The sequence below is a fragment of the Hermetia illucens genome, chromosome 1 (genome assembly GCF_905115235.1).
Source record: "Hermetia illucens chromosome 1, iHerIll2.2.curated.20191125, whole genome shotgun sequence".
NCBI lineage: Eukaryota > Metazoa > Arthropoda > Insecta > Diptera > Stratiomyidae > Hermetia > Hermetia illucens.
In genome coordinates this window covers 86,146,272-86,218,360 of record NC_051849.1, presented here as the reverse complement: position 1 = coordinate 86,218,360, position 72,089 = coordinate 86,146,272, and positions in this window count along the sequence as shown.

Here is a 72,089-nt window from a genome sequence, read left to right as displayed (position 1 = left end):
ACAATCCATAATGTAAGCGCAAAACAAAATCGGTTTACTATCTGTCCGTCATACGTATTTTTCTCGGAAACGGTTATAGGGATTGACACCAAATTTGCTGGGAGAGTGGAAACTATGAACGCTCATGCTTGCAGAGAGTTATATCATTCTATGTCTAATTTAAGGAGGGTCCCCATACATACAAATGGGGGTGTAAATTTTCTTTTCACCAAATATACTCATGTGGGTTATCAACTGAAAGGTCTCGTTTAGTACTTTCCGAAGCCAGTCTTAATTTTGACATTTGTTGGGAAGGTGGGGAGTACGGGGGGTCGAAAGTAACCATTTCTTCCGCGAACCCATTCTCGGAAACTACCCAAACCAAAAATCTGAAAAAATCAAGAGGCTGCCACTATATGATGTCTAGGCTCTAAAATACTCTCCATACCGATATCTGTTCAAATAAAATTAATAATAATCTATTACTATTATTTTTAGTAATTGACTGCAAAACCTCCCTTAAGTTCAATCCAGAATCATGCAACAACATACGTCATAATATAGAGCATGATCCTACTAAGTTTGGTGGAAATTGCACTATTACTACAAAAGTTATAATAGGTCAAAATTGTCGCATCTGTGCAAGTTCAACACTTCGAATGTCAGTATCAAGCGAAATTGGATATTCTCACAAACCATACGCATATATAACGTGCTAAGTACTAATGGGACAAATGTCCGCTCAAATGTTATTATAAAAGGAATACACAAAACCTTTCACATCTGAGGCGTCCAGCTCCGGTTCCCTAACTTGTTGGAAGTCAATTAGATTTGCGTCCATATTTTGTTCATGAAGATTCGCTTAGATGTAGCGCTTACGAAACTAGATAGGGATAAACTTTCGAGCCTTTATCTCTGACCCTTGCACTGGGAAAATTGGGAGGACATGAATGAATACAGAGACATATTGTATAAAGCCCCCAGCGATATGTTCGATATACATATATTTATTTTTATTTATTTTCTGATAAGCCAGCAAACACGCTTTGAGAATCTATTGGAACACTAAAGAGGTGTAATGCCGTGTATGGTTTTGAAGTCATCGTTTCCTCTCAAGTAAGTTGTTTTGCTATTGTACTTCTTGGGAATTTTGATCAAAATATTGAATTTAGAAAATCCGTAGAGTGACAGATAAAGAAATAAATCGAATAATTCTATTGGAACAGTAAATTTGTCTTTTCTGAAAGAAGACTAAGTACCATTTATATTTTCGGTCCAGTGTGACCAACGAAGAACTTTTGGAAGATTCCAAGAACAAAATTCTCCATAACAGTCGGTTCAAGAAAGTCGATAATTGATGACTAACTGCGCGGTTGCCGATTCACAATTAATTAAATAAAGTAATAACATCTTCTTCCTAGATAGTCTAGATATTATTATTAAACTGCCTTTCATTTTTTATGTAAAGTATATTCGAAACGGGGTATGAAGCCTATAATTCATGATAATTCGTTTATAAATTCACTTCAAGTCTGTCCCCTGTACACATTTATCACCATCAACGGCGCAACAACCGGCGTCCTTTCTAGGCCTGACTTAATAAGGAACTCCAGACATCCCGATTCTGCGCCGAGGTCCACCAATTCGTAATCCCTAAAAGCTGTCTGGCATCCTGACCTACGCCATCGCTCCCTCTTAGGCAGGGTCTGCCTCGTCTTCTTTTTCTACCATAGATATTGTCCTTATAGACTTTTTAGGCTGGATTATCCTCATCCATACAAATTAAGTGACACGCCCATCGTAACCTATTGAGCCGGATTTTATCCACAACCTCACGGTCATGGTATCGCTCATAGATTTCGTCGTTATGTAGGCTACGGAATCGTCCATCCTCATGTACGAGACCAAAAATTCTTCGGGGGATTCTTCTGTCGAACGCGGTGAAGCGTTCGCAATTTTTTTTGCTAAGCACGCAAGTCTCCGAGGAATACATGAGGACTGGCAAGATCATTGTCTTGTACAGTAAGAACTTTGACCCTATGTTGAGACGTTTCTTTGACCAGTGCGGGTGATGTTGTTGGTTGGTCGGTTTTTAGTGCTGACGTTGCCACCATATACTTTCTCTTGCTTTCATTGATGTACAGCCCAAGATCTCGCGCCAACTACCGCCTGCTCGATCTGGATGAAGGCAGTTTGTACGTCATGGGTCGTTCTACCCATGATGTCAATATCGTCAGCCTAGGTAAACTTAAAGAGGATCGTACCTCTTGCATTTACCTCAGCATCAGGGGTCACTTTCTCGAGGGCCAGGTTAAAGAGGACGCATGATAGGGCATCCCTTTGTCGTAGACCGTGTTGATGTCGAATGGTCCCGAGAGCGCTCCTGCTGCTTTTATCTGGCCTCGCACATTGGTCAAGGTCAGCCTAGTCAGTCTTATCAATTTCGTCGAGATACCGACTTTTCTCATGGCCGTGTACAGTTTTACCCTGCCTGTGATATCATGGTGCAACTGATGTCCATATTCCAACAGTTTTTCCATCAGTTGCCGCAAAGAGAAAATCTGATCTGTTGCTGATTTGTCTGAAGTGAAGCCTCTTTGGTATGGGCCAATGATGTTCTGGACCTATGAGGCTATCCGATCTAGCACGATAGCGGTGAATGTGTTATAGATGTTACTCAGCAACGTGATACCTCTATAATAGTTGCACCGCGTGATATCTCCCGTTTTATGTAGGGAGACAAATAATGCCTGGTTGCCTGTCGTCAGACATTGATTCGCTGTCCCGCACCTTCGACAACAGTCAACGGACGGGTTGGTGTAATTGGTCGCCTCCATATTTAACCAATTGGGCTGTAGTTCCATCGGCTCCTGGTGACTTATGATTTTTAAGCCGATGAACTGGAAATGGACTGTTTCTTTTATACTTGGTGGTGGCAACATTTGGCCGTCGACTTGAGTTGGCGGGACCTCCTGCTCGTCGATATTTTGATTGTTAAGCAGTTCATAAAAATATTCAACCCATTGCTCCAATTTGCTCATTCTGTCGGAAATCATATTTCCCTCTTTGTCTCGGCAGGATGAGCATCGAGGTGTATAAGCCTTCATTCTGCTAATTTGTTGGTAAAACTTGCTCACTTAGTGCGGTTGCCCCCTGTACTTTTCGAGTTCACAAGCCTGTGGGTTCACCCAGGCTTACTTTTTCCGTTTGTGAAGTCACTTCCCCGCTCGACAGAGTTCGTGATAAGTCTCTGAACGTGCCCGCGTCCTCCACCACCTCTACCGGAGGCTTTCATAGTTCACGTTAGGCAGGTTGGAATCTTCTTCGATCACTCCGTCTATAGTCAAATTAGTTCAATTTATTCGAAAGCCGTTGATTCTATTGTGATCGAATTTCGATACTCTGTTCATAAATACAAATAGGAAAGTTGCTCAGTTGTTCACCTCCTTTTCCTAACCCCAAGTCATTTAGACAAGATTCGTAACTCAGTGAGAGATAAAAACAGAGATGGTTTTAGGGAAAGTTGCGGCTATAATGTTTTTGTGATTTTTATCAGAATAACAAGTACCATAAACCAATCCGAATCAAACCTAGATAAAGGTAGAACGGAAAACACTGGACAATATAGTATGCATTCTAATCAACAAAGCAACTCAAACAGAGACCGAGGCAAACAATATTCAAGCAGACTCCAAATATTTCACCAAAGAAACTTTGATGAAGTTAGACGTGAGAGCGAGAAGTAGGGATACGGTGAAAATGATGATACAGTTAGGAGACAGAATGGGTAAATAGTTTTGATTACTTCGAGTCACTAATAATAAACAACGACCATCAAAAAAAGAAAATCCATAAGGGTGTCATACTTAGGATAAGATCTATAATCTCAGGTTGGACTGTGCAACGCACGGATAAGAATACCTCGGAAGTCCAAGGACAAAAGTCAGTATGTCGTGTTATTGGAAGAAAAAGATGATTATATATTGCAAAACTCATCATATTAGGTTCAAATCTTACAATCAAAATTCTGTCTGAATGTCACTTACCAAATAAGCATAGTATAGTGTCCCTTTCACTAGTATCTTGTTTACTTTCTAAGGATTTTCAGAGTGAAAAATGCAATGTCCTTTGTGAGGAAAAGTGGTCTCCAAAGTTAAATCGTCAATATCGAATATGTCATTGGAACCAAAATACGTTTACACACAGATTTCAAACAATTTACCACCAGATGTAACGAACAAACCTTCAAGCTTGATTGGATAGTATTAGTGAACAGCAACTGAAATCTGATTACCATTGATAAAGATATTCAAATATATGTATGTACAAATGTCTTGCATAGAAAATGACTTTTGAATTATCTACACAACCGTCTGTGATCTAGCCCGCATGTTCTCCTGAACATGTCGGTAGGGGCATTGAGGTTAACATTCTCCATGGAACCTTAAGCTCTCATAGTACATATGTATGTCCATTGTTGTAAGAATCTTTCTCACAAATAAAATCTCAATAGAAAATCAATGCTCAATCATAAATTCAATCTATATAATCACCACGAATTGAATTCAATTACAACCATTGTAATGCAACAAAAGCACTTTCAGCACATTTTTCACAGCTCGGAAAAATATGAGTTAAACAATATAATGGGGAATAATTTAAGATACATTAGTGGACTGTTAATAAGAACAATTTTTCACGCCGTAGTAATTCCAATGAAAATTTAAGTAGTTGAAGGAGGAAAAAATCTGGAAACCATTTGACGGCGAGTTCCAACATCAATCGTGTGCTTAAAAAATAACAGGAGTGGGATCGTGCATGCCTCAGTAGCTTTTCCAAGATTGAAGGCATCTCACGATGTCTTTAGAATGGACAGCTAATGATGTAACTGTTAATGACCGATTGTCAGTCTTTAAACGGTTACATGGGATTTATTAAGATTACTTCTTTGCCTTTTAAATTGCTTAGGAGTTTTCTTAATTTTCTTCTATTCAAATTTATTTAAATCCTCACATTTTAGGATTTATATTAATCTTCTCTTCTTCATCTATTATATAAAACTGAAAGTGGTTGGTTTATGTATCCGTTTGTGATCTATAGACTCTGAGACCATTCAGATGGTCGCCATAAAAATTGGTATCTATCTACATTTTTTAAGGGAGAAGGTTTATACGCACGAACTGCAGAGCGTCAACGTTTACAGCGTTCACCCGATCGCAATGAAAAGTGATGTATAGATGTATGTAATTTTCCATGCTAAATATCACCACTAAATGTTCACACGATTGCTATAGAAATCGGTATGCATACATATCTGGTTTTTAATGAAAAATATTTAGTATCCAGATTTTTGTAAATTGCCACTTGATGACGCTTTAAGGGGGTCATCCCGAGTGTGGAATCCGCGGTTTCCTTTTTGTTTTTTGTTTGACATCAATTGTATCTATATAGAGTGTAGAATATATGGATAAAATGATTTTTTGATATTCGGAGTCTTTCGGAAATTATAGTGTTAAACACGCGATAAGTCACATGCCAGATTTATGTTGATTGCCGTAATAAAGCTGGTATTTACCGGTCCGAAGGACGTCGAATAACTTCGCTACAAGAATTAAAGCCAAGGCTGTACATGTGTTTCTTCAAGAAACCTAAGGTTGATGGATTACATATAGCAGATTAACGGTCAGTTTAGGTTTTATGGCTAAAAATCCCATTCTACTTTTTAAATGCGTTTTTCTCGAAACTGCGTGTTGAAAATCGACTGTTGCCATAGCCTAAAATCTATCAAACGAAATTCTTTGAAATTTTCACGACTTATTCAGAACATATGTACGGTCCGCAAATTAGGATAATTGCAATTCATTGAGTAGTTTTTTTTTATTCATTAAAAATAAATAAAAATGAAAAAACACCAAAATTCACAAAAAAAGTTTAACATTACAAAAATTTAGCTTTTAATATTTTTTAATAATCCTAGTTTGCGGACTGTAGTTAAGTGCAGATTAAAATGCCGTTTACTTTTATTCTTTAAGATGATCACAGTGCCCTCTAGCGTGGCAGCAGAAAAACATCTTATTTTGGAGATGAGTGTATAAATTGTTCTATATTTCAATAACGAACTATGCTATCTGCCTGAAAAAATTATTACGCATGTTCAAGATACTAGTAAATTCGTGGTGAAAAATTCGTATTTGTATCTTTATTCAGTTCTTCACAAAAAATTTCTAAAAAAAACGAAAAAACGGCCTTCACACGGGATGATCCCCTTAACAACTTCCAACTAGTCGTCGTGACAAATAATGGATGTGATTGGTAAAACATTAAGTTATCAAAGTTATTGAAAATTCCACCCAAAAAGTTGAATATTGGAAGATCAAGCAGGTATGCACGGCAATTGCCAGCCAGTAGAGCTGCTGAAATATCTGAAGAACCAGGCTCAGGACCGGAAATAGAACGAATCGGTTACTCTACTTTAAGAGCTGAAACATGACCTGATCGAAGCTCCTGAAACATCGGAAAAGCGAAATGCATGATTTGACAACATGCAAGTTTGAGCTTCGACTTCGAGGGCTGCCGAAAGATTTCAATAACATGTACAAATTATCTTCGAGCAAAAATTGAGAATCGAGACCAATAAAGCAGCATTCAAGTACAATGAAGATTACCATTACAAAATGCATCGAAATGTCCTGATTGTGCTTGTATCGTCACGCTATGAAGTTTCAGTAAGAAATGCCTGACATATGCTGTTCAACTGGCCGAGTCAATTTGCCACTGCCGAATAAACTGCTGTGGTCAAAGGGTAAAACAGGTCCTGAGGCGAAATGTGGATTGGTACCCACGATGGAGCATAACGAATGCTAAACCAACATCAACAGCTCTACTACCAAGCCCTATTTTCACTTCCATGTGGTGACCGCTAGGAGCTCTTGCTTAACGAAAAGCCGCAGGCAGAAAAGGATAAAGGTGAGTCTCCCGTGTCTATAAACAGAACAAATTGCACTACCTGGTCCTTTGGTTGGGTGGTTGGTAGGGCTGACCAACCTTACACGGAAAACAACTTGTTATAAAGCCACAAAAGAAGCCTCGACTGGATGGACAACTCGACGAACCCGGCAACGAAAGCGGAATAACGATTTTCCCATTTTCTCACGGAACGTGCGCTCCCTGTACAGAGAAGTAGCTGCCAAGCAGTTAGCCGATACCTTGTCCCAATGTAAGTCTGATGTAACAATGCTGCAGGAGATGCGTAAGACAGGGACCAGTTTTCTGGAGAAGAGCTACTTCACAATATATTGTAGTGGCCATCCAGTAAACCGTGTGCTCGGAGTCGGTTTATTAGTCGGTCAAAAAATTAATCCTGATGTTTTCGGCTTTGAACGAACGGAACAGAACTATGCGCTTACGAGTCAAATTTAGAAATACAGGCCTCATTTACGTTCATGCCTCTAGAGAAAAACTGCAAAGTTGGAAAAGTATACGTTCTACCAGTCAGTATCATACTTGGCGATTTCAACAACCAAGTGGGGACGGAGTCCGTATTCATGCGATACGATGACTCCCATTGCCTACATAAAGATGCCAATAATAATGGACTCCGGAATATTCATTTAGCAGTGTCACATAAAATGGTTGTTGGAAGTAGCTGGTTTGCGCGGAAAACGGTCCACAAACAAACCTGGGCCTCTCCAGATGGGACTACTTTCAACTAAATTGGTCACATGCTGATCGAATGCCGTCACCTTTTAGCCTTGGTGAATGTGTGGCAATCCCCTTTGGCAATTAGGTGAGAGTTAACACTGAAGCAAACCACAACACAGCCCTCCGTAACACCTATAAGGAGGAAATGGTTGCCACAATAACTGCGGTCAACAGAGATCCTGGAGATGAAGCATCGACAAACGATCTTCACAATCATGTTATCATTGATACGGCCACAAACATACTTGACAACAGCCGGAAGAAAAGTCGAAACGGCTGTTTCGACGATGAATGTAAGCAAGCAACGAAACGGAAGAATGCTGCATATCCAGTAATATTACTTTCTCACAGAACGCGGGCATTCGTGATGACTTATCATGAACTCTGTCGAGCGGATTTAATCAGCTGAACGAGTTAAATATGGAGGCGACTAATTACACCATGCGGTTCGTCAACTTATGGGGCATGAGACAGCGACGACCGGCAACCGGGCATTATCTGTTGTATATATTAAATGGGAGATACCATGTAGTGCAACAATTATAGAGGTATAACATTGCTGAGTACCATCTATCTCATACGCCCAGAACAGCATTGATCCATATCAAAGAGGCTTCACTTCGGGCAACTCAAAAACAGATCGGATTTGCTCTCTGCGACAAACGATGGAAAACTGTTGGAATACGGACATCAATTAGACCATCTTCTCATCGACTTTAAAGCCGCCTATAATAGCATAGCCAATATACAACTGTCCACGACCATGAGAGAATTCAGTATCCCGACGAAAATGATAAAACTGATGATGATGAATGATAAAAGCAGCAGGATCATTCTTCAAACCATTCAACATCAACAACGGTCCGAAACAAAAGGATATCCTATCATGCGTCCTTTTTAAACTGGCCCTGGAAAAAGTGACCCGTAATGCAGAGGTAAATGCGAGAGGCACATCCTCTTTAAATCCACCCAACTACTAGACTATGCTGACGATATCGACATCATGGAAAAAACCATCCGAGACGTACAAACTGCCTTCATCCAGATCGAGCAGGCGGCAATAGGCGCGAGATCTTGGGCTGCACATCAATGAAGGCAAGACAAAATGTATGGTGACAACGGCGGCACCGAAAAACAACCAACCAACAACATCAAACCGCACTGGTCAAACGGGAAGAATAAAGATAGGAGAATACAACTTTGATACCGTTGACAATTTCTCCTATCTAGGGTCGAAAATCACAACCGATAACAGCTACGATGATGAAATGATGGCTTTCAATTTGCGAGTGCGACCTTAACACTTTCTCTCAAAAGTGACGCTCAATTGGTCTTTCCGGAGATTTCGGCTAGTATGATATTAAGCTGATTTATCTAAAATTCCTTGAGTCTTAATATCCACATTTCACTGGCTTTGGTATGAAGAGGTAGCCCAGAGTAAGACATGCTAGGAAAATATTTTCAAGAGGTCGGTCTTTTTGTTCTCTATACCCTTCTCTAGCATTTCTGGATAGATATATTTGTCAGATGCATTGAAATGCTCAAAGGATAGTATGGCAGGTGTTGCTTTTTCGTTGGCAACAACCGCTCTTGCAGTATTCCAGTATTTGACAACATTTTCGTGTTGAAAAGCTTACAGAAAACCGCTAATTGTCATCTTCCCACACTGTCACTTGTTCTTCTAGGTGATGTACCTCTAAAAGATTCTGCACTATATAGACTCTGAAGTTCATAGAAATACCGTCTTATTTTCATCGAGAATCCCGCTTAGCCAATTCATCCCTAATTTATAACAATATCATGGGAAATTTCTCTGCATTCTAAAGAACTATTGTGCCTATTAGACATAATTTATAATAACGACAGTAAAGATACCTCAAACCCAATGATATAGATGTATGTATGAGGTGGGGGAGAGACAAACCCTGTGAACACCCAGACCCCAGGGGCCCATTTGACTTGAATGATGCAGGTGTACTAGTATGTATAAAAACTTGTTCTCATTAGACGATTCAGCAGCAATAAATGTTTCATGTACTTTTCGATGTGAATGCGCTGATGTACGCTAATCACCTGTTGGTATCGGATTACATCAAATTTACACTAACACGAAAAGCTGCGATTGAATCATACAACATGTGTGATGAACAGCCCTCGGAAAATAGGTTATGGATAAGTAGACAATAGGATTTTCTGCTTGATTCAGTTATGTTCGCAACAACAAACTAATCGCTTTCCTATCCTTTGGAATCTTGTCTATTTGTCAAGTTGGTAGAAGTGAATATTATAGTGGTTCAGGGTTAAATCAAAATGAAATCCAATCAAAGATTTGGGTTAAGTGGTGATATGTAAAATTATTTGCTTGCAGTACAAATGATAAATGAAACGAAGAACAGTGGCTATACCTATGAATTGCCCCAATTCTATCTGCAACAACAGCTTTTCTAACAGCATTATTGAAAAGTGAAGTCCCCGTATAAAGTGCATAATAATAGACTCCAGAAGAGCTAGAAACCTAATTCGTCATCACGAAACACCTACAAAAGGCAACAGAAGATTGGAATATTTGGCATAAAAAAAGATGTTACTATTTACTGAAAAATTACTTGATTTGCAGAAAAATTCATGAAAATCAATGTCTTCGGGCACCTCCTCTCGCCAACCATCAGCACAATCTTCTCTTGAAGTCCATAAAACATGACAGTAATCAAGCATCCCTTTTCCCATCTTATTTATGTTTTTCCAATGCTTTTATGACTATTTCGTCGACGAACTTCCAGAGAAACTGAAGATCATCGTCCTACAAGAGCCTCTTCACAATGCTGCTGCCTTCTGAGAACCGCCAGAATGTCGAATTGAAACTTCAAGATTATCGTGATTCCCATTAATCTAACCGAGTAACTACATGCTATCCGAACATGAGACACTATCCCTTGATTGAGTGAGTACGCGGATGAATTACGCACTATCAGCGCATCTGCTACTTCTGGTTTTGCTGTTCATCTTCAAATCTCTGGATCGCTTCCCTTCTTCACGTATCCACTAGAATGCAACCAGCGCTGACCTCAATCTTCAATTAGTTTTTCTTGAAACGGAATTACTCTGAAGCTGAAGCAATATTGAATTCTCATCCGCTCGGAAAATATTTATTTCCGTGGGATCTATTTTTGGCAATTACTAGAAATGAAAGTGCACTTGAAATTCAGCGTGCCATACGCCCTAATATATGTATGTTCATATGACGAAAAAGGAAATGAGTGAGATGGTTATAAAACAGAAGGCGGCTGAATGTTCTATCAAAAAGATGGAGGTACATATCATCATACATGCGCATGTGGAAATTAATCAATGTCGAAATTATGACTCATGCAATTATGCTAGTAGGCTTATACACATGTCTTATGGAATATTTTCACATTTCATTCAGATATCTTTCTAGATTTCTTCGAATTTTCACGAATTTCTCCTATCTCCTTTAATGAAGGAAGGAAAAGGGATGATGATTGGCGTTTTAATTTAAAATGATTCAGTTTACAAAGCTATTCTAGAATTTATGAGAGACTTTTGTGTGAAACGAAACCTTATTAAAATCGAATCGGTGTCTTTTTCTTTTATGGATGGAGGTGGAAATCTTACAAAAGACACGCCAGGTTGCAGCAGCGTGTGGGATTGTCACCCACCCACTAAAACCACCTCCACTCTCTCCTTCTTCCTTCCCCGCGGAACCGACGCAAAGTATTATTTCGCGGGGTGGACTGAGCTTTAAGCGACCAAACCTTTCATTCTTCGCGTTCTCCTTGCGCGCTCCGCTCTTTCAAGTTCCTCCTGTATTCTTTTGATTGCGGAGTTCACCGCACACCAGTTTCCCTCAACATTTCCCCGACGATGTTCTGCGGACTTAGGTTGGTTTTCAAGAAGTCTTCCAGACTCCTCCTTTCTGAGAAAAATCGTGAAAAGTGGAACATAACATACTTCGGGTCCTCAGGTGTGCAACCACATTCAGGACACAAGAGAGAATCATCCAGCCTGAATTGGTGCGGGTACTTCCTGTAACCAATATGTCCTGACAGGAATTGCGTCAGATGATAGTTAATCTCGCCGTGTCGACACTGGATACGGAGAATCAAAGTGTGGGTCCAGCGACCCCTCTGCGAGTCATCCCACCGTTTCTGCCTCTTCTCCAGCGACTCTCGGCTTGCGACCTTTCGGTATTCTGTATCCTTTTCAGGAGGATTCATTTTCTTTGTCTCGTGCAGGCAGCAGGTCTCACTTGCCAGAATGTCTATCGGGATTATTCCCGCAATAACACACGCTGCCTTGCCTGATATTATTCTGAAGGCGCTGCACACCCTTAGCGCCACTAAGCGGTAAGTCATATTTACCCTCCTACGATTACTTTCACACGCTAGTGCTTCCTCCCAAACCAGTGCCGCGTATAATAGTGTGGAGCGCACCACTCCGGCCACAAGTAATTTGCGACTGTATCTTGGGCCTCTAATGTTAGGCATCATCCGCGCTAATGATACGCTGGTATTTGCCGCTTACTTACAGGCATAGTCCAGATGTCCCTTGAAATTGATTTTAGCGGCAATCGTCACCCCTAGGTATTTGATAACCAGTTTCGAAGTGATGACGTGCCCACCAACACGAATATTAACCGTATTCCTCTTCCTACGATTGGTAGACCGCCTCCGTCTTTTGTTCCGCAAGGTCAAACTGAATCATCTCCTGCTTCGTTAGCGTACATTTCAACGTCTTCAGGTTGTTTCGCGAAAACAACCACAGCTATATCATCTACGAAACCGATTATAGTGGCGTCCTTTGGCACGGCAAGGACAAGGACCCCATTGTACATGACGTTCCACAGGAAAGGACCCAACACTGACCCCTGTGGTACTCCTGCGGTGACGGTGTACTGCTTGGATCCCTCATCCGTGTCGTACCAAAGTGTCCTCTCCGAAACTTAACTGTACAGGAGCTTAGTCAAATAACTAATCGGTCAGTATGATGATGGGTGTCCTGGGTGCTTATTCGGCTTCGGGAGCAAAACTAGTTTTTACCTCTTCCACCGGTCGGGGCAAACTCCTTCTACCATGCATGTTTCAAACACGCTGATAAACCAGTTGGGTCTGGTCTTAACAGCGAGTTTAAGAGCTCTATTGGGAACAGCATCCAGACCGGGTTATCACCAATTCTCAGGCAAATTTGCGTAAGCTCCTCCTCAATTACGGCATGTATGGTGTAGACGTCCAATGCTTGCTTGTGTTGTTTGCGCTCCCCTTTATCCGGGGGGAAGAGCGCCATCACGATATCGAGCAGAAGATGCGGGCATGTCAGTTGTAGTGTTCGCCTTCTAATCTTCTTCATAACCATCATGTACGCTGTTCCCCAGGGGCATTGGCCTGCCTCTGCGCAAAGTTCCTTGAAACATTCTCGCTTGCTGGGTCCATAAAGCCTGCTTAAGCCTACCTCGAAGGTTCACATATACTAGCCGTTTCTCGTCGAACTTCGGTCTTTCTTTAGATCGTTGGCAGATCCTTCTAGCTCGAAAAAATGCATCCCACCAATAGTTTGAGCACCTTTTTGCGAGAACTCGTCTCCTCGGCATAGATCGATTCGGTGTCTATCCGTCCGTCTGTCTGTCTGTGTGTCGGTATGTCTGTCTATCTGTCTGTCACACCCGATTTATTCGGAAACAGCTTGACCGATTGTCACGAAAATTGGTAAGCGTGTGTGATCTGCTGTTCCCCTTACATGCAGCAAGCGGCGCCATTTTGTATTAATTTTAAGGGGGGCTCCTCGTACATGCGAATGGAGGGTGCAAAAGCTTTCGTAATAAAATGTGGCCATATGAGATATGAAAGGTCTCAATTAGTACTTTTCAAAACTGGTTCCATATTTGACATTGGGTGAAACACAGGGGAGTGAGGGCTCAAAATATGACCCACAAAAAGTGTAATAGGTCTCGTTCTCAGAATCCACCCAACCGAAAAATCTGAAAAAAATCACAGTAGTGCATCTCCACCAAATCTAGGCCCCAAAATACATCCGGTTCCGATATCTGCACAAATAAAGTTAATAATAGTATATTTCCACATTTTAGAAATTTACGCGGCAGCCCCCCTTATGTTCATCACAGAAGTATGTTGTAGTTGAGATAGGTATAGTGAAGAACATACTGCACAAACTGGTCAAGTTTGAAGAAAATCCAACTATTATTAACAAAGTTATAGGGGGTGAAACTCTGCCATTTTTTGTCAATTTCGTGCATTCTACAACCTGTATGACGTCATCATCACATATCAATTCATCCATACCAAAGAATTTTGTTTTATTATAGTTTTTTAGTCATTTGTATATGAATATCAATTACTCCAACCAGACATGTGTGTATATAGGTATGTAGTATATGTGTGCTAATGAAGTTTGCGGGTAGTATCTAATTCAGATAGATATTTGTACATTAAACGAGCCGTATTTATCATAATATGCGTACTATATATGTACATATGTATGATTTTGTGCACCCAGTAAATCGGAAATATGGGTACGAGTTATATACGTGCATATAAATGTACAGTATTTGGAAATGTTTATTTAGGGTGTGTATAATATCTATGGCTATAATATGTACGGATATCTTGTAGTTTGGAAAAGAAGAGGGAAGATATTGAATTTGTGGTTACATACGGATGCAAAAATGTGCGTAGAAGTTTCTCAAATAAGATGAACACAAAATTTTTATACCCGAAGCGCGAGCTTCAGGTATTCCGACTTGTTTGTTTAAGGATTAAGGAACGAAAATCCGCCCACACTTCAAACCAAAACTTGGCGGAGCCAGAAAAGCGAGGCCAGCGTCTGACGAGTTGGTACGAAACCGTAACCCATTTTCGTCCTCTTTTAATTTATGAGAGACCTTTTAAGTTAGGGAAATATGAAAGCAGAAGAAAAAAAGAAAAGATAAGTATTCCTTCTCCAACCGATTCGCCACCATTACGTCCAGAGAAAGGTGATCCCGATGTATGCTACATAGAACACAATGGTGACAAAAGTATCTAAAATGCTCTACACAGGAGGGGCATTCTGGAAAAACTAATAGCTATTATCAGAGCGATATAGGATGGCGGAAAATATCACATGCTGCACCGAGATAAAATCTCGACGGATTTTGAGGGTCAAAGCGGAGACTGCTAAGGTTGCATCTTGTCACCGATATTATATCCTCCTGTTATCGATAGCGTTCTTCATGCTGGCTTGTACGGAGAACGTGGAGGAATTCAATGGACGATGACATCTTTCTTCCAGCACCTCGACTACGCAGATGACATCTGCTTGCTCTCTCACTGGGTTACAGATCTTAACCAAATGGCTGAAGATAAATATCAACAAAACCAAGGTTCTTAGTTTGCCGGAGTCATCGCACTGTCTCTATCTGCGTTAATGGGCAGAGCATCGAAACCGTCGATCAAGTTTTACATCTGCGAAGAGTGATTTCCACGGATGTTGGATGTTGCCGGCGGCATTTACAACGCCAGATCCGCTTTCGCTGCCCTGTCTAAAATCTGGAAATGCAGTTTTTTCAACACCAAAATCAAGTTAAGACTGTTCCCTGTAAGTGTTTTTGTTGTGTTGCTATTTGGAAGTAGCACATGGAAAGTGAACTCTACCGCTACTCAAAAAGGTCCAAGTTTTCGTCAATGCCTGTCATCGGAGTACGCTGGCTTGACACTATCTCAAACGAAGAACTTGGTCGGCCCACAGGCTCGGCACTCGTATGCGATGTGGCATTGTGGACTACGCGCTATGGTGGTGCGTAGTTGTGATTCACGGAACCATATATGTATCTTCCGAGGAGGAGCATTCTAGAGAAGCTAATAGGTAATATCAAAGCAACATATATGCATATCTTCTTCTTTTTTAGCCGGGGTTGCCCCGTCTTGATCGGTTGTGCCATTTTGCTCTGTCAAGGCCTGATCTGGAAGCAATCATGAGGCTTTCAAAGCAACATATGATGGCGCAAAATGTTTCGTGCTACACCTAAATGAAATCTTGTGCAACAGATGTTTATTCTTTTTGTTGTCGGTGACGTTTTTCCTTGTCTGGAGGACGTGATGGGCTTCAATGGACCATAGCGGTTTTCCTCAAATACTTCGACTATGCTGATGGTATTTCCTTGCTCTCTAATTGGATCATAGACATTGGGAAAAGCGCTCTCGCTTTGGAGCAGAAGGCAAGTAGAGTCGAACTGAAGATAAACACCAACAAGAAACCAAGGTTCTCAGTTGACTGGGCCACCGCAATCTTCCTATTTGCATTAATAGACGGAACATTGAGGACGTAATTCAACTTGTATATTTCCACTGTTACTCAGAAGCTCGAAGCTTTTGTCAAAACTTGCTTGCGAAGTGAACTTTCTCATCTAGGCCAGCTACAGCCATGTTGATGAGAAAAAGGCCATGGGCAGGCTACACATTAAGGAGAGGCGGAAACTCCATTGCTGGTTATATCATACAGTGAAATCTACTATCCGACGAGTGGGTCACCCAAAAACGCATCGCGCAGAACAATTCAGGAGGAATGCAAGCACCCCGGAGCGTCCTGAAAGAGTGAATGGAACTTCTCAGCGTCAGTATTTATTTTGTTATGTCCAAGATTTGAATTATTTGCCCTCTGATTTGGAGTTTAATATTACACTCCAAGTACTCCTAAAAAGCCACAACGAATTATGAAACTCCATTGCTAAGAACGGCTACGATTTTTGGCTATCGAAAACCGCCTTTGATTGGTTTCTGGAATGTGAGCACGCTATTGAATAACGATATCGAGGATCCCCAGAATGGTCGCTTTCTCCAATCCAAATGAGAATTCCGATATAAACGGGTTATTCTGAACCGAAGCCAGTTGGATTTAAACTGGTCGGCACAGTACGAACAATAGGATCGACCAATTTTCGATCAGCAGTAGATTTTCTATCTGGATGTATGTAGCAAGAGGGGCGCTACATCGCCCCCGAAAAGCATCTCCATTTAATGGTCGTTTACGTTCGCTTGCCTGTTGCGCCCAGCACTTCTCGCAGAATTAGAGAGCTGCGACCCCCTGAGTTCAACATCGACCGCTTATATGATCCAGATGTCGATCAACAGTGGGAAAGCTATCTTGCTGATTGGAAGGTAGATACAATGAGTAACCCACCTGAGAAAATCGATGATCATTGGAAGAAGGGAATGATCGTTAAGAGTCCAAAGTAGGAGAAACAGTTCGCAAAAGTAGTGGCTCAAATAATCCATGATCGCGTCAATGAACACCTCGAAAGCAGGATGGACAGAGAGCAGGCTGGCTTCCGCTCCGGATCCTCCTGCATTGATCACATCAACATTCTACCGATCATTCTGGAATAGTGCGCGGACTTTAGATCTTTTCTCCACCTGCTTTTCAAATATCTGAACACCGAGATCAAGTTCTATGATGGTGCTCTTTCTCTAAGTAGTATATGGAAAGTGACTTCACTGCCAGTTAAAAACGCGCATTTCAGCGAACTGCAAGCAATGGCGTTTTCAAGTGTGCCATACATCTGATATGCACTACGGCCACACTTAACCCCAGAGGAACTCGTATCAAGAGTAGTGTCTAAAGTATACCAAAGCCACTCGGTGTTTTCGCTCTCGCGAAGAGTGCTAGCAAGCCATGAAAGCGCTGCATATAAACAATATCAAGAGCGATCTAGCAAAGTCGAACGGACAAGATCTTCAGAAGGATATACATATAAATTACGAGACCTTTAGATTGAACGATAACTTTAAGACATGTAATTCCCGTTTCAACTTAACAAAACCGATAAGAGTGGGTTTCAACCCAGCAAAAATACTTTCCAGGGTCGCAACGGGGGGAAGTCTTATTGGAGACATGAAGTGGTTTAATCTCCTCGGTTGGTTAAATATTCCAAGAAACTAACCAATGCCAAAATATAATCTCCTCACCTCGAAAATGCAAAAATTGTAAAAGAGAAATGCTTGAAATTAAGATTGATATAGATCCAGCTTTTGTTGATTTCAAACAGATATACGATAGTATTGATGCTAAATGTTGCCTGAATTTGAAGTTTCAGCGAAGCTAATTAAACTCATCTAAATGACAATCAGTAGACAATAGTATTATCGCTTCTGCTCTTTTGGCCCCGATCTGTTTTTAAGGTCTTGTGTGAAACAAAATCTTAATAAAATCGATTTAATGTTTGCTTGACTGTCTGCAATCGTCAAGAAATTTGATGAGAAGATATGGTTTATGAATCCCTCTATACATAACAAGTGGCGCCACTTTGCGAGGAGTTTTAGGGGGGCTTCTCATAGATGCGAAAGGAGTGTGTACATTTTTTTTCATCGAATATAGTCATGTGGTATCAAATGAAAGGGTTCGATTAGTACTTTTCGAAATTGATAATATTTCTGACATTGGGTGAAATATAAGGGAGTGTGTGTCCCAAATATTAAAGTAGGTCTCCTTCCCAGAACCTATCCAACCGAAAAATCTGAAAAAGTTCGCAATGGTGCATTTATATGAAATCTAGGCCTCAAAATACATCCCGTTCCGATATCTGCATAAATTAAGTTAATAATAATATATTACCATGTTTTAGAAATGCACCCGAAAACTCCGTTAAGTTTAACCCATAAATGCAAATGGAGTGGTAAGAAAGATAATATAAGGCATAATCTTGCGAAGTTTGAATAAAATTCAACTATTATTGACAAAGTTATAGAGGGTCAAAGTTTCACATTTCACATGAAATTATTGCACTCTAAGACATGTAAATTGGTCTTATATGAGTGGAGGGGCCCATGTGGATATTGTAGTTTTCCGTTTTTAGGTTTTTTTAGAAATTTATATATTAATATAAATTACTCGAGGGAGACATGTGTATGAATATGTATGTGCTAATAAAGTTTGTGGGTAACAATAGGATAAACATGTGTGCACTTGTACCAGTGGTATTTACTCTAAGTGCAATATTCTTTTGTGCACGAAGTAAAGTGGAAATGCATGAAGATGTGTTAGATCAACTTTAGAATTCGCACAATATTGAGGTCTTTGATATGTATGTACATATGTATATCTAAATTTTAGCAATTAATGAAGGAATATTTGCGTTTTTTTTTCTATGAAAAACCGTGCATAGGGAGTTCCTCACATAAGATGAACACAAAATCTTCCCCAGCTTCCGGTAGCCAGACTTGTTTCCTAGTAGTTGATTTCATGATTTTTTTCCTGCGCATGCCAGAAAAATATAAACATTCATTTGGCGTTCTATACCTTTTACATAAGTGTCATTTTCATGTTCCAGATCACAAATAGCAATAGGGAGGTCCCCCCGTAGCGTTCATTTGAAACATTATCACATCACTTGTCTTTGTTCAAATGTCCTGTTCCGATGTTATTTCCGTCCGTCTGTCTGCCTATCTGTCTGTCTGTTTGTCACACCCGATTTATTCGAAAACGGCTAGACCGATTGTCACAAACATTGGTGGGAGTATGTAAACTGGTGTTCTCTTTACATGCAGTAAGTGGCGCCATCTTGTGTTAAGTTTAAGGGGGGGCTCCCCATACATGTGAATGAAGGGTGCATATTTTTTTTTTTCACAGAATGTAGCCATGTAGGTTATCAAATAAAAGGTATCAATTAGTACTTTTCGAAACTGGTTCAATATTTGATATTGGGTGAAACATAGGGGAGTGAGGGCTCAAAATATGACCCCAAAAAGTGTAGCAGGTCTCGTTCTCAGAACTTATCCAACCGTAAAATCTGAAAAAGATCACAGTGGTGCATCTCTACGAAATCTAGGCCTCAAAATGTATCCGGTTCCGATATCTGCACAAATAAAGTTAATAATAGTATATTTCCACATTTTAGAGATTTATCAGGCACCCGCCCTTATGTTCATCGCATAAGTACAAAATTTGGCATGCGTATAATGAAGAACATATTGCACAGTTTGGTCAAGTTTGAAGAAAATCCAACTATTATTAAGAAAGTTATAAGGAGTGAAACTTTATAATTTTTTGTGAATTTCGTGCACTCTACAACCTGCCTGACGTCATCATCACATATCAATTCGTCAATACCACAACGAAATGAGTTCTTATGGATTGGGTCGCAGAGAATTATTTTGTTTTAGTTTTCTAGTTATTTGCCAACCAGACATGTGTGCATGTAGGTGTATAATATGATATATACGTCCTAATGAACTTTGTGGGTAGTGCCTAATTCAGATAGATAAAAGAAGTAAATCGGAAATATGGGTACGATCAATTTATATACGTGCATATATGTGTACAGTATTCGGAAATAGGCAGTTTCTTTGTTCAGTTTGTTTGTTTAGGGTGAGCGTAAGATCTATGGCTGTAATATGTACGTATGTCTCGTAGTTTGGAAAAATATGAAGGATTACGTTGGATTTGTAGCTATATACGGATAGAAAGATGTGCGTTGAAATTTCTTACATAGGATGAACACAAAACCTTTATATCCGAAGCGCGAGCTTCCAGTATTCCGACTTGTTTTCCATTGGTCAGCATCGAAAAATTCATTTCTACGCAAAAGTGCACAGGAATGCAACCATCCTGTGTGTTATAAAGCCCAGTAGTTATAAACAAGTCGAGAAACCGGAAGCTAGACGCTTCAGGTATTAAAGGTTTTGTGTATTTCTTTTATAAAGAAATTTGGGTGTGGATTGGTCCCATTAGCATGTGGCACGTAAAATATGCATATATTATGTGAAAATAGCCACTTTCAAATTATATTGACATTCATAGTCTTGAATTTGCGGGAGGACTGATTTGACCTGGTATAACTTAGTTAGTAACAATACGATTTTCACTAAATTTAGCATGATCATGCTCTATACTGTAGGCTACATTGCCGCAAAATTTTGTGATTCTAGCGTGAACTTAAGGGGATTCTCCTGTCAATTACTAAAAATTATAGTAATATACTATTATTAACTTTATTTGAACAGGTATCTATGTGGAGGGTACTTCGGAGCCTAGGCACCATATAGTGGCAGCCCCCTGATTTTTTTTCAGATTTTTCGGTTTGGCAGTTCCTGAGAATGGGTTCGTTAAAAAAATGACCACTTTCAACCCCCCGCACTCCCCACCTTTTCAACAAACGTCAAAACTAAGATCGGCTTCCAAAAGTACTAACAGAGACCTTTAATTTGATACCCCACATGACTATATTTGATGAAAAAAAAATGTACACCCCCGTTTTGCATGACCCCCTCTTAAATTCATCATAAAAGGATGTAACTCACTATATGCGTGGGCGTTCACAGTTCCCACCTTTCTACCAAGGTAAGACTGTTTTTTAAGGTTGTGTTTACACAAAACCTTAAAAAACAGTGTGATGATAACAAGATATCTTAAGGGGAGTTTCCTATTTGACGGTTCGCAGAAATCATTTTGTATGTTATACATATATATGTGGACCATACTATAGAAGACCGAAATTCAAATATTTTACCAAGTCATAAAAATTAGAAGAACATCCACCATGTTGTCGTGGCTGTAAAACGTAAACTTTAAAAGCGTATTTTTGAAAGCCAATTGATAGTAAACACAGCTAAATTTTTTTTGAATTAATTCGTAATTATAATATTAACCTTACAAAAACTGGTTTTGCGGTAACCACTTATTCCCTTCATCAGTGTTACAAGTCTGTAGATTTTCAATTGGTTCTCGAAATATCTTAATTATTTCAAATAATTTAATCGCTAGAAACACCGCGAGATTACATTTAGATTAAAATTTTGTTGATCCGTTCGGGCTGAAATTTTTCACATTATTCCACACATCTGTAGTTCTGGTGCAAACCACGATTACGTATTTTCGTTAATAATTTCCTACTTTTTCCATATTTTCAATGAAAAAAGACTCGATTTTCTTGACAACTCCACAATTTTAATGCTTAGTAAGATGAAAGTATAATCATGGTTCGCACGATAGAGGCAAGTATACAGAATAAGAAAATGCTTCACTTTTCCGCATTAAATTAATACAAACAGAGAAATTTTGTATCAAAACCCTAAAAATAGAACATAACAAAATTAAAATATTACATTTTTTTGTCAAAAACAAGAATTAAAAGCAGTTGAAATATAGAGCGTCGCCTAGGAAAACCCCCTTAAACACATTCACCAGTGACGCAGGAACACGCCCAAAATAACCCAATAGCAGAATCGCTCTATCATCAACGTGCCAGGTAATTTTCTTTGATAAAGCTATGACCACATTTCTACTTATGTTCATAACACAAAGTGCAAGATAAAGTACGTTATCACTTACGGGCAACGTCGTTGCACACTGCAGGAAGTCGATTATCTCCATGGTTGAGCATTGTTTTCCTACCTGACTAACAGCCACTGAAATGCCGGAGTGAACAAATAAACCAGGGAAGCGGTGTCATGCTTTCTTGGACATTTGAGTGACATCTCCAACAAACATTTGGAGTTTCGTCTAGGTCTGAATTCAGTACGTGTTGCTGACCCTTTATCTCAGAAGAATCCACCTCTTAGCGTCGGTATTAGCCTTAATCGTTTCAATTGTTTAATATGATTCCGCTAAGTAGGTTTTATCCTACGTACGTGAGGATGTTCATTGGAACCATGTACTTTGTTTATTGTCTAAAAGCACAATTAACGACATGAGCTGCGGAACAATTTAATCTAATTAACTAGCTACGCTCAGAGCCTGAATGTTTGGATTTCAATATTTTTGACTAAGTTGACGGTTTTCTATTTTTATCCAATTACTGTACCTATGCTAATATATTCGCGTTTTCTCAATAATATCTGGAGAAAGTTGGTTTCCACTGTTCAATCCGCAAGTAAATACGTCTCCTAACAGGCAAATATTATACTTTTAGAGGTACACTTACAGACATGGTACCCTACTTAAGAACGCTGTCAACAACAATAATTAGCTATAGTCCAAAACATGGAGTCTCAGTAATACATAATATGCCAAGAAATGGGTCTGCTCGTAGTTGAATCTGACTCTTGGTTTTCAATTTCGATTTTTGCTTCTTTTGTGACGAAATCTGAGTGGTAACTAAGTGCTAAGTCACGTTTCATGGCTCTGGGCGGCACGAACTGTCCAGTCGCGACAGAGGGTTTAATTGTATCACAGAGTTTTATCCAAGAACGGCTTTTGTTGCTGAACGTATTCGATTGACTCATATTTATTTTTTCGTATCCAATTGGACCTCAAAATGGATGCTCTAAGTGTTCGTCGATTTTGTCATTGACACTTTATATCCAATTTTTAATATTGTTTCCCTCAGATATGACAACAATAATCATCATTCAGTCAATGGAATGGAATTCTTCTTTCAGATTTAATCTAAGTTTTCCGTTTGATAGACAGATTGTCATAAATAATAAATAAATAAAAAAAGAATGGAATCGATTTGATTGATAGTATCTATAGTTCCCCATTTCTACTTATAGATTAGAATTTAGAATCACTGATTTTATTGCAGTATTGAAGCGCTTCCTATTATATGGAAATGCAAGATAATTTTTGTGGAACATGCGGCACCTAGGAAAAATCAACTGAAATTTTTTCCTAGGTCCAACTAATTTAAAATAAAGTGGCAAGGCTTGTATTGTTTGCAATCTAGTTTTTAAAGTACTTCCAATTTTTGAAAAACCTTTCCATTTTTCCTATTTTCTACTATTGGTGGTTCACTTCTATTCCAGATTCCAGATATTATATAATACACAACCATCGCGCCATAGCTAACAGGATCCTTATGTTAGGTACCTTAAAAATTCAACTGTCCTCAATAATTAAGTTTGCATTTAGCTGCCTGAGGGATGAATATTTAAATAGAGTGAGTAGACATAGCTGCTAATGAATCTTAACTATAAAGTCACTAGTTTTGAATTGAGGAAGTGGATATAAGATATGGTTGACAAAAGTCAGGATAATCTTTTCTCCTACACTAACGACTAGATTCATTACAAAGACCTGTTTATTGCAAATGGCGCCCAACGAGGGTATCTTGGAAAACCTATTGCCATTCTAGATTGCCGAATAAAGATGACATTAGTATCTAAAACTTTGTTCTAAACTGAACTGTGCGTTCGATTATTCTTATCTTTCCAGAGTAATAGCTCCCCTTAACTATTATTTTTTTCTCTTATTTACCTTATGAAGGAAGTATTCCATCATCATATATCTAATAACATCCAGATAAGAAGAGTTCTTCTTCGGTAGCTGACTTTCAGAGCTTGGTATACGGAGATACGTAACCGGTTGATGTGTTCGCCGTTCCTTCTCTCGGATACCTCCTTGCCGCGGTGGTTTAGCCTGCAATTACTACGGCACGAATTTCGGAGGTCTCCTCAAATTGATATTCACCCACCGAGAAATCTGTGCTCTTCACTTCAGTGGAGGGAGACATTGTCAAGACCAAGAACCTGCGTCCTGATATCGAGGGGGGGAGGAACCAGGTTGAGACAGATTTTTCATACCATATTATTCTTTATGAAATATGAAACTTGTACGCAGAATGAAATGGCCTTGAACGACTTCTGAATCGTGTTTTTAAAAGCAGTAAGAATGAAAAGTTAAGAAGCCAAGACGGCTGGACGGTTTCGTACCAGGGCAGAGACAACTCGTCATGTGCAGCCTCACCTCTGCCATGGGAGCAGAGCGACCGAAGCGGTTCGCAGAGATTAAACACAATTAACAACAATTTTCAAACACGACTTGAATGATATTGAATATACGCCAATAATTTAGACCAAAGCTTGACCAGTGTTAAAATATTTTGTAGAGGCTTTGACACCGGTTTAGTCCGCAACCACTTGATATCGGACCAACCAAATGAAGAGCCCATTTCCTCTTGCTTTGGTACATAGACCCCACATTCCGGCTTAGCACCCAAATTTTCAAAGGTTAAGAGCCGAAGATGGTTTTAGCGTTTGGTCCGATCGGACACTAAATGGATGCCGACTAAGGAACCCTCAACATTAAATAAATTAAAATGAATATTGGTTGAACTTCCGCAACTCCCAACGTGAATATAGGAAGCTCATAAAACGTTCAAAGCGAACTCCTTTAAAACAGACTGTGAGGACCTGGAAGGCAGGAAACAAACTTCAAGGCTGGACACCCTTAATTAATTGGATGGAATTTTCACCAGTTGCAGAGTTAATCCTGTACAGACTCTGTTAGAAGAACGAAAATGCTGCAAGAGAAATTACATTACAAGAGCAGTGGTTACTAAGGGGAAAGCAGATGGCATGGATACTATCCATAGAGTGATGTTAAAGGAAGGAAGAAAGGAACCACCTAGGACGATTTTTAGTAGGTCTTCCGATGGACTACGTACCTACCTATTGGCAGAAAGATTAGGTGGTTTTCATACCGACTAGGAAAGATTCAAAGATTTGAAGATTCTGATTCAAAAACGAGACAAATCGGCTTAACATCATTCTTGCTGAAATGTCAAAAGAGGCTGTTTGAGTGTCGCATTCTCGAGAAGGCGTTAAGGTCGCTCCCATTAAGTGCAAACCAACACTCTTACAACGTGGAAAGTCTTCTGAGTAAGGACTCCACTCTTTGATTTAAAAGATTTGGGACGCAAATTTGAAAGATGAGTACGCTGTGGTGGTATTCGTGAATGTTGAACTGGCCTTAGACTGTGACATCTCCAGAAAGCATGGTGTCGATGAAACTTTAATTAAGTTGATCTATGTTCTGCTAGCGCAGAGACTGAAGTGTGCTCGAATGCATGTTTATCGCTCTCAACTATGAGAACTGAAAAATCTGCCAATACACGGTTAAACTTATACGGATATCTAGGCAGTGCTAGCTGTTGCCTTCGCAAGGTTTTGTAGCAATATGCAACGCTATTCAATAAATCCAAATAAATTCACGATAACATTACGTACAAAAAGGAAGATACTGAATGGTCTTTGTCTTCCAGAGATGAGGGGTACAACCCTTCAGCTCTCCAAAGGAGTAAAATATCTGGGAGTTACTCTAGACAAAAAGCCAAAAATGCACTTCATCTCCGCTCAGGACTTCCACGCGATAATAATTCTCTAGTATTCAGCATCAAGTGCCCTTGGTCGATCATCTGGGCAGAGTGAATTTCACTGCATGGCGTCGCCCGTAATGCAGGTGTTGCACTCCTTAATGTGTAACGTATGCACGTCTGTCTTCCGAACACAGTCCTACAAATGCCAAGCCTCTGCGCCGACTAGATCTTCATTTGTAATATTATTAGGCCAGAGTAATCTGATCATACATCACAAACAAGTATTAACGGAGACTTGGAACCGTCGAGTGACAGTGGGGGTGACCTTCCATGCATGTGCTACTCTCATATAGCAACACAGAAAGAGCATTGGGACAAAACAGGCGCAACGGCATTTCCATATTTTAAACAGGGCAGCGATATATTGCCGTTAAAGCGGTGAGCGACATCTAGTTCAGTGTCGCCGTCGGCAGGAACCACGCTTCCTAGATATACAAATTGATCGACGCCTTCAATGTACTGTCCATTAATGCAGATAGGGAGAACACGATGACCGGCAGACCGAGAACCTCAATTTTGTTTGTATTTATTTTCAGTGCGACCTGTGGGAGAGGAAACAGATGCCATCAGCGTAGTCGAAATATTTAAGGGCAAACGTCGCCGTTCATCGGAGTTCTCCATGTTCTTCGGACAAGGCAGCATGAAGAACATGACAGATAACATAGAGAAATAATATTGGTGACAAGATGAGATTTTACTTCGATGTAGCGCACGACATATTTCGCCCTGATAAGAGCTATTAGTTTTTTTGCCTCCCCTGTGTAAAGCAGAGTATCTACCATCCGATCAACAAGATAGCTCCCTCAAGTAGATCATATAAACTGTCAATGTTGACCTTGGGGTGTCGTAACTCTCCAACCCTCCGAGAAGTGTGGACCCGACTTTAGATAGGGGTACCTTTTGAGGCCGAAGTCAGCGCCTCTTTGTTACATCCACGAGACAACTCCTGAATCTACTACTAATCGCAAAGTAGTCAATTTGATTACTCGTATGGTGAAAGGTAAAGTGAAAGTTAAGTGAAGTTGAAACCTAACTAACCTTATGGCTGGCTCTTTACTCAAACGCTCTACGCTCGAACTTGTACCGATAGCTGAGTGGTTAGAGCACAAGGTTATTGTCCAGAAAGTCGAGGTTCAAATCTCACTGATGGCAGTGTATCGCAATTTGATGTCGGATACCAGTCGACCCAGCTGCGAATGAGTGCCTGAGCCAACTCATGGTAATAATCTCGGGCGAGCGCAAGGCTGACCACATTGTCTCCTATAGGGTACTATAATCCTGCAGTATACCATTACGGTCTTGAATGAAGTGCTCTAACACACTTCAAGGTGCTGATCCAATTGGATTGTTGCGCCAACGATTATTATTATACTTGAACAATGTGCCACCAATGACGAGGCGGTGGAAGATGTAGAAATCGACAAACCTCGCACAATTATCCTTACGAGCACCAACAGCGAGTTTTTCCATGACATCATGATGCTCCCTCAACACAAGTATCCACTTCGACACAAAATGTGGTGGGGCGAATCGGCTGATTTTCAATAATTCACCTGATGAAAACATTCAATCAGGTTTCGGAAGCCAAATAAGGCATACCCTACGAAATGCATCGCAAACATTCCAGCGATTTGTCAATAAGGCTTTCAGACATTTGGACTTCCTCGATGCCTACATCGAGAATATATTAGCCACTTAATTGAAGAGCTGGCATACCACTTAATAACTCCAAACCAAACACTAAAAAAATATGGGGTGGTGGTAAATGCAAGCATCCACAAAGAAGAGAACATATCTTTACTAGCCCTAGTCAAAGCGAACCAGTCATATGTGCAACCAACCAATGTGAACAGTTCAGAGGAGTCTTTGGTAAATTAAATTTTTACGGGAGGTTACACTGCAAACACATCCGAAACGCGCCATTTTCTGCTATATATCTAATTTCGCGATTAGCACAGTCCTCCAACAACGAATTAACTTCAGCATCACCTTCACCGATCGCAAACTGCTAACCTCCGCCTTCCATAAAAAACCAGTAATCATCACGTAAAGCTCTTCATCTAGATTATATCGGGCATAGGTAGACTGCAGGAATTGTCGCGTGGTTGCAATAATTATTAACGATCAAAAGTGACTCTTGATGTAATTACACAGATTACGTACATCTGTATTGCTTCTTTATGCCTTATTGCGGAAGACAACGCCACTGCGACCATGATAAACCGTTTCGCGCTTTGAACGGAAGTGGTATGACTCCCCAATCTGGAAGCTATCACGATTGCCAAATGTTAATCAACATATCGATCTATAAATGTCTATTTGCATTGGGGTTGCTTCGAAAACTCAGTAATTTAACCGGTTCAACCCAAACCAGAACTGCAACCTGATTCGAAAAAAAAACACTCCAGTTACCGTAACAGACTCCTAAGGTGGTTATAAATACCAGCATACAACTTGATGGTATCTAAGTATATCAAGTGTGTCAGCCCGCATTCAGCATGTAAAGCATATTTTATTGCAAAACCATGCCCTCCAGCATTATTTAGTAGGAATGAAAGGATTCAGTGTCATACAAACCCAAAGCGGACTCAATGAATCCCCGTAGAAGATAGCTCCCCGTATGGATGGATTTTAAAGTGTTAATACCCTGAGATGAATGGACTGAACTGAACTGAAGAGATTTGTTTAGTCTCTAGTTGCCTGTTCGGGTCGATATTGACTTGCTCTTTGCAACACCTTGTTCCAACTCGGCATTTCTTCTGTTTCTTGAACCAGTTGTCGTTAATCTCGACGTGCGCATTGACCCTTCCACTAATATTAGACGTCATGAAGTTACAGAACGTTGGTAAGCAAGTAATCAATGTTGTGTCTGGAGGGTCCTGCACCGTTTCTTTTTTTGGGACAGAATAGCCAATACTCACAATGAGGAAGGATGGAAATTTTTCAGGCCTAATGGCCTAGTTTATGTTGTATCTCAACCCGACCATGTATTCCATTAAACTCTTTATACCGGAAATTCTGCACCCGATTGAGAGCAGTGCCCAAATGGAGTTCCTATAAGTCCTCTGTACTTTATTCTTCGCTTATCTGCTGACGTTACCAATGCTGATTCGAGTCAACCTAGCGACGCCTAGCCTTAAGGGATAATATCATCTTGTGTTTTTCTTCTCTGCTTCGTTTTCTTTTGTTTGCTAAAATGCTTCCTCAGCTATTCCAAAATTATATCTGAAAGTATTTTTTGTGAAGTAAATTTTTTTAAATGGCCGAAATAGCGCATTAAGTGAATAAAGTCTTGGTGGCAATTGCAGATTATTTGGAAGCAAATTTCGCCATCTAACTTTAGAGTTTATTTGTTGGATTATCGGTGTTCAATAATCTCTTAAAGCAAGTCGATAGATGCCATATTTATCGCAACTAAACTGATTTCGTCAGCGTTTTATGTTGTATTATATTATAAACAAGTCGGGAAATCGGAAGCTTGACGCTTCATGTATAAAAGGTTTCGTGTTTCCCTATGTGAGGAGCATAACATAGTTCTCCATTGGCTTATAGAATTGACCCGAGATATTGAAATCGTTCAGTTCTGGGCAGGTTACTGCCATTGCCAGAACTGAGCGATTTAAGTAACTCGAAGGGCAGGTTACTGCCATTGCCAGAACTCGAACTCGAAAGCGATTTAAAAATCTCGAGTCAACGCTATCAGCCAATGGAGAACTGCGTAATGAAATTGTTTCACGCATTAATGCAACCTGGATGAAGTGGCATTCCCCAACTGGTGTTCTTTGTGATCGACGTATCAGCGCACGTCCCAAATCTAAAATTTACTGCAATGTCGTTCGTCTGCCGACTATAAAGGGTAATGAACGGCGTCTTGCGGTAATGGGGACGAAGATGTTGCATTGCACTAGTGGGGTGACACGTTTTGATTACGTCTAAAATGAGAATATCCGCGATCGATATGGGTTTGCATCGATCGTGGAAAAACTGCAAAACAGGCGTTTTCGATGGTGTGGTGTGGTGTGGAAGCTTGACGCTTCAGGTATAAAAGGTTTTGTGTTTCCATATGTGAGGAGCATAACGTAGTTCTCCATTGGCTTATAGCATTGACCCGAGGTATTTAAATCGCTCAGTTCTGGGCAGGTTACCACCATTGCCAGAAGTCAGCGATTTAAATATCTGGAGGGGCAGGTTACTGCCATTGAAAGAATTGAGCGATTTAAATATCTCGAGTCAATGCTATCAGCCAATGGAGAACTGCGTAATGAAATGTTTCAAGAATTAACGCCACCTGGATGAAGTGACATTCCGCAACTGGTGTTCTTTGTGATCGACGTATCAGCGCACGTCCCAAATCTAAAATTTACTGCAATGTCGTCCGTCTGTCGCTCTCTATAGTTTGAGTGTTGACTATAAAGGACAATGAACGGGGTCTTGCGGTAATGGGGACGAAGATGTTGCATTGCACTGGTGGCGTGACACGTTTTGACCACGTCTGAAATGAGAATATCCGCGATCGATATGGGTTTGCACCGATCGTGGAAAAACTGCAAGACAGGCGTTTTCGATGGTGTGGTCACCTAATTCACGCTAACGAGAATTCAACAACCAGTATTGATCAGAACATCGAAGTCAATTTTAAGCAACCAAAAATCCGGCCAAAACAATGGTCGCATGATACACTGGATGAGGATTTGAAGGTCTCGCGATTACATCCTGATCAGGCATTTGATAAAATAAAATGACGAAACCGATCATGACGAGCCGACCCCGCTTGTGAACTGAAGGCTGAAGAAAAAGAAGAAGATGTGAGGAGCGGTGAGTCTGACAGTTCCGTGTCACATAGTTAAAAATTCTATTGGCATCTATCTTTTAGAAAGTAATTTAAATAAATCATTTGATGGAAAGCCCTGTATCGAAATAATCAACCTCATACGCTTCACACTCTGAGTTTAATATTGTTAGCAAATGCCAACAATTTAACCAACATCAAATATAAAAAAGGGTTAAGGAGAATTAGATTCTTCTTGAATGGAATTTTAATATTTCACTCGAATTTCAATTATTCTCGTTAATTATGACGTCAGCATCTTATTTATATGGCTTAGGATCCTGCTAATTAGCAGGAAATTGATAAGTTTGAACTGCTATAACTTCCCCGATAATAGTTGGATTTTCATGAAACCTGGCATGTGTATGCACGACGCTGTCCTCTATGTCGGTGTAAAATTTAGTACACTTAGGATGAACTTAAGGGGAGTTTTTTAGTCCATTTCTAAAAGTTGATAATATACTATTAGTAAATTTTTTGAGCAGATACCGGAATGGGACATCTCTCGAAGATTAGATTTCACATAAGTGTTTTACACAAAACCTTAAAAAGGGCTGCAGATAAATAAATTCTTCATAAATGTGACTTTAATATTCCACGCGAATGTCAATTATTCCGGGTAATTATGACGTCAGCATCTGATTTGCATGGCTTTGGAAGCAGTAAACTCGCGCGAAATTGCTAAGTTTGAACTGCTATAACTTTGGCGTTAATTGCTTGATTTCCATGAAATTTAGCACATATATACGAAATATTGTCCCCTATGTTGGTACAAAATTCGGAAGTCCTAGGATGAATTTAAGGGGGGTTTTTCAGTAAATTTCTAAAAAGTAATAATATACTATTAGTAAGTTTATTTGAGCAGATATCGGAATGGGACATATTTTGAGGCCTAGATTTCATCTAGGCGCACCACCCTGATTTTTTCCGGATTTTAAGGTTGGGTAGTTTCCGAAAATGAGTCCTGTCTCACTTCAAATGCGTACATTTTGACTCCTTACTCACGCACTTTGCAATTTATGCCAAAACTAATGTCAGTTTCGGAAAGTACAAATTGGGACCTTTCATTTGATACCCTACAAAACTGTATCCGGTGAAAAAAATTTTTGAATCCGCCCTTTTCATGTATGGGGAGCCCCCCTTTAAACTCCACCTAAATTTATGCCACTCACTGTATGCGTGGGATTTCGTAGTTCCCATCTGTCCACCAAATTTCGTTCGGATCGGTTTAGCCGTTTTGAAGAAAAACGCGTGTGACAGACTGACAGATGGACAGACAGACAGACATTGAATCGATTTTAATAAGGTTTTGTTTTACACAAAACCTTAAAAAAGAATGGAACTATACGTACAAACAACAACTCAATTGAAAATAGTATAAAACCTATTTGTTCATAGTGTTCTTAGCAAACAAAAAAGACAGAAGTAACTGCGAACCATGCTCGCAGCAATGTCAAATATAGCATCTACATCAGTAAAACTCATTGTAACTTAGTTGAGCAAAATTGAGTTACTTAGCGGATCTATTCAAAACTAGGACCAAGTTTGTATTGCAATGGTTTGGTGAATGGGTCCCAAACCTGTTTCCAATAGCAAACTTTGTTGCTGGAGCCATGCGAAATAGCTAAAGAAGCTCATAGGGAATGTTTTCCACCAAGAGAAAATATGGGGCATAAGAATATTCCTTTTGAAGACCTGTTGTATGGCCCAGGTATCGTAGATTAACGGTAGAATATAAATTTGCTTAACATATTAACACTGGAAACTTTAAACGCGTTTTTCCCGAAACCACGTTTTTAAAATAAGGGGGGCGAATTTAGCGCCTCCAATTTCAACCGAAACCGAAAAAATCCCACGTTCTTCACTAGATTTTTTGTCTACTTTAATCTTTTGCTCTCGGTTAAAAATTACCATCTGCAGATTTTGGCCCATGGACGACATTGAAAAAAGGGGACTTCATGAAACCAGTTATTTATTGTGCCGCCATTTTGATTTAAAACAATGCACAATTTTTTTATACCGTTAGCCGCATATTCACATTAACAAGAAAACAGAACTAAAAAATATTAATTCGTTTCTCTTTTATAAATCGTAGAAAATGACCCTTGATTTCGTACGCACAGGGTAGTATTATCCCTCAATGAGCCGCGTCAACGTTCCACACGAATTTTCCACGGTGGATCTTTTCGGTCATTCAAACCAATCACACGAAAACTGCACCACAATGCACAACTGACTGCAGTTGCAATATGCACATATCAGCATTCAATTCAGACGCAATCTCATGATTGATTTAGGATGGAATTCTCGGAACTGCTGGAGATGCATAGAACTTGAGAATACATGGTCGATGCAAAGGATCCATCCCCGAAAATTCTATACACGCTCTTTGAAATTCATCCTGAACCTCAGCGGAGACTTCAGTTGGACATACTGAAAGTGTTGCTCGTAGTGCGGCGTGGCGTTGTTAATGCCGCCCCCTCTGCTCTAACCGACTCTTGGTCGCAAATTTCCAAAATGACCTTAAGTTTAGAACGCTCGCTGATGACGGTCAGGATTGTGGCGCTGCAAGTAATAAAGCTGTGCTGATCTATAAACTGCTGAAAAGTCGCGTGCACCTATTGCAGGAAACCCTCGATGAATCTTTGCAACAAGCGCTGGTAAAAAATTGTACCTGCCTCCCTATTGTTGTTCTGGTTGTTATTTCGTGGTAGGAGCGCATGATAAAAAGGAGGAAATGATCCTCAGCCCACTTCATTGGTTGACTACGCGAATCTGCTGCAGGGGTCGCCAGAGAGTATAGCCAAACAGCTACAGTTTGGTCATCGTGGCGCCTAAATGTCAAAACGCTCCACGATTATCGATAGCCAGACCCAGTCAGCATGTCAGACAACTCCCCCGGTTTTCCGTACCGGACCTAAAATTTCTCCCTTTAGTAGTGAATTTTGGTGGCGTACAGCTATTTACAATGAAGCTATCCATCTCCCCTCCGCGGAGTTAAATTTTATTTGGAAAGATATCGAGGCGCCACCAACATTTTTTTTTTAAAATTTTCGACAGTTTTGATTTCATGCCTCATATGTTGAGTGAACCAAAATTATACACCTCCATTTTCACATGCGGGGAGCTCCCACACACCCCTCCTCCTCTTTATTCGACGTGAAATGATATCACTCGCTGTGTGCGTTGGGGTTGGTTCTAATATTTCAATTGAATTTCATATCGATAAGGGTAACCGTTTTTAAGCGTTGTGTACCAAACAAACAGACAGACACTAAATTAACTCTACACAAAGTCTTAAAATAAATGATTGCGTCACTATAACTTTTGGTATTTACACACATTATATCACTTGACTACGACTCCGTCTATTGCACTAATATCATCATCATCTACGGCGCAACAACCGGTATCCAGTCTAGGCCTGACTTAATAAAGAACTCCAGACATCCTGATTTTGCGCCGAGGTCCACCAATTCGATATCCCTAAAAGCTCTCTAACGTCCTGACCTTCGCCATCGCTCCATCTTAGACAGGGTCTGCCTCGTCTTCTTTTCCTACCATAGATATTGCTCTTATAGATTTTCCGGGCTGGATCGTCCTCATCCATACGGATTAAGTGACCCGCCCACCGTAATCTATTGAGCCGGATTTTATCCACAACTGGACGGTCATGGTATCGCTCATAGATTTCGTCACTATATAGGCTCTGGAATCGTCCATCCTCATGTAGGGGGCCAAAAATTCTTCGGAGGATTCTTCTCTCGAACGCGGTCAAGAGTTCGCAATTTTTCTTGTTAAGAACCCAAGTCTCCGAGAAATACATGAGGACTGGCAAGATCATTGTCTTGTACAGTTAGAGCTTTGACCATATGGTGAGACGTTTCGAGCGGAACAGTGTTTGTAAGCAGAAATAGGCTCTGTTGGCTGACAACAACCGTGCGCGGATTTCATCATCGTAGCTGTTATCGGTTGTGATTTTCGACCCTAGATAGGAGAAATTGTCGACGGTCTCCAAGTTGTATTCTCCTATCCTTATTCTTCCTGTTTGACCAGTGTGTTTTGATGTTGTTGGTTGGTTCGTCTTCGGTGCTGACGTTGCCACTATATATTTTGTCTAACCTTCATTGATGTGCATTCCAAGATCTCGCGCCGATTACCGCCTGCTCGATCTGGATGAAGGCAGTTTGTACGTCTCGGGTGGTTTTTCTCATGATGTCGATATCGTCAGCATAGGACAGTAGTTGGGTGGACTTAAAGGATCGTACCTCTTGCATTTACATCAGCAGGATCACTTTCTCGAGGGCCAGGTTAAAGAGCACCCATGATAGGGCATCCCCTTGTCGTAGACCATTGTTGATGTCGAATGGTCTTGAGAGTGATCCTACTGCTTTTATGTTGCCTCGCCCATTGGTCAGGGTCACCCTAGTCAGTCTTATTAGTTTGTACAGTTTTACCCTGGCTATGCTATCATAGGCGGCTTTAAAGTCGATGAATAGATGGTGCAACTGTTGTCCATATTCCAACAGTTTTTCCATCGCTTGCCGCAGAGAGAAAATTTGATCTGTTGCTGATTTGCCTGGAGTGAAGCATGCACTAATGTAAATAAATAAATAAACCGCTCGATGTTAATGTGCTATGAATTCCATTAAAAATTTTCAACCTTTGGTAGTCCCTGTGTCTCAAATGTCAAATAAAACCTGGCAGAATTACTTCGGTTGATAAGTGTTTATTACTAGAATTTTCAAAGATATCAAACCTTAGGCTTTAACATGAACAAATAATTATACCAAATTCCATATTGTTATTTGAGAAAAGATAGATTAAATTCCACATTAACAATCTTGCTGGACCGTTGTTTTGAGATACTCTATCGGTTATTTACTTTAATGCCGTCGTGAAGAAATGCATCACCGGGTTCAATTTCACATTCCCACTGAATCAGCAACAGAATAGAAGATACAACTGAGTGCACACCTAAATAGCTTGGGAAAGAAACGTTATAGGTAATAAAGTTTGGCGGTTTCAATTCAAATTTTGACCCATTTTGTGTTTTAGTTAATTGGAAGAGGTGTGTCAAGGTTCATGGTGCTCATAGTCACACGCGTATACAGCGATCGTTAGATAAAACTAGCCTAGTTATTATTCGGATGACTATTTAAGCCGTTCCATGCGCATCACTTGCGTTATCAAGCATTGCGCTCCCAATGGGCTGAAATGCAAGTGAGATCAAGTGAGCAACGACGGTTAATTCAAATGATCCAAATTTAATTTTTCCATTGTTCATGCTAGTCAGCATTTCCCCTGAGCCCGAAAAAAACTAGATATCAAATTTCACAGCTATGCTGACTAGTAATTCACAAGAAACAAAAACATTAATAATTACACCTCGCTACTCACCTGTGAGAAAGATGGATTACCGTCTCGTTCAGCGGAAACCCATATTACATTTATTAATACGGGTACAGTCGAGAAATCTACTGTTGCGGTATGGGCAGAGTGAATCATTGAACTTGAACAGTTTTCGAAAGAAGGTAGTCGGCCAGACTAATCAAGCATTAAGACTCAAATGTACTACATTTATATGTATGAACATCTGTATGAATGTTTCTACGAAAACCAGTAATTTGAAACGGCATCCGATGAAATTTGGAAAGATAATCTAATCTGAAATTGAGTTACTATATGAGCCAATAATTTGAAGGGCATAAATAGAAATCGGATTTATTCATATAATTCTCAAACTTTCTAAATATAATTCACTTCTTCATTCGCGTGTTTACAATAGGTACTCGTATACACGTACGTACCTATGACTGGCAAAATAATTTTTTTTTACAAAAAAAAAATAGATACGATTAGAAGTGAATAAACGCCATTTTGTTAAGAGCAAAACCGCAGGAGTGCACCTGAATTCACTAAATAATAATAAAGCTCCACTGGAAAAACTTTGTGTGTTAAGGTGGTCGAAAGCCAGCATAGAGTTTACTCTTATCAAACACGAATTTTTGGCAGGTCCGGAAATTAAGTAAAAAATTCTTTCATGCTAATTTGCACACAGTAAAGTTCCACCGTCTCATGTGTGATCATAGTCGGAACGACTCTGGTTCGACAATGAATGTAAGCTAGCAACCAAATGGAAGAATGATGCATATCGTACTCTGTCGAGTAAAGAAGCGACTTCACAGATAGAAGAAGAAAGTCTGGGAAAACCAACATATCTGTGAACTCAAAAAGTACAGGGAGTAACCACACCAGACCACCAACAAGTCAGCTGGCTGAAGCCTTTTACATCACTGAGCATCGTGAGGATCGTACCGAAACAAAGAGGGAAATCTAATTTCCGACCATATCAACGTTTGGGGCGATGGGTTGAGTATTTTGATGAACTGCAAAAAAACCGAAATGGTTAAATATGGAAGGGATCACTAACACCAAGTGGTTTCATAACTGATGCACAAAATATGGGCTTCACTTCATGCAAATCAGCAACAGATCTCATTTTTTTCTATGTAGCAAGCGATGGAAAAACTGTTGGAATATGGCCATCAAATGCACAATCTTTTCATCGAATTAAATCCCGCCTATGATTGCATAGCAAGGGTAAAACTATAAACGGCCATGATAGAATTCGGTACTCCGACTAAACTGATAAGACTAACTAGAGTGAGCCTGAGCAATATGCGAAGACAGATAAAAGAACCGGTTTAAGACAAGAGGATACCGTATCATGCATCTTTTTTAACCTGGCCATGGAAAAAGTGATCTATGGTGCTAATGGAAATGGGAAAGGCATCCTCGTGAAGTTCACCAAGCTATGATGACGATATCAAAATTATAGGAAGAATAACCCGGGATGTACAGTATACCTTCACCCAGATCGAAGAAGCGGCATGAGATATTGACCTGCATAATAATGGAGGTAAGACGGAGTACATGGTGGCAACGTCAACACCAAAAACTAAAGAAACTACAGCATCAAATAGCACTTCCCAAATGAGAAGACCGTTGAGAACTTTCAAAATCTGGAGGGAAATCAGAGGCCAACAGAGCCGATTTCTGCTTACAAAAACTGTTCCACTTGGAACGTCTCACCATAGGATCAAAGCTCTCTCTCTCTATTGTACAATGCAATGGCCTCCCCATAGATTCCTCTGAGGACTGGGTTCTTAGCAAGAAAAATTGCGAACTCTTAACTGCGTTCGAAAGAAGAATCGTCCCAGGAATTTTTGGCCACTACATGGGTGAGCTATATAACGAAGAAATTCCGGCTAAATAGGTTACGATGGGCGGAAGACTTAATCAGTATGGATGAGGATAATTTAGCCCGGAAAATCTATAAGGGCAATATCTATTGCAGCAAAATAAGACGTGGCAGACCCTGCCTCAGATGAAGCGATAGCATAATCGAACACGCTAGACAACTTTTAGGGATATTGAATTGGTGGAGTTCGACGTAGATACCGAAAAGACTGGAGTTCCTTACTAAGAGGGCGTAGAGGATAATGTTTCCACCGTAGCATGTGTATATAGGCTTTTCCTCTAAAAAGAGGCGAAATTTTCGTTTCAATTAACGCGCTGAAATGGGGTAAAGTTGAAAACTTTTACGGTCTCTCTTGCAGATTTTATCGGTGCAGCACCAACAGTCTCTGCAGAGATGCTACTTCAACCTATTCGCAGTTCATGAAAATCGGAGATCTCCTCCATCATTGCACTCACGCATTGATTATCTCTCAGTAAATCGTAGCTCTTACAGTTTCCGCAGAGCTAACTATTCGGCAACTCTGGGAATCTGAGATATTTCCCGGTGAATAAAAAATGGGATGGTTGATAAGATTCCCAAGAAGAGCTCCCGTCTTGAGTGCGACAACTGAGGGCGATATTAGTTAAACACATTCTGTACCGACCGCATTCGCAACCTCTATATCTTGTGGAATAATTTATGGAACACAAATGTCCGTTTAACTTGTTTTCCATCGATTTCGAGAAAACTTTCACCTGTGTGAACAAGGGTCATCCCACAAAAAATAATAGTTATTATGAGAGAGACACAAAATGTTACGTGCTGCATCGAGGTAAATCTCAGCGAAATTTGAAGTTCAAAGGGGAATTCGATAAAATTGGAATTGGAAATTGTCGATACTTTCACACAAAACCTTATTAAAATCGATTCAATGTCTGTCTGTCTGTCACGCGCACTTTTCTCCAAAACGACTAAACCGATCCGAACGAAATTTGGTGGACAGATGGGAACTATGAAATTCCACGCATCAGCGGGTGGCATAAATTTAGCTGGAGCTTAAAGGGTCCCCCCATACATGCAAAGGGGGGATGCAAAAAATTTTTTCATCGAATATAGTCGTGTAGGGTATTAAATGAACGGTCTCGATTTGTACTTTCCGAAACTGACATTAGAATTGCAAAGTGCATGAGTAAGGAGTCAAAATGTACACACTTAAACAGTGACAAGACTCATTTTTAGAAACTACCCAACCTAAAAATCCGAAAAAAAATCAGGGTGGTGCGCTTGAATGAAATCTAGGCCTCAAAATATTTCCCATTCCGATATCTGTTCAAATAAACTTACTAATATTATATTACTAACTTTTGGAAATTTACTGAAAACCCCCCTTAAATTCCTATCCTTGGACTTCCAAATTTTGTACCAGTATAGAGGATGATATTTTGTATATACGTGCTAAATTTCATTGAAATTTGGCTATTAACGCCAAAGTTATAGCAGTTTAAACTTAGCAATTTCGCGCGAATTAACTGCTTCCAAGCCATGAAAATAAGATGCTGACGTCATAATTAAGGGGAATAGTTGACACTCGCGTGAAATATTAAAGTCGCATTTATGAAGAATCTACTTACGTGCAGCCCTTTTTAAGGTTTTGTGTAGAACACTTATGTGAAATCTAATCTTCGAGAGATGTCCCATGCCGGTATCTGCCCAAATAAATTTACTAATAGTACATTATCAACTTTTAAAAATTGACTAAAAAACTCCTCTTAAGTTCATCCTAGGTCTACTAAATTTTGCACCGACATAGAGGACATAGATCCAAATATTACTGTCAAAGTTATAGTAATGCAAACTTATCAATTTCGTGCTAATTAATTGCATCCTAAACCATACAAATAAGATGCTGACGTCATAATTAACGAGAATAATTGACATTCGAGTGAAATATTAAAATTCCATTCAAAAAGAATCTAATTCTCCCCATCCTTTCTTTAAATTTGATGTAGGTTACATTTTTGGCATTTGCCAATGATATTAAACTCAGAGTGTGAAGTGTGTGAGGTTGACTATTATCAATACAGGGGTTTCCATCAAATGATTTATTTAAATCGCTTTCTAAAAAATAGAAAGCAATGGAATTTTTAGCTATGTGACACGGAGCTGTCGTGCACTCGTCGCTCCTCACATCTTCTTCTTTTTCTTCAGCCTTTTATAGTCGACCAACACTCAGAACTATAAATAGCGGCAGACGGACGACATTGCAGTAAATTTTAGATTTGGGACGTGCGCTGATATGTCGATCACAAAGTACACCACTTGTGGGATGCCACTTCATCCGGGTTGCGTTAATGCGTGAAACAATTTCATTACGCAGTTCTCCATTGGCTAGTAGCATTGACTGGAGATATTCAAATCGCTGAGCCTGAGATGGAGCGATAGCGTAGATCAGGACGCCAGACAGCTTTAAGGTATATCGAATTGGTGGACCTCGGCCCAAAACCGGGGTGTCTGGAGTTCCTTATTAAGGCAGGCCTAGACCGAATACCGGTTGTTGCGCCGTTGATGATGAATGGCTATTAGTTTCTCTGGAATTCCCCTCCTGCGCAAAGCACGCCAGATGTACACTCTGTTAGCGCTATCGAAAGCTTTTCTCGAAATATATGAGAAGCAGTGGAAACCAAGATCTAAACTTCGCACACTGTTCCAAAATAATCCGTAAGGTGTTGATGTGGTCAATACATGAGGATCCCGAGCCGAAACCAGCATACTCTCTGTCGATCAAGCTTTCGAGACGTTCTTTTTTGCATCCCAGGATTATTTTGGTAATCATCTTTGCAAAGGCAGGGGGCCCAAATAATTTGTTTTCTGCTTGGAGGAACAGTCCATATCCATTTCAAAAACCCTAACAGATGTGAAACGGTTAAGAATCGTGATGAAGTGTTCCTTCCATCTCTTCAGTTGTTCATCATCCTGGTTGAGAAGTGAACCGTTAACATCCTGCACAAGACCATTGTAAGATTTGCGACCGCATGCAAGCTCTTTCATGATATGGCATACACTTGGAGATCTTTGCGTTCTGCGGCATCTGCCGATTCCCTAACCAGTGTAATAGTAAATTCTCTCTTCTCATCGGGTACACTACGATGAAATTCTCCGAATTCTGTTCGGTATTGGAGTTCGGGTGCATCACGCCCGCCATCACTCGCAACGGCCAACAGAGCCTTCAATCCCTTCCGTTCATCGATCCGCTTCCACGATTCTGCTGTCAGCCAGATGGTATACCGCCTCTTCGGGACCTGGCAGACGTCTTACGTAACATCTGAGAAAAGAATTTTTGATTGCGGTCCAATTCTCATCGATATTTTCAGGCGAGTTACGCTCCCACTGTTGAGCGACAACTGGATCATACAAGCGATCGGTGTTGGGGGTCACAACATAACAACCCTGCGGCAACACACAAGCGGATTTAAACGACCATCAGGTTGTGACCCCTTTCGGGTTTATGTTTGCAGTATTGACTCAATGGGAAGAATCTACAAACTGCCTCCATTCATTGACAAGATGAGGTGCATAGTGCCAAAGTCAGCACTAAAAACGAAAACAAAAGGGAGAACAAAGTGGCGGGGGATGTTTGCAGTTTCTTACTAAGGCAAATTTAGACCAGACATCGACTGCTGTGTCGTTAAGGATGATGATCGCCGGCATAAAAAAAAAAATAGCTACTACCACTCTTGATTTTGCAATACACCTTTCGGACTTTCGTTGGCCAAAATTCATTTGTGTTTCATTTATCTCCTGTCACTGTATCATTGTGCGAATGTACACCTTTGTTAACTCACTCCTTTTCGAATCCCTCAACCTTACTCCGTTTGGGACCCAGGAACGCAGAATATACAAATACAATAACCCATTATATGGTATGCTATCGATTTGCTGGAAGAAAATCTGGTGGAAATAGACTAAATGTGTAATAAATTTGCATATGTTTGAATAACAAACCATAATTGCAAAAAAGCGAACTTACTGACATAGTGTGTGTTTCCCTGACATTAATCAGTAGAACCGCAGTTTATCGATGCATGCGTGTACATCCTCACATGTCCGTCGGCAAATAGAAGCCTAACCGTATCACCTTCCATTGAATGGGCATTTTCGCAATTACGAAAAGATTTATATTGCAAGATTAAAGTCAACTCCCTGTTTACATTTCGCAGGGGTTTTATCGTCACATTGTGAAAGGTTCAAATGTTGTAAACAGTACAGTTCGCAGGATTAGATAAAGTTTAACCAGCTATGCACATACATTCATGGTGATTGACATTATCGTGATTCATCAGTAAACGTTACTTTTCAATGATAATGTTTGAAGCTACGTGTTCTCAGTATCGTGAAAGCTTATCAATAATCGATCAAAGTTTGAGTCATTTCTATAATTCAAAAGATTAGTCGACGCACCCTTAATATATTTCTTTCTAGAACCCAGTGCCCTTTAGCAAAATACAAAATCACGAATACTAACCTACCTTTTAAAGATCTTTTTGAAACGAGATGAGAAACTCCTTTTTTGAACCAAAATATGTGTTATATGTACATACATATGTATGTGTTCTATAAAAGGTTGGATACAGTGAATTAGCATAGACACTTCGCACCAGTGAGATTTTAACCGCGATCTTCCGTACGAAAGCCTTATGGTCTAACCACTCAGCTATCCGAACAGAGAATGGGTCCGTGAAAGATATGATAATTTTTCAGAACTGACAACAACTTTGAAAAGTACTAGTCGAGACCTTGTAAGTCCCGTTTTGCACGTAGAGACCCCCTTAAATTCCACGTAGAATGATATAGCTCAATGCATACCTAGGCGTTCATAGTTCCCATATTCCCACCAAATTTGATATCAATCGATACAACAGTTTCTGAAAAAAATGCGTGTGCAGACAAACAAACAAACAGACAGTAAATCAATTTGAATAAGATTTTGTTTTACACAAAACCCTAAAAATAGTGCACCGATTGCTCTGTCGTTAATGAAGAAAAATCTCATCATCAGAAATATGTCCTATCATTTTAAAGGTTTTATGTGAAGCAAAACCTTATTAAAATCCGGTCAATATCTGTCTGTCTGTCAGTCAGTCCGCCTATCTGTCTGTCTGTCACAGACACTTTTCTCAGAAATAATTGTAGCCATTGTCACTAAATTTGGAGGGAAGGTTGGAACTGTGAACGCCCATACATGAACTGAGTATCATTGTCCTACATTGAGTTTAAGGAGGGTTCCTATACATGGAAAAGGGGGTTTACATTTATTTCACCGAAAATAATCATGTATCTGGGATATCAAATGACAGGCCCCGATTAGTGCCGTATTAGTTTTGACGTTAATTGTGAAGGGAAAGCTGGAAAATTGATTTGGTCATGCTCAGAACCTACCCAACAAAAAAAATCTGAAGAAAGAATCAACTAGCTACCCCTATATGGTGGCCAGGCTTCAAAATATCCTCTACATCGATATCTTCCCAAATAAAGTTAATAATAGTATATTACTATTTTTTTGGGAAATTACTGCAACTGAAAGCACTAAATATCAATATCACACTAAAGCGGGTGTTTTGATATGCTAAATGTATATACATTAGAAATTACGTGCAAATGGAATAGTCCTATCTCCAAATATTCTTACAGAAGGAATACACCAAACCTACCTGAAACGCTAAGCATCCGATTTTTGACTTGTGCATAAATTGAATTCTCGACCAATACAATAACCAATTTGTCATCAGAGGTTGATCTATTGTAGATTACCCTCTCTTACATTTTTCCCATACCGTTTGGAAGACATGTGGAACTATAGGAGGATAGTCAACCAGAAGGTATCCAGCCTTGTGTAGCAGCAGCATCGCTTCCATGATGCAGGAAATAAACCCTATGATATGCACGCCACGAACACCTTAAGGTAACACGTCCGGCCTAGGCTTTCTCTCGAGCTTAAAGGGTTTATTTTTTACTCCAGACCCAGGGCTTTATTGCCGTCTATTTTACAGCAGATTTCTAGCAGATTGTTTCGGGCAGTTGACGGAATTGTCATCATATGCAAAAGTGCCAGTGAAAATTTTCAGGTAATTGACAGAATTATCATCATATGCAGAAGGGCCAGTGGCCTTTTCCTGCAGGGAAAAGTTTCAGCAACAAAGGCAGGCAAATCTACGAAGGTAAATGGCCTTCATCGTCTCATGAAAATTCTATAGGCGTTCCCCCAAGGGTCAACCATCTGTTACTTTTGGTCGGTCTGACATTTACTACTTACAGCCCTCTGAGCTATTCATCTAACCTTCTATAATAGTAAGTTGATCGAAAGTTAATCTATTCACTATCCACGCGATAATGCAGAGCTGACAAAAATCAGACCTAAAATTAAACCAAGCGACCCTCTCCGACAATTGCTTACATTAGATTCATTGACCAGTAATATATCTAACTAGGCAAAATCACCGGCCTTCCTTCAACTTGCAGTGTTTCTTAAAGGTAGTGCACATTTCTCTGATTGATGACATTTCATCGGGATCCTTACACTGTATATAGATCTTATGTTTTTGGACGCGTATTGTGGCATTCTCCACAAGTAAGTTTTTAACTTGAGTACAAACGCCATCAGTTTTTCCCACACTATCATTTCTCCTTCAAAACTTTTAGTTCCGTTTTTGGGAAATGCCAATATGATTTTTTACTCTTATGTTACCGCTGATTCCTAAGAGAATCTCCCTATAGAGAACCCTAATAGCTCTCTCTAAGTTATTTGTAGTTTGGTGAAGGTTGTACTTGTCGCTTATAAACTCCGATAATAATAGTAATAATCGTTGGTATAACCATCCATATTGAATTAGGGCCTTGAAGTGTGTTAGAGCACTTCATTCAAGACCATAACGGTACACTACAAGATTACATTACCCTGTAGAAGGCAATGTTGTCAGCATTGCGCTCTCCCGAGGTTATTACCCTGATTTCACTAAGGTACTCATTCATAGCTGAGTCGGCTGGTATCTGGCGTCAAATCGCGATACAAATCCCACTGCCACCAGTAAGATTTGAACCGTGACTTTCCGTACGACAGCCTTGTGCTCTAATCACTCCGCTTTCCGGACACATAAACTCCGATAGCTTGACTATATTTACTCCAAGTTGCATCAAGTACAGTTCTTCCGGACCGGGGCTCTATTCTCTGCTCTCCGGATGAATTACTCCTCTGCCCACTTCATCTTTTGTATTAATTGAACTTGCCTAACCTTTGCCTTTCGCTGAGTTTTGGCATTGAAGAAGATATTAAAATTGATGAGCGATACATCTGCCTATCTGCCTTTCTGTCTGTTCAGTGCATGACGATAACTGTTGGCATGAAATTTAGTGTGGGGGCTGAAACTGTGACACCACTCATATGCAGCGAATGGCATCGCTCTAAGTTAAGATCCTCCAGCAAAAAGGAGATATGAAATGTTTTTTCTCTTAATATAGTGGGGTATAAGGAATCAGTTAGTCATTTTCAAAACAGATAAGTCAGATCAGTTGCAAAGGGAAAGAGTGCGAATTGATTAAGAAGAATCGACTTGAAATAAGGGGCGTTATCAGAATCTACAGCCGAAAAATCTAGTATCCCCCTAAGTTCAGTTCGAAACTACAGAATTTCAGTAATGTAATATACAATGTAGGGCATTATACTATAATGTTTGGTGGAAATCGTATTGACAAAATTATAATATGTCAAAATTGTCAGCTTGTGGTTAATTTACTCTGTATATAGAATATCCACAACCGACCCCGTTTGTGAATGGGACAAAGACTAAACAAAAAGAAGAAGACACTACGAGCTATGTACAAATGGGCCCATTCATACATAAAAAAGTCGCAAAAACCTTCATACCGGAAGCGCCGAGCTTCCGCTTTCCAGCTTGTTTTTGCAGTACACCCTTCGGGCTTTGCCGTTAACCGAAAATCGTTTGTGTTGAATTTTTCTTCTTCTACTGTATTATCGAACGATGTTTATCAACTCACCCCTTTTCAAATTCCTCGGTGTGAGTTCGTTTCGCCAACTCAGAATACAAAGATTCTACAACCCATTGTAAGCACTACTATCGATTTGCTAATAATCTGCAATAAATTTATGTATGGGTAATGAACCAACTGAAAAAAGCAAACACAGTACGGTATCTTTGTTTGACATTAATAAGTAGAACCGCAGAAATGCTCATATTTCGCAAAAATGCAGTTTATTGGTGTATGCGTGCATCTGCCCCATATTTCCACCAATAAATAATACCTTCTACCAGCCGTATCGGTTTTCATTCAGTCAATATTTTCCTAATAACAAAAAGAGTTATATTGGAAGATTAGAGTCAAGTCATTTATCGATATTGGCACAAATATACAATGTTTGACATTATCGTGATTCATCAGTATTCTCAGTATCGTGAAAACTAATCAATGACCAATCAGATTAAACAAGTCGGGAAACCGGAAGCTGGGCGCTTCAGGTATGAAAGGTTTTGTTTGCTTCTTCTGTAAGTATAATATATTTGAGTGTTGAACTATCCCATTTGTACGTAGCCCGTTATGTATATGCATTTAGTATGTCAGAATTAGTACTTCGGGTTGTAAATTTTCACGGTAAAGAATTTTCCCAAAAATATTGTAATATACTATTATCAACTTAATTTGAACAGATATCGATATAGAAAGTATTTTGAGGCCTGGGCACTATATAGTGGCAGCTTCATGATTTTTTCAGAATTTTCGGTTGGGTAGTTTCTGAGAATGGGTCCTCTAAAGAAATCATCATTTTCCATCCCTCCCACCCCCCGCCTTTCTAACAAATCTGAAAACTAAGACTGGCTTCGAAAAGTACTTTTATTTGATACCCCACATGACTACATTCAGTGAAAAAAATTTTTACACCCCCCTTTTACATGTATGGGGACCCCCCCTAAATTCAACCTAGAAGATATCACTCACTGCATGTCTGGGGGTCCACAGTTCCCACCTTCTCAGCAAATTTCGTGTCAGTCGGTACAGCCGTTTCCAAGAAAAGTGCTTGTGGCAGACAGACAGACAGACAGACATTGAACCGATTTTAACCGATTTTTCAAACAAAACCTTAAAAATGGTTTTACAAACTTTTTAAAACAAAACTAAAAACTATTGTACATACATATGTATTCTACTCAGACCTAAAGAGAGGGGGAGAGGAGGGGATTCTCCCCGGACCCGAAATTTTCTCGGGGGGCCGGAATGAAATTTTAGTAAAAAATGGATAACAGATAGGCCCGCATAACTTTCACCCTAAGCCCATATGTTCTCACCCCTGGCTCCTTTTTCCGCATTACTTTCGAACCGGGGCCGGATTTTCTCTCTGTGGTCCTGGTTCTACTAAAAAGTTAAACAGAATAGACCATATGATTATGAATCTAGAATGCATTAAAAATACTAAACAAATCAAAAGTTCGGCGCCTCAGGTATGACAGGTTTCGTGTATTTGTTATGTAAACATAGTTACGTGCACGATAGTTTCATTTACTTATTGGTATACATAACTTGTCCTCAAGGTATGGAACAGCGAATCAATGCCTGATGATTGGCAACGAGGCATTATGTCTCATACATAAAAAGGGAGATATAACACAGTGCAGCAATTATAGAGGTATCACATTGCTGAGTATCATCTATAAGGTATTCTCCGCTATCTTGCTAGGCCGGATAGCCCCATACGCCCAGAATAACATTGGCCCATACGAAAGAGGCTTCACTCCAGGCAAAGCAACAACAGATCAGATTTCTCTCAGCGGAATATGGACAAAAGTTGCACCTGTTCATCGACTTTAAAGCCGCCTATGATACCATAGCCAAGGTAAAACTGTACACGGCGATGAGAGAATTCGGTATCCCGACGAAATTCATAAGACTGACTAGGCTGACCCTGACCAATGTGCGAGGCCAGATAAAAGCAGCAGGATCACTCTCAACAACATTCGACATCAACAACAGTCTACGACGAGGGGATGCCCTATCATGCGTCCTCTTTAACCTGGCGCTCGACAAAGTGATCCGTGATGCTGAGGTAAATGCAAGAGGTACGATCCTCTTTAAGTCCACCCAACTACTCGCCTATGGTGACGATATCGACATCATGGGAAGAACCACCCGAGACGTACAAACTGCCTTCACCCAGAGCGAGCAGGCGACGACTGGCGTGAGATCTTGGGCTGCACGTCAATGAAGGCAAAACAAAGTATATGGTGGCAACGTCAGCACCGAAAACCAACCAACCAACAACATCAAACCGCACTGGTCAAACGGGAAGAATAAAGATAAGAGAATACAACTTCTATCTAGGGTCAAAAATCACAACCGATAATAGCTACGATGATGAAATCCGCGCATGGTTGTTGTCAGCCAACAGAGCCTATTTCTGCTTACAAAAACTGTTCCGCTCGAAACGTCTCACCATAGGGTCAAAGTTCTTACTATACAAGACTATGATCTTGCCAGTCCTCATGTATTCCTCGGAGACTTGGGTTCTTAGCAAGAAAAATTGCGAACTCTTGACCACGTTCGAGAGAAGAATCCTCCGAAGAATTTTTGGTCCCCTACATGAGGATGCACGATTCCGTAGCCTACACAATGACGAAATTTATGAGCGATACCATTACCGTCAGGTTGTGGATAAAATCCAGCTCAATAGGGGGGGGGGGGTGTCTGGAGTTCCTTATTAAGTCAGGCCTAGACCGGATACCGGTTGTTGTGCCATTGATGATGATGATGATATACATAACTTGTAATGTACACGCATCCATTATGCCAAGCTATTCCCTCTAGCATATAATTCTACATGTGATGTCTTTGGTTGAAAAAAATGTACACAAAAGGGATGACTTTGTCCTATCATAGCTTTATTATTACTAGTAGAGTTTCATCTAAACTTTCCAGCATTGCACACCTTGCGATTACTTTTAATATCATTTAAATACTTTCCTTGTTCCTGTCCAGCCCATCTTATTGAAGAGTTCCTTGATATGCTTGCGAACGTTCTCATAGTAAAATATCCTAACCTTCCATTGAATGACTAAGTTCCAACATTCTTTCCATCCGCCCTAATTATATGACCCCCTAATATTTAGTTCTCACGACGTTGATGAATTCTTGTTCCGCTTTCATTTCATTTCCTGGCGATACTCACCATCCGGCTCTTAAAGTTGATTTCCAAGTTAATCAACCCAACGTACACAGCCGTCTCACATTACGCCAAAATTCAACTTTCAAACTCTGGATAGTTTTCACAGAGCAGGTAACTGGAGTGGGGCACTCACGCATTTTATCGCACGCATTTTTTCATCCTAGTCTCCATAATATCCTGTTTGGTTCACTGTGGAAGTTTGAGATGCTCTTCAAGCGAAACACAAATCACGGCTGACAGTCCGGCGTTCCGATAATATCAATGATCGAGCAAACTTTATAGCCCTTTGTCCGACTCTGATACCGGATCCACACGTTTGCCAAATCTCAAAAAGCCCTCGCAAATGCAAACGTGTGAATAGACTATTTGGTTTGTTTTGTGATTCGAGAAACCGAACTTCAAACTCTTGCGACTACACGTTCGTATTATAATTCCCGCTGAACGTGTTTCCTATTCTCCTAATTCAGGCTGTAAGCTTCTTTCCGTTTCACTATTCATCCGGCACAGCTTATTCCACTTCAGTTAGTATATTTTCCATCCCTCTTTCGAACGAATTGAACAATTTCGTCGTGTAGTTTGTACTAATCTATACCAAGCTCTCGACTCTATTGACCACACCTCACTTCTCCTCAATCTCCGATTGCATGGCTTTCCAGTAACTTTTCGCTCCCGCCTGAGATCTTACTTAGGTGGTAGAATAAATCGTGGCTCTTTCAATGGTTTTATCTCAAATCCATGGTTTCCCTCATGATGGGGCGTCTCAACCTATTTCGTTTTTCATTCTCCATGGAGGATCTTCCTTCCTTATTTACCTGCCCTAGCATTTTTTACAAAGACAATTTAAACCTATTTTGTGTTATTGATTCTCCTATTGAATAGAGCGGCTTCCAGTCAAGCCTTGACACATTATATCGACGGTACGTCCAGGGCCTTATATTGTTCACTAAAAGCCCCTCCCCCGTAACCGGTTTACTGTTTGGGTGCGTCAATGGTATGCTTTTAACGGCGATTGCCTCTTACAAACTTCTAGGTGTGATAGTTGTCGATAGCTGCGAGTTAAACTTTGTTAGACCGACGGACAAAGGCGAGCTTCCAGAATGTCCAACTTTATTCTTTGTTTCTCCTATCATTTCATGGATATCCATTCCTATTTTGTCCTTTATAATTCCTTCGTCTGTAATATTTTTGAATATGCTTGCAAAGTGTTCCTTAACCATTATTATGTATGCTATGTATGTGAATCTGTTCAATATATAAACTAAACTCAATCTCTAAACTAAGAATCTCCTCTACTCGAGTTATCGTAATAGTCCAGTTTTGCCTGATCTGCTATCTCTACAATATCGAAGATCTTTGATTTTTTTTTGTTGATATTGTATGAACATATACACATTAGATAAATAAATCATACTAGTGTAATGAGTGTGTTTAGTCAGGTTTCCGGTCATTTTCCAAAATATGTTAATATGCTGTTATATTATTAACCCCTACGCACAGACATGGGTTAACTAGTTGATTTAGTTTAGGAGGACACTCCAAAGCTCCAAGCTTTTAGGCGTTTTGTTATGGGCACTTTACTTTCCCGATCGCTTATTCCATGACCTCCCTCCAGAAAGTGCGCAGATTCTTCGTTGAAGAAAACCCTGACCAAGGTATCTTTAACTGGGGTCTGTGGACGCCGAACAGCTGCTTATGAAGCTCAGGAGCATCTCTTCCTCCTCCTTACATTAGCTGCATATATGTAGCTGAGATTACCACCCCAATTTTTACATGTGCTAGTTTAAGGAGCAGTGTTCCATTAAAGGCGCTACTCAGGTTTCCATGTCCCACTTCTTAAGAAATAACAAAAATGTCAGTCTAGCGACACTAGTTTTTCCGAATTCTCCATTCGGCCTGATGGCCGGATGCCAAAAGCCTGGTTCTGGTCCCACTGTTGTGAATCCATAACTTTGGCGAGCCAGTCTTTCAGCTTTCTCATTACCAGCGATGGTCGAGTGTTCTGGCACTCACAATAGGAATGTTTCGTTCAGCCGAACGAGTTTTAGCAGTACCCGATGGCACCTCCACACTAACGGACTTGAAATGCCGTTACTATTTAGTGTTGATAACACTACCTGCCTATCGGAGTAGTTTCGAATGATGGGACTCCGCCATTTTTGACGCAAACATTCTTCTACTGCCAATGCATATATCTCAACCTGAAATATAATCGTCAATTTTTTCAGGCCAGTTTTATAGTCAGATTTCCCAAGAACACCGTCCACGACTGACTCGGCGGTGAAGATTACTAAGTCTTTAATCCCAAAAGCCTCGTGGTCATTTATCGACCATTCTTTTCTCTTATTGATTACGACATAGTAAGTCTTTTAAACATGAATCTGGAAACCATAGATCGGCCACCTGATATTTGGAAAAAAATTTTCAGATAGAGGCATAACCGTTTCCACGCGTCAATGGTATCAAGTCTATGTGCGTCGTTAGGTGCTCTCCGTGTCAGCTCTAAATGAATGGCTAGGACAATTTAGAATAACTTCGATTATCGCGGTCAGTGCAGTACTTATTGCTCCAGTAATACTTCGGCAACCGTGTGTCCGAAACTGCGTCAAAAACTTCCTGCTGTTAGCAAATTTTAGTCTCGGCCACCAAACGTACATCAAAATGGGCTTTCTTTTACATGTATTCATTTAATGAATCCGATGTATACATCCGCAGTCATACTGCGCGAGAGCAATCTGCAGGATTTCTCGTATTGTTACTGGATATGGTACTTGCAAGTTAGCTTGGAGTCGAAATATGCTCTTAAATTTTTGACTGTGTGTACCAACTGAAAACTGAACAGTTGAGCTTTGAAATAATATAACTCCCTCCCAAAAATGTATTTTTTTCGAAGTACGAATGTATGTGTGCGTCTAAGGTCATCACCAAAATAATTTATTATAAATATCAAAACGGAAATGTTCTATTATGTAGGAATCGTCATTTATTCATTGGTATATTTGATAATGATTCCTAAAATGTCATCAAGAAATAGAATACTCTACGATTTAATTGGAGTTTTAGCGTTCGTTGCATTACCTCTAATTGGCGATTCATCTGGAACTTTGCTCTCTGCTTTGGTACAGAGAGGGCACTTGTGCCCCCCCTTGGAGCGCAGATATGGGACCCCATACCGGACACAACCTGGCCCATCACACGGAGATACATCTCCGCAACACTGAGAGCCAGGCGACTACATCCAAGAAAGGAAAAGTTGGGAAGTCAAGGAGGGGCGTCAAGGTCAATATTCAATTATTATTTTTATTATTCATACTGCGAGGACTACAACCAATAACGACCACGGCTAAAAAATCAGGGACAAGTAAAAGCACGTCTTGAATCAATATTTCCCATGTCAGGAAGGAGACAGGCCTCAGTAGCACAGCCTGAAGAAGGCTTCAAACCAAGGAAGACCCTTAAGTAGGCCTAGGACAGATATAAGCCTACCAGAGCCAAGAAATCGAGGTGCAGCGGAGTTCAGCCCGCAAAAGTGTAATGCAAACCCAAAACCGAGCGCAAGAGAGGGAAAATCCCAGGGAGGTCAGTGGTGAAGGTAGAAATCTAGAGATCCCTCCTTAGATATACTAATGCGGTGTAACGTTTTCCACTATCCATACTGCCGAAAGTATTTCTGGAGCAAAGGATGAAAGCGAACGAAAATGCCGATATGTACACCAGAGACATACAGGGTGACCGTCTACCTTACCAAAACTGCAGCGACTGTTGAACTGTTTCCTCACCACTCAACACATGAATCTTCACACGCAGCTAAAGGACGTTTTTAGAAGTAAGTAGGAGCGCAAAAGGAAAGTCCGCACGATAGGTGTTGATGACCGCCGTAACTGCCTCGCCAATTACAGATTTGGTAGCATACCTGTGCCGCGCACAAAAGAAGTGTACTTCAGAGGCTACATTGGGTGGAACGCCTATCGAGGTTCCCAAAGCAATTGCTAGGGCCATACTGGCTGAAAGGGCAGTACCGAGCAGAAAACTGGAGAAAAGGAAAAGCTGGGTGACCTAGACCTAGGGCTCAAGTTGGACAGCGAAACGCAAACAGGAGGAGAATATGTTAACACTCCGACATTGGAGAAGAGCTTTAATCAATGATGGCTAACACTCAATAAGCCCAGGTAAACCTCCACCATGCAATAGCTGCATTTGCGGTAATTACGTACATTCTTGAATCCATCTTTAATAATAAGTTTGAAATACACAATTTAGGGGACACGCCAAGATTCGTGACAAGCACCAGGGAAGAGATACTAGACACAACTTTAGGGAACACACTGATGAACGACTTGGTGAAGAATTGGAAGGTATCGGGTGAGCGGAAACACAAATAATAATAATAATAAGATTTGACATTGAGGGTAAATAAAATAATAAGGAATCACAGGAGAACAGATTAAGGTTTCTAGATAAGATACCTCAGTTACACCAGTAGCGAAACAGAGCTGGACACAGGGACGGAAAACCTCAATAGACGCATATGAGGCCAACAATTCGGCTAAGACGAGTCATCAACGGACGCACCCTGGAGGAGCAGGAAGGTAGGCAAAATGGAAACGGATGTACAACAACTCTTCAACCAGGAGAAACAAACCGGGGACTGGCAGAGGTACAAAAGGGAAATTCTGTGAAGAGATGGAACAAACCACAGAAGCATCCAGCCTATACAATGCTAGAGCAAAAGACAAGGCTACATCTTCTGTCTGTCTAAAGAAGGAAAATGGGACGTTTACCAAGAATCAAGAAGAGGACGGAATCTTTCTCAGAACTAATTTCACGGGATTCTCCCCTACCACAAAAAGCAAGAGCATTCTACCTGACACCCCAACAATGGACAGAAGTGAGAGGGAAGTAAATTAAAAACTAACAAAAGAGGTATTTTCGGGAGGCAGAGTAAGATACGACCATTAAAACCACCCGGAGTAGATGGTGATCTCTTCTAATAGTGATAAGAAACAGCACGGCATGGAGATATATACAAAGCGCATGGAGACGGGCACGGTCTTTATTCCGAAAGCGGTAAAAAGGATACAAACCGATCTGCCCGCCATCGTTCGTATTTAAAACGGCGAAGAAAGCGTAAGGAAGGGGAAAACACCCTGGCCTTCTGGATGGGCAGAATGTAAGAAAGTTGGTAAATGAAAAGACTGGCAAATACAAATTCTATTGTCGTGAAGTCAAGGTTTTTCATAAGATGGGGTCTTATCACCGTGATTATTGAACGGTATGGACCACGAATCACTAGTAATTGGTACAGGTAGGGGGGGTGCGTATCAATGCAACATTGCAAGATTACATGGCATGGAGGTGAATGCCAATTTGTATTTAGAAATCACACTAAACCAAAAACTACTCTGGAAAACACATGTTGAAAACATATGTCGGAAGAGATAACATAACAAGGAAAAAGAAATTTGAAACTCAGTGGAACAACAAGGCAAACTGCGCGAGCAGATTTTAAAGGGGGTCTCTATACATCGAGGGGTGTACATTTTTTTCGACGAATATATTCATGTGGGGTATCAAATGAAAGGTCTTGATTAGTACTTTCCCAAGCTGGCGTCAACTAACGATTGAGAAACTATCCAACCCAAAAATCTGGAAAATTCATGAAGATGCTATTATGTGGTCTATAGGCTTCTAAATGCCCTTCATATCGATATTTGCTTAACTAAAGTTAATAATAATCTACTACTACATTTGAGAGAAGTTCATTCCAGAATCATAAAAACAACATAGGCTATAGTATATAGCATGCTAATGGAAATCGCACTACATATTACTGACAAAATTGAAATAGGTTTTGTGCAAATTTACTGCAATCTAAGACTTTGAAAGTCACACTAAATATTGGGTTGGAGAAAAAGAAATGTCGTATTTTGTCAATAGATGGCGAGACTTAAACATATCTTGTGTTGTACTTATCGCATTGGGTCATACTATGCGGCGATTTGAAGACGACAATTTGTGCTACAAGTATCTCTTTGACAGTGTTGTGATCGTACATTTCAGTCTCAAGTCAGCGCGTCAAAGATGGAATCCATCAAGCAAGAAATTCGTCATATTTCACGTTTTTACTACCTGAGAGGTAAAAATACAACGAAGGCAGCCGAAAAAATTTGTGAAGTTACTGGGGCCAATAATGTAACGATTCGCACATCACAACGTTGGTTCGATCGATTTCGTTCTGCTGTAGTAGATGTCGAAAATACACCCCGTACTGGTAGGCCAATCGTCTTAGAAACCGATAAAATCGTCGAAATCCTCCAAGTAGACCGGCATGTGAGCATTCGCTAAAAACCGGGTATAGACCACAAAACCGTTTGGAACCATTTGCAGAAGATTGGATTCCAAAAAAAGCTGGATGTTGAATGAACGCCTGCGATGCACTGCTAAAACGGGACGAATTCGACCCATTTTTGAAACGGATGGTGACTGGTGATGAAAAATGGATCACATACGACAATCTCAAGCGAAAAAGATCGTGTCGAAGCACGCCGAGCCGGCCCAAATCATCGTCAAGCCCGGATTGAGGGGAAGGTTTTGCTGTGTGTTTGGTGGGATTGGAAGGAAATGATCCACTATGAGCTGCTCAAATATGGCCAGACCCCTCTACTGTGAGCAACTCGACCGTGTGAAGCAGGCGATTGACCAGAAGCAGTCAGAATTGGTCAATAGGAATGGTGTTGTGTTCCACCAGGACAACGCCCGGCCTCACACATCTTTGATGACCCATCAGAAACTGCAGGAGCTCGGATGGGATGTCCTATCGCACCTACCGTATAGTCCGGACCTGGCACCAAGTGATTAACATCTCCTCCGGTCCATTCAAAATGCCCTTGTTGCTACTAAGTTGGCCTCAAAAGAGGCTTGCGAAAACTGGTTGTCCGAGTTTTTTGCAAATAAGGATAGGGGGTTTTATAAGGGGTTATAATGAAGTTGCCTTCTAAATTGCAACAAGTTTGCGAACAAAACGGCATATATTTGACTTAAATCGGATAATTCTAAGTACGTTAAATAAAGCGTCAAATTTCGATCACAAATACGACATTTCTTTTTTCAAAACCCAATATAATAGTCTCACATACTCAATATTACCAGCTAAGGACAATTTGTACAAATGTCAACTCGAACACATAAGAAATACACAAAACCGTCCATACCTGAGACGCCGAGCTTTCGGCTTGTTTTATACTTTTTTCGTCAATAATAATATTCTTCGCACAGTAAAGAATCCTGATAATGTACTTATACAACCCTAAGCTGAGGTTTCTAGTTGTTTCTCTGTCATCCATACAACACCAACTCAAGTGTGCCCCCTTTCGAAATCCATTTCGGGGGCGCTTTCTTTTTCTTTCAGTACTTTCGTATAATGCTCAAGTGACTCCTTTACCCTTCCATTTCCTTCATTCAATATTTAAGTAAACAAGGCTACCAGATTCCTTTAGGAAAATGAAACGGCGTATCTAACTGCACAAGGGTTTTAAGGGTTAGTAACGCGTACGGCATTCAGGAGATATAAAATATTGTATAAATCCATTATTAAATAATGCCGTTCGGTCTATCAGTTAAATCGAAGCGAAATAAACAATACTCCCTAAAACGCAAGTCGTTATGTATGAAGAGTGCGTGGCGGAAATCGAACTTGTCGAGTTGAATTTAGTGGGTTTCCTTTTAATATGTCTATAAATTGTGTGGGGTGTTCAGACCGAAAAGGACGACGCACGACCATCTGTAGAATTTCTTCCCCTGGCTTCTGTTTACCCAAGTGATTTGGCAATAGTTATTTATGAGTATTTCCTGGCGAAAGGAAAATATAATCCTTCAAAACAATGCAATAGACACAATGCAATCGAAATAATCTGAGGATTAGTGTCCTTCGACAAGCCATTTTAAACACTATCTTTCGTTTGTGAAGTTTATTGTATTCTGATTCGGGCTCGGAAGAATTTCTGAATGGGAGTGAGGGTGACCGAGAAATTAAAATGCTGGTACTGGAAACGATGGCTTCATTCATTGCTTTGATTGACACGTTTCTGTTCAATTGTAACAGATTGATCGCTTTAAATTGGATCGAATGCTGGCTGATCCTATTCATAGCAGAGAATTTGATTCAATGTAAGTGAACATAAAAATACAACTTTTAGATAACAGAATATGCAGAATATGGTATAAATCAACTGAACAAAAAATAGTCATTCTAGCGCCAATTGAAAAAAAAAACCTTTTTTAGGCTGATTACTTAACATATCGGGATCCGATGAAGCAGATAATAATATCAGTTTAGTTTGTGTTCTTCTTTTTAAGTGTTCCAAATTCTATCCTTTGCGGTTTAAGTTAAATAGAATGGTAATCATATCTATCTAGAGGCAGTGGTGAAGCGATTTTGCAATGGGTGGTCAACATCCATGCTGCCCTCTTGTACTCACCTAACCCCGTGACGCATTCTAAGGTTATTTATTTTATTTCAGAACTCATTCGGTTTCAATTTGCGGGCAGCAATTATCACGGACTATTTGCCTCTCTATACAGTTACTGTATACGTTCTTTTACACTTTACGATTCTCATTAGCGTCTATTCTTTGTGCATGTCGCAAGGTAGCCATTTCCAAGCATAACACAGACAAGAAAGCAACCGGCTAGCTTCTAGAAAAGAATGGCAGAACATTCCTCGAATGGTTGCAACTGGAATTCCAGAAGAGTGGATTGAAAAGTGCTTAATACGCTCGGTTGCCTAAGACCTAAAACGCTAAAATTCCTTTCGCAGAACACACTCAAGAACCAGCAACTTAATGGTGGTAAAGAACTAAATTGAGTCAGAGTAGCGTAATCTGATCCTGCCTTTGTACAAAATAAAAATTGTCTTCATCTAATGAGGCAATAAATAAAATTACGTAAATTAACTGTGGCATTTTCGTAGAATGGATCGAAGTTCCGCCTTTGTTGTGGTTTCGTAGAGTATACATGATTGACACGGAATCATGACCTTTCTTCAAGCGTAAGGAGGCTTAATGGTTAAGTGAGTGTGGTTTAGAGTGATCTGATTCCATAAACTATGGCTTTCAAATTATTAATTACACACTTTTTTTTCAATATTGCACGAAGGAACGCAATAAAGATTAGGGTTGCAACAAAAAATTGGCGTGGAAATTAAAAGCACTGCCGAGTGCTTCTAGAAACTAGCGATTTCAGATTTTTACAGATTGAACAATATTCAGCTTAGAAGAAAAGTTTCAACCGTGTTTCCTCTTCTTGAGAAAGGTATTTTGACGATATGAATATGGGGAATATTCTCTTTTGTTGTAGAATTCCCAGAAGCTAGAAAATTAAACAATTTATTTACATATGCTGCTCTAAAATTAGAATAAGCGGTTTTAATTTCCAAGCTTAGAAATTCGTTTTCTGTTTACTACGTATTTTCTAATGTTTGGTTTCCCGTTCCCACACCTCCTCCCCCCACCCCCGTCCGTCTGTCTGTCTTCTTCTTTTTCCTAAGCCTTTGTCCCGTTCACAAGCGGGGTCGGCTCGCCGTGATCGGTTTTGCCATTTGGCTCTATCGAATGCCTGATCTGGGTGCAATCTCGGGGCTTTTAAATTCCCATCTAGCATATCAAGCCAACGTTGTTTCGGCCCGCCTTTTAGTCGTTTACCATCAATTTCGATGTACCATCGATTTCGATGTACCATCGAAGGCACCTCTCTCGCAATTTTTCCACGACCGGTGCAACCCCATAATGATCGCGGATATCCTCTTTTCGAATGTAATCAAAACGTGTCACGCCACTAGTCCAATGCAACATCTTCGTCTCCATTACCGCAAGACGGCGTTCATTGTCTCTTATATAGTCAGCCAACACTCAGAACCATAGTGGGTGACAGGACGGACGACATTGCGGTAAATTTTAGATTTGAGACGTTCGTTGATACGTCGATCACAAAGAACGCCAGTTGTGGATCGCCAATTCATCCAGGTTGCGTTAAAGCGTGAATGTTATAATGTAGTTCTCCGTTGGCTGATAGCGTTGATCCGAGGTATTTAAATCGCTCAGTTCTGTACAGATCACTGCCGCTGACAGTGATTCCGCAGTTTTTGACAAATCCGGCTTGATTCACGGCTATTTTAATGATTTGGAGAATACGGTTGTCAAGAATATATTAAAAAATCTTCATGGTATGGGAAAGTAACCGGATCAGACGGTAATTTGAACATTCTGCTGGATTACCTTTCTTTTTCCATATTGGAAGTGATACTTTCTTGCCAGTCAGATGGCGTTCTTCCTTCCTGAATAACCCGATTAAAAAATTCACTGAGCCACAATGTTGGGTCCCAGCTCTTCGTTTTCCAGGGCTCGGATGCAATGGCGTCAGGTCCTGTGGCTTTCTCCGATTTCGTTTCATTTCCTTGCTTCCTCGACTTCAGTTGCGCTGACAGTTAAGCATTCATACTGGTGGACGCAAGACATACCTAAATCTCTACCGAACTAAGGAGTACGGCACCCGTGTTGATACGCAACACCACGTCGAGGCCCGAAGGTCTCTTCTCGCTTGACCATAACAACAACCCCCATGAAACTCCCACTAAGGGGCCAACCGCAAATAACCGAACTGTACTCACATACAACGGGAGTTCAGCCAAAGTATGAGAGCCCAGGGGCTATCCCGGTTCCCATGGTACCAGTATACCCCTGGTAAGGTTTCGTGGCCAGTTACCACTTCAGATGAGTCCCCGTGCAGACTAGGGCCTGATTGCCCTAATTAGGCCTTTGGAGCATTCGCCTACTGCATCACGGCCGGCAAACCAAACTGAGTACAGCGTCTCCCGGTGCCACAACTACGGAGACTCTCCTCGGCCACTTGGCTTTGGTTTGGCCGACAGGGTTGCCGCCCCGTCTTCCTCACCGCCACCTCTGAGCACCACGTACATGATCATCCTCATGTAGGGGGCCAAAAATTCTTCGGAGGATTCTTCCCTCGAACGCGGCCAAGAGTTCGCAATTCTTCTTGCTAAGCACCCAAGCCTCCGAAGAATACATGAGGACTGGCAAGATCATTGTCTTGTACACTACGAGCTTTGACCCCAGTACGAGCTGACAATTCAAGCGGAACAGTTTTTGTAAGCTGAAATAGGCTCTGTTGACTGACAACAACCGTGCGCGGATTTCATCATCGTAGCTGTTATCGGTTGTGATTTTCGACCCTAGATAGGAGAAATTATCAACGGTATCAAAATTGTATTCTCCTATCTTTATTCTTCCCGTTTGACCAGTGTGGTTTGATGTTGTTGGTTGGTTGGTTTTCGATGCTGACGTTGCCACCATATACTTTGTCTTGCTTTCATTGATGTCCAGCCCAAGATCTCGCGCCAATTGCCGCCTGCTCGTTTGTACGTCTCGGGTGGTTCTTCTCATGATGTCGATATCGTCAGCATATGCCAGTAGTTGGGTGGACTTAAAGAGGATCGTACCTCTCGCATTTACATCAGCAGCACGGATCACTTTCTCGAGGGCCAGGTTAAAGAGGACGCATGAGAGGGCATCCCCTCGTCGTAGACCGTTGTTGATGTCGAATGGTCTTGAGAGTGATCTTGCTGCTTTTATCTGGCATCACACACATTGATCAGGGTCAGCCTCAATTCTCTCATGGCCGTGTACAGTTTCACTTTGGCTATGCTACCATAGGCGGCTTTAAAGTCGATGAATAGATGGTGCAACTGGTGTCCATATTCCGTTAGTTTTTCCATCGCTTGCTGCAGAGAGGAAATCTGATCTGTTGCTGATTTGCCTGGAGTGAAGTCTCTTTGGTATGGGCCAATGATGTTCTGAGGAACTGCTCCAAATGTCGGCAATGATTGTGGAAGTGGAGGATGAGCAAATTCTTTAGCTGAAATCTGCTCGAAGTAGTCTCGCCATCTATCTGTTACGGCTGGACGGTTGGTAAGCGAAGTACCGTTCTTGTCATTAACGCAACGTCGAGAAATTTGTAGTAAAGGCATTTCTTTTCTTTCTTTGTTCATTTCAACATCATCATTCCAAAGTCAAGTATATCGGTTGATACACCGCTCACCCGGTTTGGTGACCCGGAGGGTTGCAAAGACCCCTTTGTGGATCGCGTCTTTCATTTGGTTCCACGATTCTTCCACATTCGTAATAGCTGGTAATCGTGTGAGTGAGATCATTTCTTCTTTCTTCTCACGAAATTGCCACCATTTAATGCGCCGCGGGCCAGTGCGTTCCTCAGACTGTTTTATCGGTGGCTTAATTCGCAGGACGCTAATCAATGGCCGATGTTGAGGTGCGATGGTCTCATAGGGAACGGCTTTGCAATCAGTGACAGTGGTAAAATATAGTGGGGTTTCTTGCAGAGCGCAGATATCAATGCGCCTTTTCCGAAGGGCTCTTGCTAGTTTCTCGGTCTTTCCAGTTACGATACCAACATTTAGTGTGCAGACAAGTATTTGTTTTGTTCGTTTTGTTCGGGCTAACTTGCTTACATCATGACGCCGTTCATGCGTCAAGACAGGACCGGGGCCCGTCCTACCGCGTCGACTGAAATGGACGCCCTAGTTTGTGACTCAGTTCGTCTGTCTATCTGTCTTTTTCTATTATAGATGGGGGCGGAAATCTTACAAAGGCACCATCTCACCAGATTAAAGCAGTGTATGGGATTCTTACCACTAAAACCACCCACACTTTATCCTTTTTCCTTTCCCGCGGGACTACCATAAAGCATTACTTCGCGCTTAAAGCGACCTAGCCTTCCCCTCTTTGCGCCCTACCAGTTTGCCTCTGAATTCAGCATTTCCCCGACGATATTCTGAGAGTTTATTCAGATTTTAAGAACGTCTTCCAGACACCTCCTCTCTGGACAAAATCGTGGACGACAGAACATGACATGTTCCAGGTCCTCAGTTATGCTACCACATTCGGGCAAAACATCGAACCTGAATTTAGAAGAGATACTTCCTGTAAGCATCATGCTCTGACAGAAATTGAGTCAGGGGGTAGTTAGTCTTGTGAGTCCATCGACCCGTCTGTGAGTCATTTCATCGTTGTTGCCTGTTTATCCTGTTTCAGAGTGTGTTCTCACACTCTAATGCCTCCTCCCAGACCAATGCCACATATAACAGGATAGAGCGTACCAATCCGGCCAGGAGTAACCTACGGCTATATCTTGGACCTCCATTCTTAGGCGTTATCCATGCTAACGACTCGCCAGTGTTTGCCGTTTTCTCACGGGCATAGTCCAGGTGTCCATTGAAATTGTTCTTTGCGTCAATCATCACTTCCAGGTATTTGATAACCGACTCTGAACTGATTATGTGATCACCAACACGAATACTAATCGTATTCCTTTTCTTACGTTTGGTAATCAAGACCGCCTCCGTGTTTTTTGTTCCGTAAGGTCAAGCTGAATCATATCATCCACACTATAATGGCACGGATAATTTCGCTAGCATACACTTTAACATCTTCAGGTTGTTTCGCGACGATAACCAAGGATAGATCCACAGGATATGGCCCAACATTGAACCCTGTGGTACTCCGGCTGTGAGGATGTACCAATCCATGTCGTACCAAAGTGTCCTTTCCAAAAGGTAACTTTCGAGGAAAAAAGTCAAATAAATAGGGACTTCCGTTTTAGCCAGATGAGATTTTCATCTATTCTTAGCTGAATTGAACGCCTTTATTAGAGGCCGTCACCTCTCGAGGCAGCTTCAAAATCATGTCTACAGTCTCGATCGTTAAATGAGCTTAACGGAAAGGAGAAAGCCTATTGTACTTTTGCTTACTGACCTTCGGGAGTAAAAGTAGTTTTGCCACTTCCCGATTGGGGAAAACTCTTTCTATCAAGCATGCTTCAAGTACGCTGATAAACCTGTCCGTTCCAGTCTTATCAGCTAGTTTAGGGGTTCCATTGGGAATAACATCCAAGCATCCGGTTACCGCAGGTATGGCAAACTTGTCGAACACTTGTTTATATTTTTGCGCTCCCGTTTATGCGTGGGGAAGAGTGCCATCAATACATCTATCTATATTCTTATCTTCTTCATAATAGCCCTCAATGCCATTCCCCAGGGGTTTTGGTCTGCCTCCGCGCAAAGTTCCTTGAAGTATTCTCAGTTTCAGGTCCGTATACCTCGCCTACCTCGCGCATACTTTCCATTTCTCGTCGAAGTCTGATCTTCTTCTAGATCGTTGCCAGATCCTCCTTGCTCTGAAATATGTAGCCCGCAGGTCTGCGATTTCTGTGTTCTACTAGTAATTTGACCGCCTTTTGATGAGGATTCGCCGCATCGGCATGGCAGCATCGCATGCTCTCGTTATGCGCTTCATCATCTGGACTACCTTTTCTCTACACATTCCGTTTCAGACCAGCCTTGGAACGCATCCGTGTACAAAAATGACTATGGACGAAGAAAGGAGAGTAAAAGTTGCTTGGCAGGGACCCAAAATCCCAGCACCGGCGGCTTTGGGGAGTGGGCAAGAAGGCTCCCGGCCGTCGATATCCCTCCACTGCAGTACCTCCGTGGTGGATTACTTGGCCACCGTTGCATTTAATATTAGAAGTAGTCTGGAAAAAGAAGTGTTTAAAAGTTGTATATCACTCCCCAGAACGCCTATTCCAAAGGCGCGGAAAGACACTTCACAGACTGGACATTCGTCAGCTCATAGCGAGATGACTACATCTGGCCGGAAGATCTCGCAAGAACTAGTGCCTGATCTACGTAGGAGAAGCTTGATGATACTACGATTTTCCCCCAAGTCAATGACGCTGAAGTAAAAAAATCAGGGAAGCACCCGGAAACTTAATAAAAGGGAAGTGCACAATGGGAAAAACAAACAGAAAGACAGTGCCTGAATACGGACGAATCGTCGGTCGCCCTACTCGGAGGAAAAATTATATAATTGGTAATAGTGGGATTTCCACAAAGCTTGGTAGGATCATGCTCTATATTACAGCCTACATTACTGTATAATTTGATAGTAGATGAACTTAAGGGGGTTTTGTGTCAATTACTAAAAATTATAATAATAAACAGATATCAACTTTATTTGAAAGGATATCGGTATGGAGGGTATTTCGGAGCCTAGGCACCATATTGGGGCAGCCTATTGATTTTTTTCCGACTTTTCGGTTGGGTAGTTTCTGAGAATGGGTCCGTTAAAGAGATGATCACTTTCAAACCCCGCACTCCCCACCTCTCCGTCAAATTTCAAAACTAAGACCGAATTCGGAAAGTACTAATCGAGATCTTTCATTTGATACCCCACATGACTATATTTGATGAAAAAAACAATTACACCCTCTTTTTGCATGTATGTAAATTCAACGTAAAAGGATGTGAGCGTTCACGGCTCCCACCTTTCCACCAACTTTGGTGTCAATCTCTATAACTATCTCCGAGAAAAATGTGTGTGACGGACAAACAGACAGACAGTAAACCGATTTTAATAAGGTTTTGTTAAATACAAAACCTTCAAAAGGAGATATGTTACACGCCTATTCTCCGGAAAGTCAAATCCGATCCGGGATTGTTGGACCTTCTAGGAAGGGTCAGCCGGATCGGACATTCAAAAAAGAGATTTGATGCTTGAGCTGAAGAGGGATCTGAGTAAAATGGCTAAAAACTTCCTCCGCAAGGTAAAGAAATATTTAAGGGAAGGGGCACAATCATGGGCTACAAAGCAGGAGATTGGGATACAATGTAAAGACATAGATGAAGTCACCACCAAGGAGAACATCCGCGCGGCCTTAGAAAAACACCTGCTCAAATGAACTTGATAACAGCATAATACAATATTTTAGAAATTTTCCCGAAAATCCCGCTTAAATCTATCCTAGAAGGACAACGGTACCATTATAACTAATAATATAATACACAATTTTGGTAAGTTTGAAGAAAATACAACCATGGCTCTAGAACGGTAAGACTCAACAGACAACAGTAAGACTCTCTTTGAAGTACACCATCCAGGACAACACGTGACGGAAGTGGGTGGGGGTGAGTTGGCGGTTTCTATAAACTTTTCACCGCAAATGGACTGCAAAAGAAATTGGAACACTGCAAGAGGGGTACTGTTTTTGAGTATTTCAAACCATGGATGGTACAATATTTATCTAGCGATGCTAAAAGACTCTAAAAGGCAAGTACGGCATTCATTCATGGATATTAAAAGAGCCCTTGGCTGTACTCTCTAATCAGAACGATGTACGGCGAAGCAATACCCAGCCGGGTGTTGAGGTATGAAAGCTGATGTGTATTTCTTTTATAAAGCCATTTGAGTGTGCATTTGTTTCATTAGTACCTAGCACGTAATATATGCATATGTTAGGTGAGAATATTTACTTTCGCGTGATATTGACATTCAAATTCTTAAATTTACAAAGAAGCCTATTATAACTTTGTTAGTAATAGTATGATTTTCACCAAACTTGGTGGTCATTATATGTACATACCAAATTTGGTGGAAAGATGAGGACTATGAACGCTCACGCATATAATGAGTTACATTAATTTACGTCGAATTTAAGGGGGTACCCATACATGCATCTCAGTCGAATTTGTTTTTCTTAATTTTTTGGAAAATATTTCATACATTACAATTCCTTTAAGGGGGTCATCCCGTGTGTCGGAGTCGCGGAGTTGAATTTTTTTTGGTATTAATTGTATCTAGATATATTGTAGAATATATGAGCAATGTAATTTGTTGATATTCGGAGTCGTTCGGAAATTATAGTGTTAAACACATAATAAGTCACATGCCAGATTTATGTCGATCGCCGTAATAAAGCGCGTATTTATCGGTCCGAATGACGTTCGAATCACTTCGCTAAAAAGACAAGAATTGAAGCCAATTCTTTTCATGTGTTTCTTGAAGAAACCTAAGGTTTATGGACTAGTTATAGCAGATTAACGGTCAGTTAAGATTTCATGGTTGAAAATCGCATTCTACTTTTTAAATGCGTTTTTCTCGAAACTGCATATTGAAAATCGGCTGCCAGCATAGCCTAAAATCTATCCAACGAAATTCCTTGAAATTTTCACGACTTGCTCAGAACATGTTTCTACGGTCCGCAAATTATAATAATTGCGATTCATTCAGTAGTTTTTTTTATTCATTAAAGAAAATTTAACAAGGCACCAAAAACAAAGCAAAAAACGACCTCCGCACGGGATGACCCCCTTAAGGTAAACAAACCGAAACAATGTGCAAAGGCTTGTTATAGATAACCCGAAAGAAGGCTGTACATTTTCTTTTCACAGAACGTGGTCATGTGGGGTATCAAATGGAACCCTCAATTATTACTTTTCGAAACTGGTCCTATTGTCTGAGATTGGGTTGAACATAGGGAAGATAAGCATAAATGATGTAACTATATGAAATCTAGGCCTCAAAATACATCTCATTCCGATATCTGCACAAATAAAGTTAAAAATAATACATCGCTATATTTTAAAAATGTACTGGAAAGCCCCCCTTAAGTTCATCCCAGGAGTACAAAATTTGACGTCAGACGATAATATAGGACATAATACTGAACAGTTTGAAGGTAATCCGACGATTATTAACAAAGTTATAGAAGTTCAAAGTTTCGCATTTCAGGTAAATTTATGGCACCCAAGACATGTATGACTTCATTATCATAGAAAAAGGAACTTATATGAACGGCGGGGTCATGGGAGCGTTTTACTCTTCTTTTTTGATTTTTTTAGTTATTTGCAATAAATCTTGCGGCTAGTAACCAATATATTAGACATGTGTGTTCTGGTTACCAGTGGTTTTTACTTTACTTACCTACCATTTACATATGTATGCTTTTGTGCACAGAGTAAAATGGAAATGATAATTTAGATGCACACATATATATGTTGTTGATTTGTATGTACATATGTGTAACTTGGGGTTTGGCAAAATATGACGGAATATTTTGTATTCTTAGCTATGTATGGAAATGTATGAAAAATCAGCTATGCAGTTTCTCACATAAAATGAACACAAAAACTTTATACCCGAAGTGCCCGACTGGTTTATTTGTAAAATTATCGAATTCAGGAAAAGCGTTTAGAATATCTGTACTGATAGGCCTAGGTAGGCCTAGACCAGATACCGATTGTTGCGCCGTTGATAACGATGATGATGTTTAGAATATCTGAAATTCGTCAATGTTCGAAGTTTCCAACATAGTTAACTTAGAAGCTCCTTGGTTACATATGAACTATAATTATTAGATTTTTTTACAACTGAGTTCAGGCAATACAACGAGACCTTGACGTCAAGTATTCCGACGAAATTGATAAGACTGACTAGGCTGACCCTGACCAATGTGTGAGGCCAGATAAAAGCAGCAGGATCACTGTCAAGACCATTCAACATCAACAACGGTCTAAGACAAGAGGATGTCCTATCATGCATCCTCTTTAACCTGGCCCTGGAGAAAGTGATCTGGGATGCTGAAGTAAATACGAGGGGTACGATCCTCTTTAAGTCCACCCAACTACTGGCCTATACTGACAATATCAACATCGGGTCGTTCTTCGACCCGAGACGTACAAACTGCCTTCATCCAGATCGAGCAGGCGGGGCGAAGTCTTGGGCTGCACATCAATGAAGCCAAGACGAAATATATAATGGCAACGTCAGCACCAAAAACTAACCAACCAACAACATCAAACCGCACTGGTCAAACGGGAAGAATAAAGATAGGAGAATACGACTTTGAGACCATTGATAGTTTCTCCTATTGAGGGTCGAAAATGACAACCGATAACAGCTACGATGATGAAATCCGCGCACGGTTGCTGTCAGCCAACAGAGCCTATTTCAGCTTACAAAAACTGTTTCGCTCAAAACCTCTCACGTCAAATCTCTTACTGTACAAAACTATAATCTTGTCAGTCCTCATGTATTCCTCGGAGACTTGGGTTCTTAGTAAGAAGAATTACGAACTCTTGGCCGTGTTCGAGAGAAGAATCCTCCGAAGAATTTTTGGCCCCCTATATGAGGATGGACGATTCCGTAACCTACATAACGACGAAATCTATGAGCGATACCATGGCCGTCAAGTTGTGGATAAAATCCGGCTTAATAAGTTACGGTGGGCGGGTCACTTAATCCGCATGGATGGGGATGATCCAGCCCGGAAAGTCTATAAAGGCAATATCTACGGTAGAACAAGAAGACGAGGCAGAACCTGCCTGAGATGGAGCGATGGCGTAGGTCAGGACGCCAGACAGCGTTTAGGGATATCGAATCGGTAGACATTGGCGCAAAACCGGGATGTCTAGAGTTCCTTATTTAGGTAGGCCTAGACCAGATACCGATTGTTGCGCCGTTGATAACGATGATGATGTTTAGAATATCTGAAATTCGTCAATGTTCGAAGTTCCCAACATAGTTAACTTAGAAGCTCCTTGGTTACATATGAACTATAATTATTAGATTTTTTTACAACTGAGTTCAGGCAATACAACGAGACCTTGACGTCAAGTTTAACCCCACGAAGATATAAGCATAACTAGGTTATATCCCCCATGGCCAGCCACACAATCTCTTCTTTGTTATTGTTTTTATCCTCCACTTTCAATGAGACTGTGCTTCAGGTTCATTAACACCGTGCTTAATGCTGTGCAAGTGATGAGCCAACACAAATGCTAACCCATATTTTCTTATTCCATCCAATGCTTCTGATAGCCAAGTAGCAAGAATCATTCTGGGAGATAAAAGACTTCGTCATATCACAAACCTTCGACAAACTGCCCCTTGCGTATCAAGAAAATTTTGGTCTAGTTTCATTGCATCTAAATGGAGGCACTCCCAAGGGTACTGTATAAACTTAAAATGCAATTCCTTAAAAACAAAGTCTAGTTCCAAATAAAAGTCGTACAAATATAGTTATACTTACCTATTCCCAATAAAGATGCAGATAGTTCCTTGTTTCCTTCAAGAAAAACTCACAAAAGGTTCATATCTTCCAAAGTACGAATAGAATAAGAATATGTATAACCCAGATGTCGTTGAATCGGGGAGCAAACGGAACTTGCAAGACTTCGGAAGCGTTATCCGAAAGTAAATTGAATTAAACCATTTCAATAAGTGCCCATCATCTGTATTAATTATAAAATAGCCTCGGCTCACGAGTTAGCTAGACGATCACGTAATTAATTTATCATTTTGAGGTTCTTGATTGAGACGACGGAATAATGATTCAGATATCCATTTGAGAGCAATTCTAAATGAAAAGAGGTTCCAATCATTATGTCGCTAAGCGCACATGTGTAGTGTTCTTACATGGTGGTGTGTGTGTTTGGTTAAGACGTCTGATTGATTAATGACCTTTTCAGATGGGTAATCCACTTGGCAGTAATCAATCCATACAGAGCTCTGGTAATTTCTAAGATAGTTACTCCGTGCTGGACTTCGAATCCAAGAACGAATGCTGCTGATGAAGATTGTTCATGATGACACCATTTTTGCAGTTATCAACTTATAGCATTGCAATAATTACTGATGATAGTCAATTTCTACTTTTTTGTCTGGTTGCACGACCAGAGATTTAATTGACGTTCCTATGTGGTGGAGAATGATGTAACCTGATAGATAGGTTGCTTCGTACGATAATTACCGCTGTGTATCCGTCGCCTATACATATATTTAAACATAAGCAATTAGCAAAGGAATTATGCAAATTTCAAGCCACACCGCATTATGTTTTTTTTGTTTTTTTTGTTTTTTAAAATCATTTTTATTTTTAAGAAATAGGTAACAATAGTATATGGATTGGAAAAATGAACAATAAAAAACAATCTTTTAAAATAACAAAAATAACTTAAATCTAATGGCCACTGTGGGCTCTCAAAATTTTTGAATAACGATTTACAGACAGAGAAGAGAAACAGTAAGAAATGAAAATCTAATTTTACAATAAGTTGTCGGGAAATGGTCAAAAACCCGACAGAATTCACTTGGCCTTAGTGGCAAATAAAGAAATATAAAATGTAATAATAAATATTTGATCGCTTCAAAAGACACTTTTAACTTAAATTATTGTTCTTAAAACTATCATAATTATAGATTTTATATTACACATTTTTTCTTTTTTTTTTAAAATAATAAATAAATAAAATAACATCCATACAAAAAAAAAACAAACAAAAAACAAAACAAAGAATAATAACGTATGTATTTATAAGTTACAACTGGAGACAAAATCAGCACCCGTTCAATGTATACATATTTACAAAGCCCCACCAAGAAACAAATGGCAGGACTGAGCACGGCCACCGCTAACCGGCATCCCGCAGCCACCAGTACCAAGATTTCTCTTTTTCATCCCGCTTAATGTCAATTGCTCTCGCTCTGGAGTATCTCCAGTCGAATCCCGGAGCCCCGACTGTCAAATTCGGGGGGTATTCTATCCTTTTGTCCGTGGCCCGCCTATGTATATGATACATAACCGGATCACCGGCAGAATCAAGAATTAGACCATTCCTGTCAAGATACACGAACGCTTCGGGAGGAATGAAGCCTGTCGTGAGAGTTTTCTCGAAATACCCATCATTTGGGTAGAACGGCTGCGAAACCCAAGGGTTTTCACCATGCGAAGCAGATCGCACTATATGATTCCGAATCAATCTGACGATAACTGTATCGATTCTTGGCACAGCAGCAGCTGCATACATCACTTCATTAGTTACATAGTGCTCATAGTTTGACGAAGCAGTCCTATTAAGCCCCGTGCAAGCACGCAGACATTTCCTTTCAAAGATCCTTATTTTCTCCATTTGGCTAGCACCCAAATTAAACCAGATAGCACACCCGTAGGTGAGCACCGGTCTAACCAAAGTAAGATAACAAATAATCTTAACCTTCCGGCTAAGATGTGAAGCATAAAAGAGTCTTCGAAGAGACATGAATGCCTTGCGAGCGCTTTCTAGCGCGACTTTAACGTGCTCGTTAAATTGGAGACGCTCGTCAAGACGCACACCCAGGTATCTAACGCACTTCTTATGAGGAATGCGCTCAGAACTATCCTCGTTCGCGACAATGTGGAAATCTCTCCAATTCCTTTTCAAGTTCCTACTGGCATACGCCAAGGAATTTCGAAACAGAATCGTTTCACACTTTTGCGCATTGATTTTCATCCGTCAACTGTTCGTGAAGAACTTAATATCATTGAACATCTTCTGAAGTTCAACTTGCACCTCAGTTACCTTCTTGTGCGCCGTGTAGGCTATCAGATCGTCAGCAAAGGCAACCAACGACCTTTTAGGAGATTTATTAAAATCGAAAGAATTGAGCAATTCGCCGGCAAATACCGCAAAAAGTGTAGGCGCAGTCACTGTCCCTTGCTGTAATCCATTCAGAACATGAAATTCTCTGTTAGTAGTGAGATTTCCGTCCGTAATAACAAAGCACTTGCCATACAGCATACTACACATCATCGCTACGAGGTGACTGGGAAACTCATTCTTCAGGAGCCTGAAAATCAGTCCATCCAACCAGACGGTATCAAAGGCTTTCTCCATGTCTATAAGGCAAGCGCCTACGCACTCACCATTGTTAATCCGCCAGCAAATATCAGACGTTACCTTCGTTATTGCATGTATTGTCGAATGTCCAGATCGAAATCCGAATTGCGCGTTCGGCAATAATTCCTTCTTCTTTATATGCCCGTTCAAGGCTTTCAATACCAAAACCTCAAACACCTTGCTGATGTTAGGCAGCAAACTGATTGGGCGGTAGCTTTGAGGGCTGGATGAATCCTTCCCTCTCTTTAAAATCGGGAATACTCGGGCTTTCTTCCATTGTCCTGGAAAGAAGGAATTGTTCAATAAATTATTGAACAAAATGCAATAATTACGAATGGCAATGTTTGGTAAATGCCTGAGGACCACGTTGGGAATGCCATCCATACCGGATGATCTCTTATTGTTCACTCTTCTGAATATGGAAGTTAACTCAAG